Below are 72089 nucleotides of genomic sequence, written 5' to 3'. Positions count from 1 at the left end.
ATAAGGAGATCACGAAGCCACTCAGCCTCAGATCCAGCAGTGTCTAATACTGTGAGTTCTGCTTCCATTGTAGACTTCATTAAGATAGTCTGCTTGCAAGACTTCCAGGAAACAACACCATCTTCAAGCGAAAACACATATCCACTTGTGGCATAAAGCTCATCAGCATCAGAAATCCAGTTGACATCACAATAGCCTTCTAGCACTTTCGGATATCCGGTATAACAAATACCATAGCTCATGGTCCCTTTTAGGTAGCACATCACTCTCTTAAGAGCGCGCCAGTGATCATCTCCCGGATTTGACACAAACCGGCTCAGCTTGCACACAACAAACGAGATGTCAGGCCTTGTTGCACTAGCAAGATACATGAGCGAACCAATGATCTAGGAATATCTCAACTGATCCCTTGCTATTCTTTGATTTTTTCCTCAATAGCACACTAGGGTCATAAGCTGTAGGAGCAGGTGCACAATCACTGAACCCAAAGCGACTCAACACATTTCCCACATAATGGGTTTGTAACAAAGTTACCCCACCATTACCTTCTCTTAGAAGCTTGATATTAAGAATAACATCAGCCTCTCCCAAATCTTTCATCTCAAAATTTTTAGATAGAAATTCTTTCACCTCCTCGATCACTTTGAGGCTAGATCCAAAGATCAGTATGTCATCAACATATAAGCACAAAATGACTCCATCAGCCCCACCATACCGATAGTACACACATTTGTCACCTTCATTCACAACAAAGCCAGCAGATGTTAAAGTTCTATCGAACTTCTCATGCCATTGCTTAGGAGCTTGTTTTAGGCCGTATAATGACTTTAATAATTTACACACCTTGTCTTCTTGACCATTTGCTACAAACCCATCAGGCTGATCCATATAGATCTCCTCCTCCAACTCTTCGTTTAGGAAAGCTATCTTAACGTCCATTTGATGAACGATAAGACCATAAGAGGCTGTCAGGAAAAGCAAAACTCGAATTGTAGTCAATCGGGCAACCGGTGAATAAGTATCAAAGAAATCCTCACCTTCCTTTTGAGTATAACCCTTGGCCACAAGCCTTGCCTTGTACCTCTTAATAGTACCATCAGGCCTAAGCTTTTTCTTGAACACCCATTTGCATCATATAGGCTTGCACCCATAGGGACGATCAATAATTTCCCAAGTTCCATTGGACATAACAGAATCCATCTCACTCCATACTGCTTCCTTCCATAAGTCAGCATCAGGAGAGGAATATGCATCTTCAATGGTCGTTGGTGTGTCATCCACAAGATACACAATATAGTCATCACCAAAAGACTTTACAGTCCTCTATCTCTTGCTTTTCCTGGTGACTATAGTGTCATCCTCCTCTGGATTTTGCACATAGGGTTCCTCAATTTGTTCTATCGGAGTAAAATTTTCATGCTCATGGGGAATTATAAATTCATGACTAGTTGTGCTAGGTGCATTTTTCATGGGAAACTCATTCTCAAAAAATGTAGCGTCTCTAGATTCCATGATTATATCAACAGCCATCTCAGGGACACTAGAGTTTATAATTAAAAATCTATAACCCACGCTGTGAATAGCATAACCAAGAAAGACACCATCAACAGTCTTTGGTCCAAGCTTTCGTTTTTTGTTTATTGGCACATTCACCTTTGCCAAATAACCCCAAGTTCGCAGGTAAGAGAGATTTAATCTCTTCTTCTCTCATTCCTCAAATGGTGTGATTTCTTTGTTCTTTGTGGGCACTCTATTCAGGACATGACACGCTGTCAATATAGCCTCACCCCACCATTCCTTAGATAGTCCCGCAGTCTTCAACATGGCATTAACCAAATCTGTTAGAGTACGGTTTTTTCTCTCTGCAATCCCATTGGACTGTGGTGAGTATGGTGACGTCCTCTCATGAATAATTCCATGCACCGCGCAAAACTCAGAAAATTAATTTGAGAAATATTCTCTCCCATGATCGGACCGCAAACGCTTGATTTTCTTCTCAAGTTGATTTTCTACCTCAGCTTTATAGACCTTAAAATAATGCAACGCTTCATCTTTTGTTTTTAGCAAATACACATAGCAAAATCTAGTGCAATCATCTATAAAAGTCATGAAGTATCGTCTACCGCCTTTAGTCAATTCGCCATTCATTTCGCATAAATCAGAATGAACGAGTTCTAATGGTGCCAAGTTCCTCGCCTCAACAGCTTTGTGAGGCTTGCGCGGTTGCTTTGATTGCACACACACCTGGCACTTAGAATCTTTGACTAAGTTAAATTTCGGGATTAAATTCAGATTTGCAAGCCGCGTGAGACAGCCAAAATTAATGTGACAAAGTCGTTAATGTCATATATTTGACTCATCCAAAACAATAACATTGTTCACCACTTTATTACACACATCATCAAGCAAAGATAGACGAAACAAGCCTCTGCAATCATAACCTTTTCCAACAAATGTTCCATGTCTCGACACAACACATTTATTAGACTCAAGCACAATTTTAAAGCCATCGCGACACATCTGAGAAGCGCTAACAAGATTCTTCTTGATGGAGGGGACATGCTGCACGTTCTTTAATAGCACTGTCTTTCCCGAAGTAAACTTCAGAACGACCATACCAGCACCAAGAACACGCGCATGTGAACCGTTTCCCATCAGCAAGGCTCCACTTCTGCTGGCCTGATAGGAAATAAACAAAGAAACATCAGCACACACATGAATATTAGCACCACTGTCCATCCACCACTCAGGTGAAAGACAAATTGAAAGAACAAAGGGTAAAGAATTACCATACCTAGATGTTCCTCCTCCAGTCTCACTAATGACCACATCTGCTGATTTCTTTTCTTGCTTGTATTTGTGGTCTAGGCACGCACTTGCCCAATGCTCATCACTCCCGCAAATAAAGCATCGTCCACCTTTCTTGTTGTTTTTCTTCTTAAACTGTGCAGTCTGCTTAGGCTTTGCATTGTTGTTCTCTTGCATGTTCTTCTTCTTTTTATTATGAGATGCAAATGAGTTTTTCTTCTGTACCATATTGGCAGCGGAAGACTCAACTCCTTTTCCACGGTCGTCTTTTGCTCTCGCCCCCTCCTCAACATCAAGAGATCCAATAAGCTCAGCCACGCTAAACTCTTGTCTCTTGTGTTTTAGAGAAGTAGCAAAATCCCTCCAAGAAGGTGGCAGCTTAGCGATGATACCGCCAGCCACAAACTTGTCGGGCAACAGACACGAGAAATGATCTAGTTCCTTCGCTAGCGCCTGTATCTCATGAGCCTGTTCGACCACAGAACGGTTTTCAACCATTTTGTAGTCGTACAACTGTTCCATAAGGTACAGCTCACTGCCAGCATCAGAAACCCCAAACTTTGCCTCAAGAGCATCCTATAATTCTTTGCCTGATGTGCAAGATATGTAGTTTTTCTCATACTTGGGATAAAGTGCACTAATCACGGCGCCTCGAAATAGGTTATCGGTAGCCAAGAACTTTCGCTCCTCCTCCGGAGTAAACTGTTCAGGCTTCCCCTGTGCGGCGTGATAGCAGTTCATCGCGGTCAACCACAATACCATCTTTGCATGCCATATCATAAAATTCTTGCCATCAAAATTATTCGGCTTCAAAGCGGCAGCAAAACCACTAACAGATAATTGCCTAACATTAGGTTTTTGGATTGTTAGGAATTTAGGCTTTTTCATTATCAGTTTAATCCAAAAATATAACATCAGCAGGTTTATAACAGTATATATGTGCATGTGTATATTTCTTATGAACGCTACAGCATGCATAGATGACATACTTATTGCTACAGCAAGAATACAAAATACAGTAATCATAGAGATTAGACTGTATCCAGCGGAGGGTCCCATGCCGAGGGCATCGGAGGCTCCATTCGCACTAGTCGACATAGTACGTTGCTCAAAGTCACGGACCACAGTCGATGCAGGAAGATGTTCGCAGTGCAGTCCCACAAACGGATCCCCAGGAAGAAGAAGAAGACACCTTGAAGTTCCAGAGAGAGGACTGATCCAAGAGCGATCTTCAGGAAGAAGATGTACGAGCAGTCGCTGATCGCTCCCCAAAAACCTAATCGCCGCTTCACCCCGTACAGGATTCTCAGGCGGACGAGGGTTCCAGAGGCACCTGCTCTCCCGCTCCTCCGTGCGCTTAGAGGTACGAGACGGGGAAATCAGAAAGCTGGTGAACTGTGTTTCTCTTGGGAGTGGTTACGGAAGAATCTCTCTAGTCTGGACTGACGGGAAGAGAAGATGAAGGCATCGTAGAATCCCAGGAGACGGTAACTGATGCAATCAGTTGCCTCTACCATCAAAGAGTGAAACTCCCGTGATAATGTGGATTTAAGTGGCAAAAGACTGCCCACGCCCGCTCGCCACGCCGCCGGCGGCGGCGCGCGTGCGTGTGGCACGCCTTTATCCTTTTTCTAGCTTTTCAATTTAGATGAATAATTTCCAACCATATAAGCTGAGTCAGCGTTCAGTCAAAATCCCATATGGTATTAAACCATGCAACACTTAATGTTATGTACCATAGTGTCGGGTACCATAAAACGGGTACCCCTAGCGTATATCGAAAGAGCCACTTCAACCCCGTAAAAAAACAAAGCCAGAAGGTAAGCCATTGGTTAATCACCGGCCCCGTCCGAGCCCACCGGCTCTCCGCCTCGCCTTCGGCCTCGCACGGGAGGTCTCGACAGCCTGACAAATCTCCGCCTCGCGCGAGGCGTCGCACAGGAAGCCTCAACAGGGAACCCCTTCTCCGTCTCGCCCGAGGCCCTGCGCATACAGCCTCGAATGAGACAGCGATTCTCCATATCGCTCGAGGCCGGCTTGGCAATAACCCGTCACTCCCGCCTCGACCAGTCTTCCTGACAACACATCGCATCCCATTAATGCGTCAACTGCTCCCGCAATCTCAGCCGGACGATGGCTCGACACCATGGAGTGGCCGACGAGACGGGAGGTCACATCGGCGGCATACCGTCCAGAGCAGGACGAGGTAGGGGTTACTGGCCACTGTGCGCTAGCGCTGTGCCCACGATCAGTGCCTGAACTACACTGTGCCGCCTAATCCCTGCCCTAGGAACAACGTGGCATGGGGAGTCAAGTTTGGGTCACCATAGCCTCGGAATCAGCATACAAGCCCAACCGCTCCCTCCAAGCCTTGGCAATCTACCATGGGGTCTCGGCATCCGCAGGATTCATGTCTGCCGAGCCTCCTACGATGGCTCGGCCTCAGCACCAATTAGGCCTCGGCGCGCCATCAAGTCAAAACTTCACAAAGCACGGCATGTCACCTACAGCGGAGGCCATGCTGACTAAACGTCAACTAGGACTCCTATGACTTCAACAGCCTCGGGCATGGCCGGCATGACGCACCAGTAATTAAGTACCAATTGCCATTCCCGACACTGTGCTGCTACAGGAATAGGCCACAGTACTAGATCTTCCTTCCTCTTTAAGGCTCCACATGTAGCTCTCTCATGTACTCCTGGCTCCCTCCTTGCGGCTATAAAAGGAAGCAGCCAGGGCCGTTTCTAGGGGTGATCGGACACGAACGATTAGGCCTAGGCACACGCAACGAACTCGCGCATAACGTTCAGAGGAACATACGAGCTCTCTTACAGCTTGAGATCAACATCTCAAGCGATCCGTGCCATACCACGAAGAGACCTGGGGCTAGCTCCCTCTTTCACCCTGCTTGTAACCCCCTACTACGAGCATTTCGGTGCAAAGAATACAAGATTGATCTCTCAAACTGGACGTAGGGTACCCATTACCCGAACCGGTATAAACTTTGTGTCTCTTTGCATCACCATCCGGAATTGGAAACACGCAGTATAAATTTACTAGTTGGTTGACGGCCCGCCGGTCCAAAACACCGACAGTTGGCGCGCCAAGTAGGGGCCTCTGCGTGTCAGTTTCGTCATCCCAACAAATTCCGGATGGCAGACCCCGTATGACCGCTGCGTCTCGGCACGGTGATCTGGTTTGGGAGCCTAGAGTTCATGTCTCTAGGGCGTGAGTACGACATGGTACTCCTCACGCCCCGAGCCCCACCGACCGACGACGATGTCACGCACCGGCAGCCTAGGCACAGGCGGCGCCCGGGCGGCCGCTCTCGCCACGCTCGCTAGGCATGACACGAGTAGGATCACCCCGACATTACGCGAATCTAGGGCGACATGCCGCTTTCCGCCGGTATCCTACGACCAGCTGTTGGCGCAAGGTCCCTGGTTGGGGACCCGTCATCAAGCTCCGCTCCACCACTCCCTGAGGAGACAACTCTGGCAGAGCAGAGCCCGGCGACGGCACCATCCCCATACCCCTTCGGGTTGAGAAATGCCGCCGCCTCTTATGCTTACACCTACGCTTCTGCTCACGCGGATCCCTTAGGACGCCGCCAGCGCTTCGCTCTCAACTTCGACACCGCCGCATCGACCCACACCCACACCGACTCCTCGGAGGAGGATGAGGCATGGGCCAGAGCGGATTTCTCTGAACTCCACGACCCTGAAGCCATGCGCCGCTTCTTGGCCGCAAGCGACTACTGCTTCGACTACTCTGACTCCGACGATGAGGGCATCTATGACCCCACTCGCGAGTGTTTCCACGTCGGGCTCGGGATGCCAAGGCCGGGCGAGAAGGACGAGGGCGCAGGCAACCGGTCCCCGCCTCGCTAGGGAGTGGACGCCGTCACACCTCCACGCATTGTCCCATCGACAGCGCAGAGTAGGAACCTTGCCCCGCACAACCTCAACGCCCAGACCTAGAACAGCTCCGTGAGCTCCAGGCCAAGGTCGAACAAGACCGACTCCTCCTGCAACAGCTTCGAGACTCTCTTGAACAGGAGCAGCAAGGCTACGGCGATGGCGGAGGAGCCCGACGGAGGGCCCGCGATGTGCACCATCGCATCCACGACGACGATGGGAGTGAGCAACCCCCAATCTTCAATCGCGCTAGCCAGAACATCGCGGCTGTGGCAATGCTAGCCCTCTACCACGGAGGGGCGATGGGTCCACGGCGAGCTCCGAGATCTCCTCGAGACCGCCGCAGTGTAGCAGGCTGAGAGTTCCGCCTCCCGACGGCGCGGGGCTGCCTCGGACCTACCCGCGGCACTGCCTCGGCAGGATAGGGAAGCCTCGGTTCGTCCCAAGCCCGCTCGAGCACCGATAGCCCACAGGGTCCCCTTGATGCTTGACCGCCTTGGCAACCAACATGAGGTGTAGGGAAACCATGAGGTGGTCAGCAGGCGACGATGCCACGACAACGAGGGGCTCGCCCGGGGCTACCACCCACACCGAGGTGGCCATTATGACAGTGAGGAGGACCGTAGTCCTCCTCCTGAACCGCCAGGCCCTCGAGTCTTCAGCAGAGCCATCCGCGCTGCTCATTTCCTAGCCCGGTTTCGACAACCAGCCAACCTCACGAAGTATAGCGGCGAGACCAATCCCGAACTCTGGCTTGCCGATTACCGCCTGGCTTGTTAGCTAGGTGGCACGGACGATGCCTGCTCATCATCTGCAACCTCCCCTTGCTCTTATCAGACTCGGCGCGAGCCTGGCTCGAGCACCTTCCTCCCTCACAGATCCACGACTGGCGCGACTGGGTTAGGATCTACGTCGGGAACTTCCAGGGCACATACGTGCGCCCTGGAAATTCCTGGGACCTTAAGAGCTGTCGCCAGAAACCAGATGAGTCTCTCTAAGACTTCATCCGACGCTTCTCCAAACAGTGCACCGAGTTGCCCAGCGTCGGCGACTCGGAAATCATCCAGGCTTTCCTCTCCGGCACCACCTGCCGAGACCTGGTCTGAGAGTTAGGTCAGAACGTGCCGTGCTCGGCTGCCATGCTCCTCGACATCGCCACCAACTTCGCCTTGGGCGAAGAGGCTGTTGGGGCCATCTTCCCCGATAGCGACGCCAAGGGGAAGCGAAGGGATGAGGCCTCGGGCCCCCACCTCCCCAAGAGAAAGAAAAAGGGTCGCCAGGGGAAGCAGGATGTCCTCGAGGCCGAACAGGTCGCGGCCGCGGAACGCAAGAATCCCCGAGGCCCCAAGGGCCCCAGGCCCTTCGACGACATGCTTAGGAAACCCTGCCCTTACCACCAGGGCCCGGTAAAGCACGCCCTCGAGGATTGCTCCATGCTACGGCGTTACTATGCCAAGCTCGGGCCCCCCAACGACGACACCAAGCCGAAAGGAGCCGGCGATCGGGACGATGACAAGGACGATGGGTTCCCCGAGGTGCACAACGCCTTCATGATCTTTGGCGGACCCTCGGCATGCCTTACGGCACGCCAGCGAAAGAGGGAACACCGAGAGGTCTTCTCGGTCAAGGTTGCCACTCCCCAATACCTTGACTGGTCTCGGGAGGCAATCACCTTTGATCGAGATGACCACCCCGACCATGTCCCAAATCTCGGGCAGTACCCACTCGTCGTCGACCTGATCGTCGGCAACACTCGGCTCACCAAGGTATTGATGGACGGAGGCAGCGACCTCAACATCCTCTACGCCAGCACCCTGGAGCTCCTAGAGATCGACCGGTCATGGCTCCAGGGTGACGCCACGCCTTTCCATGGCATCGTGTCGGGGAAACGCACGCGACCCCTTAGGCGCATCGACCTTCCTGTCTGCTTCGGCACCCCGTCCAACTACCGCAAGGAGGTCCTTACCTTCGAGGTGGTCGGATTCAGGGGAACCTACCATGCCATCCTAGGGCGGCCGTGCTACGCCAAGTTCATGGTGGTCCCCAACTACACCTACCTCAAGCTTAAGATGTCAGGTCCCAACGGCGTCATCACGATCGAGTCCACGTACGAGCATGCATACGACTGTGACGTCGAGTGCATCGAACACGCCGAGGCTCTTGTGGAAGCTGAGACCCTCATCGTCGACCTCGACCGACTCGGCAGCCAGCTGCCCGAGCCCAAGCATCGAGCCGGGACGTTCAAACCCGCGGAGGCCATCAAGCTCGTCCCAGTTGACCCCGCCTGCCCCGACGACCGGGCGCTGAGGATCAGCGCCACCCTCGACATCAAATAGGAGGCCGTGCTCATTGACTTTCTCCGTGCAAATGCCGACATGTTCACGTGGAGTCCCTCGGACATGCCGAGCATACCAAGGGAGGTCGCCGAGCATGCCTTAGACATCCGGGCCGGCTCTAGACTGGTGAAGCAACGCCTACGCCGATTCGACAAGGAAAAGCGCAGGACCATCGACGAGGAGGTGCATAAACTTTTGGCAGCCGGGTTCATCAAGGAAGTATCCCATCCAGAATGGTTAGCTAACCCTGTGTTGGTCAAGAAGAAGAATGGGAAGTGAAGGATGTGTGTAGACTACACCGGTTTGAATAAAGCCTATCCGAAAGTGCCCTTCCCACTACCTCGAATCGATCAAATCGTCGACTCCACTGCGGGATGCGAGACCTTGTCTTTCCTTGATGCGTATTCTGGTTACTATCAAATCAAGATGAAAGAGTCCGACCAGCTCGCGACTTCTTTCATCACCCCATTCGGCATGTACTACTATGTGACTATGCCTTTCGGCCTCAGAAACGCAGGGGCCACATACCAGCGGTGCATGACCCAGGTCTTTGGCGACCACATCGGGCGAACCGTCGAGGCCTATGTGGACGACATCGTGGTCAAGTCCAGGAAGGCCAGGGATCTCGTCGATGACCTGAAGATAGCCTTCAAATGCCATAGAGAGAAGGGCATCAAGCTCAACCCTGAGAAGTGTGTGTTCGGGGTGCCCCGAGGCATGCTCTTGGGATTCATAGTCTCGGAACGTGGCATCGAGGCCAACATGGAGAAGGTCTTGGCCGTGACCAACATGGGGCTGATCCGAGACCTCAAGGGGGTACAGAGGGTCATGGGGTGCCTTGCGGCCCTGAGCCGCTTCATCTTGCGCCTTGGCGAAAAAGGCTTGCCTCTGTACCGTCTCTTGACAAAATCCGAACGCTTTTCTTGGACCCCCGAGGCCGAAGAAGCCCTCGCCAAGCTCAAAGCGCTGCTTACCAATCCTCCCGTCCTGGTACCATCAGCCAGAGACGAGGCCCTCTTACTCTATGTCGCCGCAACAACCCAAGTGGTCAGCGCGGCCGTAGTAGTAGAGAGGCAGGAGGAGGGGCGTGCTCTACCCATCCAATGACCTATCTACTTCATCAGCGAAGTGCTCTCCGAGACCAAAGCACGCTACCCCCACATCCAAAAGCTTATCTACGCCATAGTCTTGGCTCGACGCAAGCTGCGCCACTACTTTGAGTCCCACCCGGTGACTGTAATATCGTCTTTCCCCCTAGGAGAGATAATCCATAACCGGGAGGCCTTGGGTATGATAGCCAAATGGGCCGTCGAACTCATGGGGGAAGCCCTGACCTTTGCGCCTCGAAAAGCAATAAAATCCTAGGTCTCGGCCAATTTTGTGGCTGAGTGGACGACACCCAACTGCCACCTGCTCAAATTCAGACGGAGTGCTGGACCATGTACTTTGATGGGTCCCTAATGAAGTCCGAGGCAGGCACGGGTCTACTCTTCATCTCGCCCCTCAGAGTACACATGCGCTACATGGTTCAGCTCCACTTCACCGCCTCCAACAACGTAGCCGAGTATGAAGCCCTCATCAACGGCTTGTAGATCGCCATCGAGCTTGGAGTACGACATCTTGACATCCGGGGCGACTCGTAGCTCGTCGTTGATCAAGTCATGAAGGAGTCAAACTGCCTCGACCCCAAAATGGAGGCGTACTGCAAGATGGTACGTCACCTAGAAGACAAGTTCGACGGCCTCGAACTCAACCACATCGCCCGGAAATACAACGAAGCCGCGGACGAACTGGCAAAGATGGCCTCGACGCGGGCTCCGGTCCCCCCGAACGTCTTTGCCAGGGACCTCCACAAGCCTTCCATTGACTACGCCATGGCAGCAGAGGATGGCCCACCGGCCGAACCCACCGCGGGGCTCGACGCCCCCTCTGCTGCCGAGACTCCTTCGGCCAAGCCCGAGGTCATGGAAGTCGACACAGGGCCTCCCCAGACCAACTAGGGCACGGACTGGCTAGTGCCGTTCATTGATTGGCTCGCACAGGGAGAGCTTCCTAGTGATAGGACCAAAGCCCGACGGGTTGCGCGACAAGCCAAGACTTACGTCCTCTACAATCGTGAATTGTACAGGCGAAGTCCCTCTGGCGTCCTCCAACGATGCATCACCACCGAGGCAGGCCAAGCCCTACTTTGGGACTTACACATAGGGGCCTGTGGGCACCATGCAGCGCCTCGGACGCTCGTCGGAAACGCCTTCCGCCAAGGGTTCTACTGGCCGACAGCGGTTGCCGACGCCACCAAGTTAGTACGCTCCTGCGAGGGATGCCAGTACTATGCACAGCAGACGCACCTCCTGGCCCAAGCCCTCCAAACCATCCCCATCACATGGCCATTTGCCGTATGGGGGCTCAACATGGTCGGGCCTCTGTAGAAGGCCCCCGGGGGATACACCCATCTTTTGGTAGCAATCGATAAGTTCTCCAAATGGATCGAGGCTCATCCGATCAATCAAATCAAATCCGAACAAGCAGTGCTATTCTTCACTGACATTATCCATAGGTTCGAGGTCCCTAACACCATCATCACCGACAATGGGACACAGTTCACTGGCAAAAAATTCTTGACGTTCTGCGATGACCACCACATCCGTGTGGCCTGGTCAGCCGTAGGACACCCAAGGACCAACGGCCAAGTGGAACGTGCCAACGGCATGATCCTACAAGGCCTCAAGCCAAGAATTTACAACCGGTTGAAGAAGTTTGGCAAGAAATGGCTCACCGAACTCCCGTCGGTCATCTGGAGCCTGAGGAACACTCCAAGCCGAGCCACGGGGTTCACACCTTTCTTCCTGGTCTATGGTGCCGAGGCCATCCTCCCCACTGACTTGGAATATGGTTCCCCGAGGCTATAGGCCTACAACGAGCAAAGCAACCGCACCACCCGCGAGGATGCCCTCGACCAACTGGAGGAAGCCCGAGACGTTGCGCTGCTGCATTTGGCCAAGTACCAGCAAGCCCTACGGTGCTATCAGGCCCGGTGCATTCGAAGCCGAGACCTGAAGGTAGGCGACCTGGTGTTGAGGATGACATAGAGCAACAAGGGCCGCCACAAGCTGACCCCACCATGGGAAGGACCGTACATCGTCGCCCAGGTGCTGAAGCCCGGGACCTACAAGCTAGCCAATGAGAAGGGCGAAATCCTCACCAACGCTTGGAACATAGAACAGCTACGTCACTTTTACCCTTAAATTTCCAAGCATTGTATACATTGTTTCTCGAAATATAATTAAGAGGCGTTCTTTAGTTGTTCTAATTATTCGAGAGACCCCCCAGACCCATCATGGGTCTCGGCAATACGATAGCACTGTAAGGGAGACTCGGCTCTGCCTCTGCAGAACTGGGCCTCCCTCGGGGGCTAGACGGGGGACTCCCCCCTAAGTCCCACGCACCATTCTTTAATCGTTTTTCGAAAAAAAATCCTACGCCAAAACTCTCTAGCATGCTCTGACACGAATCGGTTGTAAAAACCCACGGACCGAAAAGTCTGTTTCCTAAGCAGAAGGCCGGTAGAGTCGCGAGACGGCCTACGCCCCCGGGCTACGGCACTCCCTCACCACCTTTCGCCCAAGGAACGGCTTAGGTTCCAAGGAGGTTTTTTGCAAAAGAAATCTGATCAGAGACAATAGAGGCCAGAGGCTCTGAAATACAAGAAAAACGATTAAGAAACACAAGTACTTTAAAAAAGGCCTCGACGGCCACAAGCGTTACAATACAAAATCAATCCCTATCCCATTTACATGGCCTCTTGGGCCCAGGTCAAGGCTCAGGGCCTCCAGCATCGGCAGACGGTGGGGGAGGGATCACCTCCTCTTCGAACAGCGTTGCCAGCGCCGTACCAGGGCCTTCCGCCGCCTCCATCAGCTTTGTGACCGCCGAGTCGGCCTCCTCGTCATCATCAGGCAGGACATAGCCATCACTGATGGCCGGGAGGTCAACGTTGATGTAGTGCGAGGCGATGATGGCCAACGCGCGCTTGACACCCATGTGCAGCGCTCCTCGGAGCCGCTCGCGCATTTGGCTGCTCAACGCAATCAATTGGCTCCCAAGGGAGCTACCTGACTGAACCCCCTCGACTTCCAAGGCCTCGTAGGTGGTACGGGTGGCACCTTTCAGCGCCTCGTGCTCCCCGATCTCGGTCTCGAGCACCGCCTGCACCGCGACAGAAGCCTCGGCCGCCCGGGTGACCTCCGCCTCCAACTCTGCGCCCAAGGAAACGGGGTGAGATTGAGCACAAAGAAAAACAAGCCAAAAAAGGGACGGAAGCCTGCGGAACTCACCCCTGGCCTTCTGCTCCCAGCGTCGGGCCTCGACCCGAGAGGCCTCGGCTTTCTCTCCCTAGCGCTGAGCCTCGACCCGGGAAGCCTCGGCCTTTTCCTTCAGACGCTAGGTCTCGACCTGAGAAGCCTCGACCGCCCTGGAAGCCTCTCTCCCTAGCTCTACATCACACCAGGGAGTTAGGAGGCAAACACAAGAAAAACAAAGAAAACGAGGGGGACAGTACTCACCCTCGGCCTTTCCCCTCCAGACCACAACCTCAGTCTAGGAAGCCTCAACCGCCACAAGGGCCTCATCCAAGGCGCCTTTCATCAGTTGGTGCGCACTCTATTCTGCCCCCAGCTGCCCAGCAAGGACCTTGCCCGAGGCTGTCGCTTCTTCAGCTCGAGACCTGAAGGCATCCCGATCACCGGCGACGCGGGTCAGCTCCTCCTCCAACTCCTTTACCCGCGCCGCCAAGGGGGCGACCTGCTCCTGGGCCGTGGCCGCCTCGACCTTCACATCGGCACAGTGAAGACGAAGGTCCTCCACCTCCACGCTCCACGCCGCCAGAAGATCGTTGGCACCCGCAAGTAGGCCCTTTTGCCACTGGAGTTGGGCCCAGACGTCCCTCTCCCGTCGGAGAAAGACCGACTTCCCAAGGGACCGGGTCTTGAGCTCCTGGGGAAGTAGAATAGGGGTCATTCACTACAACAAAACTCAGAAAAAGACAACATCGCACAAGAAAAGAAAGCGCGAACCTGGGCAACTCCGGGCAGTTCGTCGGCCACCACGGACAGCGCCGTCCGTAGTGACCGCTCCGCCAGCTAGCGGTATTGCTCGAAGGTGTCCCAGCGCCCGCCCTCGGCTATGTCCTCGAGGGCGAATAGAGGCTCCCCCTCAGGGTCGTCCTGGCTCCGCCACAGGACACGCAGGTGATCCCACCCACGAGGCTCGGGTCGCACCCGCACGAGGGCCGAGCTTCCCTCGCCCAGGGTCGAAACTGGCTGTTCCACGGCACCGGTCTCCTCAGTGTCGACCACCTCCCATGCCCAGGAAGTATCGTCGGAGGAGATCGGATGGACCTCCACCTCCCGGGCGTTCTCCCGCAACGACGACGGGCCACGACGTCCCTCAAGATGAAGGCCTACCGTCGTGGAGGTGGAGGTGGAGATCAAGGCCTCGGTGGTCTTGGGGGACGGCCTTCATCTCCACCTCCTAGGCCTCCGCCGCCTTCATCTCCACCTCCTAGGCAGACGGCCTCGCCGCCATCACGTCGGCCATGATGGTCTCAGGGGCTCCGGCCTCCGCAATCGTGGCCTGGGCGGTCTTGGGGGCTCCGGCCTCCACCATCATGGCCTTGATGGTCACGGAAACGCCGACCCCTGCCGCTGTGGCCTCGGCGGTCTTGGGCACCCCGACCTCCGTCGCCTCAGCCTCAGAGACCCCAAGGGCCTCGACCTCGGTGACCTCGGCAACTAAGGGCACCTCGGCCCCATCCGACTCACGAGCCTCGCCCCCACAGGGTGGAGGCGCTCCCTCCCCCATCTATGTCGGGGTCGCCTTGGCAGCCCCTCCTTGGGTGGCCGGCTCCTTCGGGTCGGCCCTTGCCGACGCCGTGCCGCGTTGTACGGCGGCTTGTGCCTCCGCCACCCTGTGGGTGGTGGAGCCGGGGCTCGCCTTGAGCGCCTTGAGGGGCGCCAAGGAAAGCACCTCTGCGGGTCACTTCCGACTAAGGACAAATCACCTGCAGAGTCAGCATGAGACCAAAGAACGAACGGAAAAACACTACGGCTCTACCAAAAATATGCTTACCCCGAGCGAGGCTGCAACCACTTCGGCACTGCAAACCTCATCTGCAAAGGCGGTGGCGGCGGCAGGGGCGCGACCTCTGCATCCGCCGGCACCGGCCGATCCCCGACGGGCCCCGGCGCCCCCTCGGTCCTCTACAGGGGCGGTTGCGTCGCACCCGCCGCCACCCGCTCCACTACTGTCGTCGAGCCCACCGGGCTGACGGCATGCTTTCCTAGCGCTCGCGCCTTGGGCGTGTCGGCCTCGGCCCTGGGGCGGGCGACCGTCGACCCCGGGACAGCTCCTCCTCCTCCCCCCGGTAACGCCGGGCTACTTGCCGACGCCCTAAGCACCGTCTCCCCGATGTCAGGGAGATGGTCCAGGGGACCCCGCCCCATCTTGCCCTCGTCATCTCCGTCCGAGGCATCCATCGATAGCGACGGCGAAGGGGACTCCTCCAACGGGAGACCGTCCTTCCTTTGCTGCCGGCGGCGCTCATCTAATTTCTCCCGCACAAGGATCTGCTTCGTGTGCCTCACTGCCTTGGCGTCCCTTTGTTTCATCTCGAACAGGCGCCGCCACCGAGCCATCAGTGGTAGCACCCTTCGATGGTGGAAGGCGGCCACGACCACAACCGCGGTAAGGCAGCGGTCCCTCAGCCTCTGCAGCCCTTCTAGTAGCGGCTACAGCTTGGGCTGATCCTCCCTCAGGACGCCATATTTCCACCTCTCCGGGCAGCTCCCCACAATCCGCCTAGTGTAGGGGGGAGTCCGCTGTCGTCGTTGCAGAGGTAGAACCAGCTCATATACCATCGTCGATTGGATGACGCGAGCTGGGCCGGAATGTAGAGGTGCTGGCGGTCCTGGTGCACTTGGAGAGTGCAGCCGCCGGCCCTCACCGCCTTCCTTGTGCCCGACGTGCCCGTCGGCTTGGTGGTATGCCCCACTCGGAAGAGATGGAGCCACAAATTCCAATGGGGAGCAATCCCTAAATACCCCTCGCAGACAGCGATGAAGATGGCCGCCTGCGCGATGGAATTGGGGTAGAAGTTGTGGAGCTCCATGCCATAGTAATGCGGGAGCGCCCGCATGAACCGGTCCGCTGGGACGTCGAGGCCGCGCTCGTGAAAGGACACAAAGCTCACGACGTAACCGTCGTGAGGCCTCTGCTCCGGCTCGCCCGACGGAGCAATCCACTCCGGCCTGTTGGGATCGGTCACCAAACAAAGGAGTCTGCCATCGACAAGCGACTAAAGCTCCTCCACGGTGACATCGGATGGACCCCAGGGATCCGCCTCGATGACAACAATGTCACCGGCCATGAGTGCGGTGGAGGGCTCGAATATGGCGGTGAGTCTCTCTCTCTCTCTCTCTCTCTGCCTCGCCCTTCTCCCTTCTTCTCCCCGGTGCTCGCTGCTCTAGCGACGGCTCAATGAGGGCAGAGCTAATGCAGGCAAGGTAACAAGGGGAGGGGCGAGGCTCGTTGCGTATTTATGCAGGGTGAAGGCTAAAACAGACGGGCGATGAAATCGGGGAAGTTTCCCCCAGATCCGCCACAGTTAATCCTGATCCGATTCTGCCGCCCACGTGCCCACCTTTTCCCCATTAATCGCAAGAACGGTTACGTTCCATCCACTGACGCCACGTCGCGTCCAACCGCTGTGGCGGCAGGCGTCGTTTCGCCTCCCTGAGAAAATCGCCTCAAAAGGCGCGCCAGCCATTGTCAAGCCGATGGGGGAGATATCCCCCCACCCTATTCCTTTCAGACAAAGGAACGAGGTGCCAAGCCCATTACGGTCCAGGGGTTCAAAGGCTGGGCCCCGAGGGGTTTCGACAGCCGCCCCAGGGCAACAGAGTCAGGGACGACCGCGGGCAAGCCCATACGGGGCCGAGACCCAAGCAAGCGAAACGCTTGGGACGCCCAAAGTCGTGTCCAAGACCGTTAGGGAGGTCTCCGAATGGGATCCCACCGTAGGGAGGCACCGAGCCACCGGGGCCCAGCGAATGGCCCCGGCACCCACTAGAGAAACCCTCTGGTACTCTTGGAGTGCGTCTCTGGACCGCTAGCCGACCCCTAGCGAACGGGGTACGGGCCTCCACTCGGACTACCCGATAACAGCTCACCGGAAGTGCCACCGCTCGTGCCCACCGAGGGTAGCCTAGCACATTCCACCCCTCCTTACAAGCGAAAAGGAAGCGCGAGGGTCGTACAAAAAGCTAGGGGAACCCCTGATGGCCTTCTTGCTCTGTGCAGAGGCTAAGGGGCTCTTCCTGCAACCTTGCCGAGACCCAGCGACCCCGGCTCGCACTCGAGGGTGCTCGGCAAAACAAACCCTCCTTCCGAGCGAAAAGGAAGCATGAGGGTCGTACAAAAAGATAGGGGAGCTCCTGACGGCCCTCTCGCTCTATGCAGAGGCTAGGGGGCTCTTCCTGCAGATATGCCGAGACCCCACGACCCAGGCTCGCACCCAAGGGGCCTCGGCAAACAAACCCTCACGCGCGAGGGGCGTACAAAAAGCTAGGGGAACTCTTGACGGCCTTCTCGCTCTATGCGGAGGCTAGGGGGTTCTTCCTGCAACCTTGCTGAGACCCAGCGACCTAGGCTCGCACCCGAATGGGCTCGGCAAACAACCCCTCTGTCCGAACGAAAAGGATGTGTGAGGGTCAAACAAAAAAGTCAGCAGGACCCCTGACCGCCCTCTCGCTCCGTGTGGAGGCTCGGGGGCTCCTCCTGCACCCAAGACAAAGATGAATGACCAAAGCCCACGCTGGAAGTTTCGTTAAAAACACGATAAAGGGCATCGAGCCCGTTACGGTCTAGGGGTTCAAAGGCTGGGCCCCCTAGGGTTTTGATAGCCGCCCCAGGGCAACAGAGTCAGGGACGACTGTGGGCGAGCCCACGTATGGCCAAGGCCCGAGCAAACGATCGCTCGGGATGCCCCAAGTCGTGTCCGAGACCGGCAGGGAGGTCTCTGAATGGGATCCCACCGTAGGGAGGCACCGAGCCACCGGGGCCCAGCGAACGGCCCCGGCACCCACTAGAGAAACCCTCCGGTACTCTTAGAGTGCGTCTCCGGACCGCTAGCCGACCCTTAGCGAACGGGGCTCGGGCCTCCACTCGGACTACCCGATAACAGCTCACCGGAAATGTCGCCGCTCGCGCCCACTGAGGGTAGCCTGGCATATTCCACCCCTCCTTCCGAGCGAAAAGGAAGCGCGAGGGTCGTACAAAAAGTCAGGGGAGCTCCCGATCGCCCTCTCGCTCCATGCAGAGGCTCGGGGGCTCTTCCTGCAACCTTGCCTAAACCCCGCGACCCGAACTCGCACTTGTGGGCTCGGCAAATGCAATAAAATCTCTCGCTCAAAGTGAGAAAAAAGACCCTGGGGGAATGAATCCACTCCCCCAGGGCCTCGGGGGCTACACCCGGCGGGTGCGCTCGCACGCACCCACCGAAGCCTCGAAATACAAAAACATTGTTCCGCCAGGGGCTATCGCAAGTCGAGCCTCGTCAAAACCTCAAGAAGAGCGCTCACGCTCTCCCTGAGGCTCGGGGGCTACTGTCGGGTACCATAAAACGGGGTACCCCTAGCGTATATCGAAAGAGCCACTTCAACCCCGTAAAAAAACAAAGCCAGAAGGTAAGCCATTGGTTAATCATCGGCCCCGTCCGAGCCCACCGGCTCTCCGCCTCGCCTTCGGCCTCGCACGGGAGGTCTCGATAGCCTGACGAATCTCCGCCTCGCGCGAGGCGTCGCACGGGAAGCCTCGACAGGGAACCCCTTCTCTGTCTCGCCCGAGGCCCTGCGCGTACAGCCTCGAACGAGACAGTGATTCTCCATATCGCTCGAGGCCGGCTCGGCAATAACCCGTCGCTCCTGCCTCGACCAGTCTTCCCGACAACACGTCGTGTCCCATTAATGCGTCAACCGCTCTCGCAATCTCAGCCGGACGATGGCTCGACACCGCGGAGTGGCCGACGAGACGGGAGGTCACATCGGCGGCATACCGTCCAGAGCAGGACGGGGTAGGGGTTACCGTCCACTGTGCGCTGGCGCTGTGCCCACGATCAGCGCCTGAACTATACTGTGTCGCCTAATCCCTGCCCCAGGAACAACGCGGCATGAGGATTCAAGTCCGGGTCACCATAGCCTCGGAATCAGCATACAAGCCCAACCGCTCCCTCCAAGCCTCGGCAATCTACCGTGGGGTCTCGGCATCCGCAGGATTCACGTCTGCCGAGCCTCCTACGATGGCTCGGCCTCGGCACCAATTAGGCCTCAGCGCGCCATCAAGTCAAAACTTCACAAAGCACGGCATGTCACCTACAGCGGAGGCCATGCTGACTAAACGTCAACTAGGACTCCTACGACTTCAACAGCCTCGGGCATGGCCGGCATGACGCACCAGTAATTAAGTACCAATTGCCATTCCCGACACTGTGCTGCTACAGGAATATGCCACAGTACTAGATCTTCCTTCCTCGCTAAGGCTCCACATGTAGCTCTCTCATGTACTCCTGGCTCCCTGCTTGCGGCTATAAAAGGAAGCAGCCAGGGCCGTTTCTAGGGGGGATCGGACACGAACGATTAGGTCTAGGCACACGCGACGAACTCGCGCATAACGTTCAGAGGAACATACGAGCTCTCTTACAGCTTGAGATCAACATCTCAAGCGATCCACGCCGTACCACGAAGAGACCTGGGGCTAACTCCCTCTCTCGCCCTGCTTGTAACCCCCTACTACGAGCATTTCGGTGCAAAGAATACAAGATCGATCTCTCAAACTGGACGTAGGGTACCCATTACCCGAACCAGTATAAACTTTGTGTCTCTTTGCATCACCATCCGAAATTAGGAACACGCAGTATAAATTTACTAGTTGGTTGAGGGCCCACCGGTCGAAAACACCGACACATAGAGTTTTATTTGATTCACAACACCGCAGCATTGCACTAAAAGTAGCTCCCACTGTTAGCTCCTGATACACATGATACTCGCAACATTTACTGCTGCTCGTTAGGAACAAGACACTTGAGTGGTTCCAACTTCATGGCTGCATCCCATATATACTCCACCTAAACAGCTGAATGCCTTTCTCCTCGTAGAAGTTGCAAACTCAGAGACTCTCTCGCTCGTCTCCTTAACACACGTCAGGGAGGGCACCAGAAAGCCAATAATTGTTAGCGTTTTGAGGTGGGAATGGGATGCATTCGGAACTCGTGTTGCAGTTGCATCATTTTGAAGCTTACATGCATCAAGGCACGAGGTACTCTTGATCATATCGGCCAACAAAGCAAGAAGCATCCAATTCGTGGGGTTCTGCTCCGGCGTTGTGTTGGCTTTAGCAACCTGCCGCAAGGATCCAACGCTCTGAGAAGCTCAGAGCATCACAACAAACGAAAAGCAGAGGAAGTGAAAAAAAAAGTAGGAAAGAGGTAGGAGTGAAATGGCAAAACAGAGGAATAGAAAAACGCAGGAAAAAATGAAATAGCTATTTGGAACACACAAATACAAAGTACCGGAATTAGAGTAACCCAAATAAAATACATATAGATTATTTATTAAGAAGTATATATAATTAAATGGCTTCATCTAATACATAGTGAGCTCCCAATAGATGCGATCCATTTTTTTTAGGGTAAACAGGAGGGATCGCTCCCTATTGATCGAGCTTTTACTGAAAAGAGCAAAAGTTCATACAACTCCCTTTAGGAGACAAAGAATGAAACAAAGAAAATTACACATAACCTTCTAGCCATTGATTGATCTGGGGTTTATAAACTCCCTTTGCCCGAAGATCGTGTCATTACGAACTGATCGAATAGCCCAACACATTGATATAATAATTTCCATAAAAAGAAGAACATTCAACTGATTTCTGAATGAGACGATTACTTCGACAGGATCAGCTGTCAAACGGATACTCAGTCCCAGGGTTAATTAAGAAACAGACCCACCCGCTCTAAAGAATTTACTATCCCGCAGTGTTGCACAAAAAGTAGCTCCAATTGTTAGCTCCTGACACACATGGTACTCGTGACATTTACTGCTTCTGGTCAGCCTGTTCGGTTGGCTAGTTCGTATCGTTGCTGGTTCGTGAAGAAGTACTACTGCCTAGTTTGTGTGAAAGAAAAATACTGTTCCGGCTAGAAATTTACGATCGTTTACGACAAGCCACAGCCAAACGAACTATTCCGGCTGAAAATTTACGATCGTTTACGATCGTTTCCAACTTCATGGCTGCATCTCGTATACTAGCACGATAGGCGCGATCCTATGTGGATCATTCTTTGGGCTAAGAATTTTATGCACATAACATTTAATATTGGCATTAGGATTTACTTGACTTTAATCGAATTAAAATGGACCAAGCCCAATTAAAATCCAATACCTATCCGCAAAACAGACCAAACCGATATATTAGACGTTGGACAGTTCAAAAGGCCGATTCCCATGTCCAGGAAGTTGCCGCTACTCCTCAAGATCAAGTTTTCTGTCAACAGAGAGTTCTAACTCTCAAATCAATGAACAACGGTGCATCTACTTTATTTACATCAAGCCTACTACATAAGCAGGGGAAACTAAGTAGGCACACCCTCCAATAGAGGGTTTGGTTGCAATCCCTTTGAACGCCACCCTCGCTTCTTTGATAGCAACTACTGGAAATGCGCCGACGCGCGGCCCCTTTTTTTTCAACACACAGAACAGCAGCCACATATCTCTGGCCCCTGCCAGCACCTAAAATCTGTAGCTCATCCACAACCGGAAACAGGCGGGCCTGAGGCTGCAGCTTCAAATGCCATACCTGCTTGACCTCGCCACCACCTGCACACGAAAGTCTGTGCAGTTGCTATTGGAATTGTATCGGTGGAAGGTGCAGTGCAAATAACAGCCGACACGATCAGGTTGACCTCAACTGCAATTGATCATATCGCGCAGCTTGCTTTCCCCATGCATCCCACACTCAGGCAACAAAGGGCATGCAGTGCCACTGTTCTCATTTTCAAATGCCCCATCGGCCATCGGCCTAGATTTCTAAGAAACAGGCAAAGCTAGCTTCTGCTGTATATACCATACACGGACAACTAAAAAGCTACAATCTCTTTTTGTATACAGTATATATACATGTCGAGGCTAGCTATTTATAGGCTAGCAAGGACCAAGATATGTGATACTTCAGGCCAGCAGCTAAAACCTATAAAAGGTGATGAAAAAGATGGTAGTGCTTTCGAGAGGCTCAACCACTCTGATCATGAAGGCAGGGGCGAAAACAGAAATACAAATTTATTCATTGTTAATAAGGGGCAAAGCAGTACGTGTAAATTTTATCACATTTTGGTGCCCTGACATCTTATTGCTGACTTCAGGCCTAGTATTTCCAACAATCATAGTAATTTACGCCAATTTGACGTTTATCTTCTCTGCAAATCAAGGCACTAGGACAATATATTTGATTATACCCTAAATAAAGGCACTTTTCTACCATGGGGGCATGCCTGCCTCAGTACTTTGTTCATGTGATTGTGTTTCAGATCACGACAACATTTCAAAGGCCCCGTTCGCTTATCTTATAATCCGTCTTTTTCAGTTTGTTTTTTCAGCCGGAACAGTGTTTTTCCGTCGTGATTGTGTTTCAGATCACGACAACATTTCAAAGGACAATGATTTGGATATGATGATGTTCTTTTTTACAAAGTTGTATTGTAAGTTTATAACTGAAACACATGGAATTCCTGGGTACCATATTACCAGCATGAATCTTGTTTATTTTTTGTAATAGAGATTATCCCCAGGCCCCAGCATTTCTACACAACAATTTTATCTAAATAGGATCTTAACTTTGGTGGCACAACCCTACCACTCCACCCAATAAAACCTGTTTATCCATAGATAGTCTCGTCACTACATTTACTACTATTGAAATTATGAGAATACTAAGTGAATGATTGAACAACACTTGAGTCTTAGAGTAATTAACTCAAAGGCTCTTTTTTACTTGGTGAAGAGAAATTTCCAACATGCCCAGGGCGTGTTCGTTTGAACTTATCAGCTAGAATTTACAGTATTTTTCTCTCACAACAAATCAGCTTCAGCTGGCTTTAATACCAGCCGAACAGGCCCCCAATGCCCCAGACGATATCATTGGTCACGTCTTAATTTCCACGTTCTTGCCACACTCTCTTCTACTTCCCGGGCGATCTCATGTTCTTGGAAGCAATAATGGTGGCATATGAGCAAGCTATCAAGTTCTACGAAATGGATGCGGTACCTGCTCGTCCCTCCATGCCACTGTTCAAAACTGGAGCCGAAGATTATATTCAATATCCTCACTGTGTTCTTGGGTACCAAGAACTGGGTGTTAGGTTGACCGATATGATCAAACCATGCACCGATAAGAAGATTCGATGATGCCTGTGAACTCAGATGACCAATATGAACAACTCGTCATTCTGAACGTGCAACACAGGTTCCAAATGCATCCCATTCCCAGCTAAAAATGGAAACTATTTACTAGTTTATTTGTTAGTTCCCTTTGACGTCTTTGTTGCCCTCCTCCCTTCCTCACTTTTCATCTTGTGGCTCAAGCATCAAGCAAGGAGACAAGAGGCAATCTCCAACTTTTCACAAGCTTCTACATGGAGAAGCCAGTGCAACTATTTAAGTGAAGTATAGGATGCAGCCATTAAGTTGGAGAGACTCCTGACTAGCAATCAATGTTGCGTGTAACATAAGTATCAGCCTATCAGGAGATAGGAGTATATAACAGTTGGGGATAATGGGATGCAGTTGTGAAGGTGATGGAGGTGAAATAACTCCCCTTTTTCTTTCAAAAGGGAGCAAAGGATTCGAATTTTTTACTTTTTAGCTCTTTTTTCGAAAGTTTCTCATAAATAGACCCATGGCGGAAAGAATTCAGAAAATGGACCCTAACTCGGCGCCATCAATGCTGGCGCCGAGCTCGGCGCCAGCGTCCCTGGCGCCGAGCCCCTGGGCTGGGGCGAACTTACATGGAAGGGAGCTCGGCGCCAGTCACTTTGACGCCGAGCTCGGCGCCGTAGATGCTGGCGCCGAGCATCCCCGTACGTGTCACTGTTGGGCCATCGTTTTCCTCTGCTCCTCCGCATTCCTGCTCTGCAACATGGACCGCGTACGTGTCACTGCTGGGGCGCTGCTACCCCTGCTCTCTCTGCACTTATTACTTTGTATCGCCTGCTTGCATGATTGATAGTGCGTGCCCCACAACCGATCAAGCCAGTAGGATGCATGCTCTAGAATCCGGCACTAAATTGAATCTGACTGTTTCGAGTGCTTACCTTGAGAATATATATAGTGTGTGAGATGGGGTGTTCAATGTCACATTAATTCTGAAAAGTATCGCTCTTGAATGGTGTCCTTTGTTTGGTTACCTCACTTATTCAAGGGCGCGTTTAGTTGCCCCTAGAGTTGGCGCCGCCTGAATTCTGCAGACTGTAGCGCACTGTAGCATTTCGTTCGTATTTGGTAATAATTGTCCAATCGTTGACTAATTAGGCTCAAAACATTCGTCTCGCAAAGTACAACCAAACTGTGCAATTAGTTTTTGATTTCGTCAACATTTAGTACTCCGTACATGTACCGCAAGTTTGATGTGACAGGAAATCTTCTTTTTGCATAGTGTCAAAGTTTGGATTCTGAGTGAACTAAACATGGCCCAAAGCTGAGAGGTGATTCTATGCTCTTCAGGTAACCAAGTGCTTTGGCAAATCAACCACCCATTGTAACTAGTGTGCACAGCTTGTTCTTCATCTTTCTTGGCATGTACTAGTCCCCAACCCATTCCAGCCTTTGCTGCCATATATACAATACTTCTAGTCTTATTCCTGTACCTGTTATCACTTACAGCAACGGGAAACCAATGGTAAAATGCATTGGAATTGCTTCCATGGAGTGCATGAACTGGAGTGTCACTTTGTTTGTGAGACATTTATATTACCATCACTTGCAGGTAAATATGAGCATTGCTATTCTGCCTATGTCCGCAGCGTATGGTTGGAACCCACAGACTGTTGGTCTCATCCAGTCATCTTTCTTCTGGGGCTATCTCCTAACTCAGGTCGGTAACAGAAATTCTTGCTTCGTGCAACAACTCTGTATTAGGAATAAAAATACATAGCCCCGTTTTCATTGCAGATAGCTGGAGGGATATGGGCAGATACTGTTGGAGGAAAGACTGTCCTTGGTTTTGGTGTGGTTTGGTGGTCCATAGCTACAGCTCTTACTCCTGTTGCAGCGAAGCTTGGCTTGCCATTTCTTCTTGTTGTGCGGGCTTTCATGGGAATTGGTGAGGTAAGCCTTGATTACTCACTGATTTACAGCAACTAGCCAATTCCTCTATCATGAGGGTATGAGTGATAGTAGAGTTCAATGTACAGTGACTTCTCCCCTAGGCTTCTTCCTTTTGCCTGAAGGAATTACCTTTGCTTCCTTAAAATGATTGTTGTGCTTAAGTTAGTGGTTGTAGACCTTTGAAAGTTAGATTCACAGGGAGCTATGCACTCCTGCAGTCCTGTTCTCTCACTGTTGAGAACTCATCCTGCCCACGAACTTCTTCCAGTTGCTTAAACCTGCATGTTTTGTTATTTACATCATTGATACACTTGTCTGATAAAACATATACATTCTTACCTGCATGTTTTTAGATTTGCTATGACAAACAATTTCATAAACTATATAACTTGTATATGTTGTAAACTATATGAGTGTTTTTAAAAAAAAATTGATAATTAAAGATGTAAATGGTTGGTTTAAGACAGCTGTAACAGGAGGTGTAAAAAAGAATAAAGGGAGTACAAACTCAGAGAGCACACGCACCATGAGTTGACTCCACCACAGCGTCGTGCATGTATGATCCCATGTGTACCCATCAACCAGTCCCATGCATATGTAAGCATAGAGATACCTCGATCTGCACACGGTAGAGTATTGGCATCTAAAAATGGTACCTTTTAGCAAAGCTGGTACCGGCGCGCGGATTAGTTTATTTAGCCACAAAGTTCTTCTTCACCAGGCCCGGCTCGTCTGTCGTCGTTTGACCAAGATTCTCCCCGGGCCGCCTTGAATTCGAATCGACCTGACGACGCACGTCGTTAACGGTGCCTGAAACTGCATGCTCGGCACCAGCGTCAACAGCGCCGAGCTCGGCGCCAGAGTGACTGGCGCCGAGCTTCCTTCCATGTAAGTTCACCCCAGCCTAGGAGCTCGGCGCCAGGGACGCTGGCGCCGAGCTAGGATCCATTTTCTGAATTCTTTCCGTCAGGGGTCTATTTGTGAGAAACTTTCGAAAAAGGGCTAAAAAGTAAAAAATTCGGGCAAAGGATTACCTACGCATGGATTGGGAGGACTGTTTAAATCTTGATGCCTATCAGCCTGTTCGGCTGGGGCTGAAACGATCGTATACGATCGTGGATTACTACTGGCTGGTTTGGTGTGAGAAAAAATACTGTTCTGGCTGAAAATTTACGATCGTTTACGACCAAGCGAACAGGCCGTATATACCCAAGGGTAGGGTTGGGTCGTCTCTACAGTGTTTATGACCCTCAGGCAAACATGACACTATGGGCCCTTAAGGCTAGATATTTTAATTTGTAATATAAATAAAACATATAGTAGCATTAGTAAGAGTTAACTTGCTGCAAATATTTATTTCATATAAAATACAAAATTGACACTACAACTGAAGAAACTGAAAGAACAGTAAAATAACTATTATTATTATTATCTTAAATAAGACAATAATGCTTCAGTGTTTTGTTTTTTCCCCTTTTCTCTGACAAATGTTTGTTAGGCAACATTGTAACATCTAAAATATGAAAGTAATAAGTACCTAGAATTACAAGCTTGAAACCCCAACGGTAACATGCTAACAATCTGAGATGTTAAACAAATAACTAATAAGCAATGGATATTGATCGACGAACATACTAGTCATAATAACATGTAAGGTCACGAGGGTGGCACAATAGTCCACTTTACCAAATCCAAATGACCAAACCCTAGTGAAACAAGCAATAGGAACGGACGAGATGACTAAAGTCAGATAGAATTGAATCAGATTATTGGAATTCAATTCAAAGATCATGTAAAGGCATAGCCGGTGGACTAGACAATCCAATCCAATCCATCGGCACATGCACCTTGATCCATTGAAGTTGAAGGGGCGCTGACCGTTGTGGCACCGTCACTAGTTCATCTAGGCACAACACTAAAGTCGTAACCACTAAAAGGACCAACGGGTGTGAGAAGATGCAGAATTATAGTGAGAGGCCGACTCCTCCATGTGAGTCCATGACTTCTCGCTTTCATGTTGAGTGTCGTGGTTTTGTTTTTAGGTCTCCAATTGCTAGCTTATGCGTATATCAGCACATATACATGTGGTGGGTATTAGCACATATCGACACATGGGCCCTGAATCGCAAAAAAAACATGGGCCCTCGGTGGCAAATGCCCTAGGTGATCGCCCCTTACACACCTAGCGACCTAGGGCTACATATAGTTGTGCATGGGACAGGGCAACTTAAGGTGTACATAACTAATAAGGAAATGGTCATCTTTCCGTGGGTGACGTGGTAGCATCCATAACTTGCTATCGATAGACCCCTTCCACCTCTACCTCTACCTCTACCTCTACCTCCACACATCACTACGCCAAGACGTATGCATGGCAAGCTTAGGAAAATGGTGATGGACCTCTACCCTAACATGGTGGCGTCCATTTTTGAGCATGCACTACTGCAGACGGGCTCTTTGCCGAGTGCTTAGGGCACTCGGCAAAGCCCCTATTGCACTCGGCAAAGAGCAGTCGGCAAAGAACCCGTCGACAAAGGTTTCTTTGCCGAGTGCCACATATCGGGCACTCGGTAAAGCCTTTGCCGAGTGTCACGTCAGAACTCGGCAAAAAAATCCGACGTCAACTCTGACGGCCTCTTTGCCGAGTGCCACCTCAGCGGCACTCGGCAAAGAATTTTTTTCTTTTTTTTATTGAAAATTCTTTGCCGAGTGCCATACTCTTGCACTCGGCAAAGATTTTTTTTTCTTTTTTTAAAAAAAAATCTTTGCCGAGTGCCATGGCTCTGGCACTCGGCAAAGCTGGGAAATTGGGTCTCTGCTTCCTAGCTTTGCCGAGTGCCATGGTCACGGCACTCGGCAAAGAGGGAAAAAATGCTATTTTTTTGTTTTTTCTTTCCATCAGCACAAACAAAGAAATCACATATATATCAACACACAGCACAGGATATATCACATACACATCCATATTCCATCACATACACATCCATAACCCATCACATACACATCCACCATCCATAATACATCACATATAAATCCATTGTCCATAATCCATCACATACATTAGCATCATCCATGACAATATCCATCACAATATATATATGTCTCTAGTAGTAGTCCAACATAAGGCTAAGTCTAACACAAGTCCATGCAACATGAAAAGAAACAAATAAACGGTAGCTACTGACAGCCTCCCCACTCGGAGTGTGAACTGCCACCTTGAGGAGGGCTAGTTGGCCACCCGGCCTGTGCATATGCTTTGCTTTCTACCATATGTATGCATATATTTAGGGGAAGCTTAATCTATATAATGTGAGAGTCAAATTTTGTGACATATTCCTTTCTACATTCAAAGGATCACAAAGTTTGACCCTCCATTGTGCTACTAATGTCTTTCTTTTTGGTGTTTGATTCCAAAGGGGGAGAATTTAGAGAACCAAAAGCAAGCATTATTTATTGGACCTATTGGTCTACAAGTGGTAATGGTTCGAGAAAGGAAGGATAGTGGATTATGGATTAGTCTAAGTAATAGGGAGAACTTGTAGGAAACAAGGCTTAAATCTATAATGCCACATGGGGACATTTGCAAGGGCAAGATAAGGTTGCATATAGTATCTTATATATAGTATCTTTTAGCATCACATAATCTTGTCCCTTGCATTGCATCCTGGCAAGTAGATAGTTTTTCAATTTCAAAAATTGTATTATTTGCTTGCTTTGATCATGTTGTCATCAATCATCAAAAAGGGGGAGATTGTAAGGAAAATGGACCCTAGGCCCATTTACTTTGGATTTTAGTGTTTGATGACTAACACAACCAAATTGGACTAATGAATTTGCAAGTGTTTGTTTTGTAGTTCAATAGGGTGTAAGACGTGACTTGGACAAAGGCGACGTGATGATCCGATGATCAACACCATAAGCAAGACCTTAGGAGCACAAGAAAAGACATAAGATATCAAGCAAAGTCCAAGCACGAAGATAGGAACCAAGCCGGACGCAAGATCGCAAAGAAACGAGCTCACAGAGAGCACATGACGCTGCACAGGACGCTCCGATGCACAGGACGCTCCGATGCACAGGACGCTGCACCGGACGCTGCACAGGACGCTGCACCGGACGCTCCGATCAAGCAACAGCAGAGTCAACAGCAGCAATCGGACGCTGCACCGGACGCTCCGATGCACAGGACGCTGCACCGGACGCTGCACAGGACACTGAGTGCTAGAGTCCGGTCAACATCAGTAAGATTCTAGAGAGTCGTTTTCGTGACCGGACGCGTCCGGTCAGTGTTGACAGGACGCTGGTCAGAGTCCAGTCAGTAGCAGAAAAGTGGGATTTCGTCCCCAACGGCTACTTTCTCAGTGGGGCTTATAAATAGACCCCCCAACCAGCCATTTGAGGAGTGTGGAGCTGAGAAAACATACCAAGGGTGTTGATACACCATTTTAGTGATCTCCACTTGCATAGTGCTTAGTGATTCATCAGGTGATTAGCGTAGGTGCTTTGCGAAGTGCTTAGGTTGATTAGACCACCGCTTATGTGCTTGCTCTAGGTTTAGGCCTAGTGTTTAGTGAGGTTTGCATACCTCTTACCACTCGGTGTTTGCGAGCACCATTGTTGTACATCGGAGGGGCTTGAAGTCTTGCGAGATCACACCAACCGTGTTTGTGGTGTGGCCGCCACCGTGTACCGGAGGGAACAAGGCCCGCGGCGTTTCGGTCGGAAGCTTGATAGTGAAGACGGGGGAGCATCCGGGAGAGGCTTGCCGGAAGGCACGATGGAGACCCACTTACGCGTGGGGAAGGCCCGAGGCTATCCACGGAGTTACCCGACCGGTAGCTTGGCCCTTGCGAGGGATTCCTTGCGAGGGGCTCCAACGAGGACTAGGGGGAAGCTTGCATGCTTCTTGATACCTCAGTAAAAATACCGGAGTCGTCGACGGGAGTTTGCATATCTCTACCTTGCTCTTTAGCTTTCGCATTTACATTGTTTACATTACTTGTTTTGCGGTAGAGATAGCAACTCACTAGCAAAACCATAGTTGCACATTTAGATAGTTCATCTATTGCATAGGTTTTGCTAGAGTTAGAAAAAGAGGCCATATTCTTAGAGTTAGATTTTTAAGTTGCCTAATTCACCCCCCCCCCCCTTTTAGGCATCACGGTCCCTTCAGCTTGTACAACCTCCATCTCCAGCCGATGGGCCTCCGCCTGGGCCGCCTGCTGGGCCTCCAACCTCCACAAGTCAGCCTGCAACATTCCACCCGTAATGTTTAAACAATGCAAAGGCAAGGTAGATGTGTAAAAGCAATGAATGACGAATAAAACAGTACTAACCTAGAGTTCCGCCATCTGCTGTTGTGAGCTCTGCTACCGAGAGCATATGGGGAGGGAGGAGCTCGTGCTCCTTGCTCGAATCTCGACGAGGATGGGAACAGAGGCGGAGTCGACTGTGTTGTCCACCATCCAATACCGGCCGTGCTGCTTCCCTCCTCCTAGCCTCATCAGGAGGTCTGTGTCCAGGGGCTAGGTACCACACATGCATTGTGAAGTTCTTTTTTGTAGCTCGGTCGTATGTCAGTACCCCCTTTTCCCAAGCAAGGATCAATTCATCAATGAGAGGCTCCATGAACAAATCCATCTTGTTCCCCGGGTGTCTAGGAATTATCAGTGATAAGAATATGTTCTTGGGTTGAAACATGATGCGGGGGGGGGGGGGGGGGGAGATTGAGGGGGATCACGAACACGGGGCAACAAGTGTACGGGGCCGCCAGCAATCCATAGGGGTTGAACCCATCTGTTGCCAGCGCTACACGTACATTTCGAGCCTCCTTAGCTTTACCATGATGTATGCCATCGAAATGGGTCCATGCATCGCCATCCGATGGGTGTACCATCTTGACAGCATTGTATCTTTTGCCATGTTTGTGCCATGTCATCTGTTTTGCGGACTCCTCTATCATGTACAGCCGTTGGATCCTCGGTATGACAGGAAGGTACCGTAGGACCTTCATGGGGATACCAAGCTGTTCCTTCTTGCCATCACTAGTGTTGACCTCCAGATACCTAGAGGATTTGCACTTTGGATAGTGCGTTGCTTTCTCATGATCTTTCCTAAATAGGACGCAACCATTTGGACAAGCATGGATGTGCTCATACGGCATCTTAAGGGCACAAAGAAGTTTCTGTGACTCATACAAGTTCTTCGGCAGAATATGACCCTCTAGAAGCAGGGATCCAACAACTGCCAACATACCATCGAAGTTGTCTCGACTCATGCTACACTACAACTTGAACGCCATTAGGCGTCCAATGGCATCCAGTTGTGAAACCATTGTCTTTTCGTGAAGGGGCTTCTGTGCCGAAGACAACATATCATAGTACGCCTTTGCGGATTCCTCTGGCTCGTCCTCTAATCCTTCACCGAACCGTGCCTCCTGAAAGTCATCCATCTAGTCTGCTACCCCGGCATCTCCATCAAAAGCCTCGAGGCGTGGTCTCACCACCTCCTCTCTAATACGATCGGCTTCACCATGGTGGATCCAGTAGGTATAGTTTGGCGTGAATCCATACTTGCAAAGATCTTCCCCCATGTTCTTCCTATTCTTTCTTACACAGTTGTCACATTTGCTGTAGGGACACGGCATCCGACTCGACCCTCTAGCAGCCTCGCCAAATGAATGCTCCAAGAAAGCATTAGTCTTAGTCATCCATTCTAGGGTCATACTTGCGTGGCCCGTGTACATCCAACCACGGTTCTCCATCCTCTAGCATATACATATGTAAGCGAGTAATATAACCAGCAATTGCATCTGCACGGTGTTCCTACCATCTAATAGGTGAGGATAGGTCCTAATCCCACCTGCGGATGCGTCGATGAGGTCAGTTTCAATGCTCCGCTCCTATCCGAGACAGAATTTTGGCAGTACCTCCCCGCTGTTCTCCCGATACACGTCCTGCAAGGGAGAGTGTGTATTCGGAGAACAACAGGGAGGTGATGCCGAAAGTCTATCTCGGACCGGAGCGAACCATGGAAACTAACCTCATCTACGCATCCACGGGCTGTCCAAAATACGTGGACAATCCGAAAGAGATACGGTCACAGATATGCAAAGATCTACATACCTCCGACCGTATCTCTTTCGAACGGGAGACGCCTAACTGGGCTACGTGACCATATAAAACATGCATGCAAAGGAGGAGGGGGTTATACCTAGGGTGACGGTGGAGTCAGGCTAGCGGGGCAGTGGCGTGTCTGTGCAGTGGCGAGGCGATACAGTGCAGGTAGACCAGCAGTGCCGATGAAGACGATCGGGGTCGCCAAGTCCCTCCCACAGGTCCTTCTCCTACATAAAAAGGCAATATGTTAGAATCCATTGAAAATTTCGGCAGCACCTCCCCTGCACGGGGAGGTTTCCAAAACCTGCAAGAAACGTAGGCGCGATGGCCAACAACCACATATATACCAAACATAGGCATGAAGGCCAACAAACATATATATACCAAGATGAGCCATGTACTTTAGTTCTCTTTCCATGCAGATGAAAGTATCGAAGTAGTACAACAACAAGTACTACTACCACTACAACTACTACTAACACTAACACTACTACTACTAACACTACTAAGTACTACTACTAACTACTACAGGTGTAGGGCATACCTTCACGACGAGAATGGCAACAACAAGGGTCGACGACGATGGCGGGGACGACCACAGCGGCGTGAGGGTCGACGGGCCTAGGCCGGCACCTTCCTTCTCCTCTCCTTCTCCTTCTCCTCTCTTCTCCCCTCCTCCTCTCTTCTCCCCTTCTCCTCTCTTCTCCCCCGCCTCCCCCTCCTCTCTTCTGCAGTGGCCGCCGATGGGGGAGGTGGCCACCGAGAGGGGCGCACAGGCGGGGGAGGTGGCCACCAAGGGGGCCGGCGTGGGCGGTGGAGGCCGGGCGGGGGCGGCGGCCGTGCGAGGACCCGGCGTAGGGAGGCGGATGGGGACGGGCCGCCGCGTGAGGCGCCAGCGTGGGGAGGCGGACGGGGACAGGCGCCGCGGGGGCCCACGTGGGGAGGCGCAGTGGCTAGGGCAGAGGTGCGGGCCGGCGATGTGCGGCAGCGGCGGCTGAGGGAGAGAGAGGTGAGAGGGAGAGAGAAATGAGAGAAAGAGAGAGAGAGAGAGAGAGCGTCGGCCGGGCGCGGGTGAAGGGATAAGGGCGGCTTTGCCGAGTGCCAGATCGGCGGCACTCGGCAAAGTCAATTTTCTTCACCGAGTGTCGTGATCTGGCACTCAGCGAAGTTTTTTAAAAAAAATCAGCAGCTCTTTGCCGAGTGCCAGCTGGGCGGCACTCAGCAAAATATTTTTTTTTAGTTTTTTGCCACCAATTTTTTTTGAAGCTTTAGTACACTACCACAAACAACATGTTTAAATTTGGGACATTTTCATTGCCTTTTGGCATATTTCTATAGTTTATTTTGTTTTGTTGAATTTTTTCGGAAAATGTAAGTTTGAATCGCAGGTGCATCGAATAATGGATTACATTCGTTCAAAAAATGTTATCCTTGTTTCTTAGTGTAAATTTAGGCTAAATCCAGGAACTGTCTCAAAATTTCGATCAACGTGCTCACGGGGCAACGCCGTCAACTTGCGTGGGAGTGGTTTTTTAATTGTATAAAATGCGAACGAATTCCAAAAATCATGAAACTTGTCGAGTTGTCACCATATCGTATGCGTATGCCGTGGAAAATTTTTAAAAAAGTTTCGACCATGTTGTCACGTACGATGCTCACAAACCAGGACATCTCCACATCCCACACATGTGGAGATGTCCTGGTTTGTGAGCATCGTACGTGACAACGTACTCGAAACTTTTTCAAATTTTTTTCACGGCATACGCATACAATACGGCGACAACTCAACAAATTTCATGATTTTTGGAATTTTTTCGCATTTTATACAATTAAAAAACCACTCCCACGCAAGTTGGCGACGTTGCCCTGTGAGCACGTTGATCGAAATTTCAAGACAGTTCCTGGATTTAGTCTAAATTTACACTAAGAAACAAGGATAACATTTTTTGAACGAATGTAATCCATTATTCGATGCACCTGTAGTTCAAACTTACATTTTCTGGAAAAATTCAACAACAACAAAACAAACTATAGAAATATGCCAAAAGGCAATGAAAATGTCCCAAATTTAAACATGTTGTTTGTGGTAGTGTACTAAAGCTTCAAAAAAAATTGGTGGCAAAAAACCAAAAAAAATATTTTGTCGAGTGCCAAACGGGGGGCACTCGGCAAAGAGGACGCCGTTGGATGCCGTTAGGCCCCTACCAATCTTTGCCGAGTGCCAGACACTTGGCAAAGACAGCCTTTGCCGAGTGCAGGTCTTTGCCGAGTACCAGGCACTCAGCAAAGGCCTCTTTGCCGAGTGCCATATTTTGCCGAGTGCGGCGCTCGACAAAGCAGGTCTTTGCCGAGTGCCCGAAATTTAGCACTCGGCAAAGATTTTTTCACTCGACAAATCACGTGTTTCCCATAGTGATGCTAGTCCTTCCTGAGTTTTCACCTGCTTTGATAGTTAGATCCAACAGTCTCTCTTTGTCGGATTTATGCAGAACAATGTAGTGTTGGAACTGCATGGTAGTATGGTACTACGAAGGATGACAGATGGTTAATGGGGGTGGGCATCCAAGCTTGGCATGTGACTTCTAGCTAGAACGCTGTGATAGGAGGGCTTGTCAACTCAAAGCCTCTCAACATGGGCATCCACCATACAACCGCCGGTGGTCAATTCAGCCCCGGCATCCACCATACCTCACCGCCTCGGTAGAAGCGGCCGTCGGTCCCTCCGGCGACACTCCCCCATGCGCGGCTCGGGCCCCTTGTCAATGGAGGATGGCTCTCCTTCCAGTCGCCCCTGGGCAGACGAAGCCGACGAGGAGCTCCCCTCGCCGTAGTCCCTCGGTGCTGGGTCACCGGGTCTCGGCCTCAACGCGGCCACCTTCTTCGGGAGTCCCTTGTCGAGTCGCGATGACAGCGTAGCGTTTTGTAACTCTAAGGGTTACTCTGGTTCGAAGCCCCCAACCCCGTCGCTGGAAGGGAAGGGGAAGGTAGTTGCAGTCCATGACAGGCGCTGCCGCTGCAAGCGTCGCCAACGTCGTCGTCAGGGGGGGCCTGGGGGATTCATGGCAGCAGCGACACGCTTCCATCCACAGCTCGTACCCTCTTCAGACGCTGACTCTCCAAGACATCGCGCTTCCCCAGTGACGCTGATGGGTTCTACTAGGTATAGAGCCACCATCGTTGGCGCCGCCGTTCTCCGCCGAAGCCAGCGCGGCTTGTTCCACCGGGCCTGGTTGGCAGGTGCTTCAATTGTCTGGCGGGCAACAACATCAAGGTGGACTGCGTCTTCCCTTCACGTTGTTTCAACTACGAGTGCGAGGGCCACCGTGCTTCGGCCTACCCTCTGCCTCTAAGGCCCATGGGGGCCAAACGGGGACGCCCGCCGTCGTGTCCTTTTGGGGGTCATTGGGTCCCCCTCGGCAGACATCTGTAACACCCCTGGTGTTACGAGTTTGCTTAGCACCGAGATTTAGGTCCGAGAAGGATTAGCCTAACAAGTTTCTGGGTTTTAAAAATTTATAACACACGTGAGGCGAAAAACAATTTCTAGGAACAAGGATCAAACATAACTTGTATTTAGTACTTAAATAAAAATTAAAGTACAAGTTTAGCAAATGGAAATGCGACTTTAACTTTTGGAAAATAAATGTTGTTCACTAGTGTTTTGGGAGCTCAAAAATCAAATTTGACGTTAAGATAAGCTCTTTTCATTAAGTCGGCAAACACTTGAACTATTGTTAAAATACCATTTTTGGCGAATTATATTGAACAAAATAGTTAAATAGTGCTTAAATATCTTGCTCCTACGGGTTAGTATAAGGTATGGACTATTGCATGAAGTATTTGTTGGTTGAAGTTAACCATGTTTAGATCTATTAAAAACTGCGACAAAAGAGTTAATGGTACTTAGCCCCAATTGAAATCCTTAACTTTCCTAATTATAGAAAAGTAGTAAGACAATGCTATCTTGACATTTAAATTCTAGCTAAAATGTTTAAACACTTGTTGCATGTTTTGGTATTATTGATTGCATCAAAGTGAGTGCTTGAGCATGGCATAGGTCGAAATTGTGTTGGATGTCACATTGTCCGCTCAAAAATTGCCCTAACTTCACTAGAACGCGCCGTGAACCCTGATTCGGTGCTCGATTCTCGAACTGGTGTTCAGCGTGATGAGCTCCTATTGGCACCTCTCTATCTCCCTCGATGCTCACTCTCCGGCCATGCTCGTTGATCGGACGAGAAGCACTTAGTGGTTCGGCTGTTCGGGCCCGGGGACGCGGTCACCGCGTCCGATGTCGCGCCGGCAGCTGCTACCACACGCTGTGCCGCGTGTTGGTTGGCATACTCTGTGGCCGTGGCCGCTGTCCCGCTAACCAGCCGAGTGGCGTCGTCTGCCCGCTAGGCCAGAGGTGGCCGTGGCCGCAGCCGTGCTCCGCCATGCGTAGGGCGCTACCGATGTGGCGCTGTCCAAGCACACCTACAGGGTTGTGTCTTGTCCTCTTATTGTTTTGGTTACTATAGCGCTCACCCTTAGCCGCACAACCCACCTACCGAACCCGAGCTTGATGTCGTACATAGTTATTGCATCGCAACGCCGTGCTGCTGCATGCACGTGGCTGCACGCGGGCACACCTCTTGGCTCTGTCTAGCGCTAACCAATGTGCCGCTTATCCTTCGCTCGAGCAGTCATATCCCCACGCTGCCGTGTCTTGTTGGGTTGTGGCCGAGCCATCTCTGTCGGGGCCGCTTCCCGCGATGTGACGGTGGCAGTGCACCGCTCTCCCTCTCCCTTTCTTAATCACTAGTCCGAGGCTTCCCAGTCCAATTTCTCGCACCGGTGAGTAGCTTAGCAAGTTAGCTAGGTGTCGCATTCTCATCGAGCCTAGCCGTGGTCTGTCAATGATCAATTTGGTTTCTCCTCATCGCCGGTCATGTGTGTCGTAGTGACCCGAGGGTTAGGGGTAAGGCAGGTAGGAGTGGTAGTAGTTCAATTGCTCGTAACCCTGAGCTCGCCTTGACTCCCTCTATCCAGTGCTCACACTATTTTGGACAGGGTGCTCATCGTCGGTGGGGTGACACGACGGTGTCCATCGCAGAGCGTCGCCGCCTCGCTCGGTCACACATGGCCAGACCGTCGCAGCGCTCCCCTACTTCAACCGTTAGTAGGGCGTAGACCACAGTGAGCCACTGATGCTTATCCACCACTTCTACTCTACCAAGCATACGTAGGTTCGTCAGAACAGTCGCGCCGCCACCGCGGATAGCCGCTCACCGCTATAGCCCGTGACAGTGCGCCTCCAAGTCCATAACCGGTACCCATTTTTATGTGTTTAGCTGTAGATGGTGGTCTGCCCCTTAATGCCGTCGTAGCGAGCATAGTTTGCCCAGCATAACTGCCGTTGCCGCCGGTGTGCCGCGTCGTCGTGCGCGGGTACGTCGAGGACCGCCCCGTTGCAAAGGCAACACAATCCAGGGTCTTTAATGCAAAGCGTGAGTCTGTAGTAATAGTATTCCGTTGCTCCGCGTGATTATTCAAAAACCCTAGCCCTCTTTTGCAAAATGCGAGCGCGCGCGACCCTGGCCTTGGGCCGTGCTGGCCCGCTGCGACACGCGCACAGCCGCGCCGCACTAGGCTGCCGGGCCGAATGGTCGCCATCGGCCCTTTTCCTTTTCTATGCATTTTCTAATTTAGTTTCTAAGGTAAGCTTGTAAATTCTGTATAAAATTGTGTAGTTAACCAAAAATTGTTAAACTAATTTTGTTAGGTTCCTAAAATCATGATCTATCTGCTATTATATTTTGTTCAGATAGTTTTATAATATTCTTAGGAGTTATATAATTAAATTGAGATACTTAATATTTTCAAAATATAAACTTGTAGGAATTGTTGTGATAAATTGGTGATAGTGTTGGCTCTAAAACTTTCACAGTAAACAGCTTGGGATTTTAACACTAGAACATTTTGCGGGAAACAACGCCTTATTCGACAACGTGGATACATAGGCTAGTACGTTAGTTATTAAAGCCAGCTTGTTAGCTTGCGGAGCGTAATCGTATTTAGAGTTGTAGTTGCCGTTGATTATTTATATCTTTGTGTTGCATCCACGTATATCAGAATAGGAACAACGATGGATCATGGAGTCGACCGAGGTAGCAGAAAAGATGGTGCATTGATGATCGTGTCACCATAATGAAATGCTAACTTTTGGTTATATCTTACCCAGACAAGCCCCGGTGCATAACCTCTATGTAGGATCTACAGGAAGTTAAAGAAGGCCTAGAGGGGGGTGAATAGGCCTGTAAAAATTCAACTCAAAACTATGTTAGAATAGAGGGCGGCACTGTCAGCCTTTCAGGGCGGCACTGCTGATCTACGAATATAAATCTAATACAGTTGAGATTTTACAGAGATAGACCTGACCCCACTAGCTGTTTACTCCTGCAATAGTAAGACAAGATCCAGTTCGAAGACTGAATACCACAGAAACTCCACACAAGAGTGGATCAAGCAACTAAACCCTAACAACAGCTAGCAATGAGCTAAAAATAGCAAGTAAACAAGATGAAACACGCAAGACACAAGATTTATCCTGTGGTTTAGCTCACCACAAAGGTTTGCCTAGGTCCACGTTGTTGAGGAAGCCACAAAAGGCTTGGGCTTGCCACAAAGACTTGCCTTACCCTCGTTCTCAAATCAAGAGAGTGAACTCTTGAGGTGAGAGGTGATTTCTTAGCTTTTGAATGATGTTACAAACCTTCCAAGGCTGCCACACGAGTTAGCAAGCGCAAGGGCGACGCCTAGCCGGCTAGGAGCAAGCTCTAAGAGTAACAAACCCTAGAACCACCAGCCAAACGTGAACTAAATGCTCTTAGACTTTGGGAATCAGTGGATCTGCTCTCCAATCGAGTTTTGCTGCTTTTTCTCTCAAGTTTTGATGGTTGAAATCAAGGATTTGCATGAGGGATGGTGGAGCAACAATGGAGGAGAGAAGTGAGCTTTGGTTCTATCTTGTTTCGAGCAGAATGACTGAGTGAGGAAGATGACCGTTGTGGGTCGGGCCTGAAGGGTATAAATACCCCTCGAGCCAAACGGTCAGTTAAGGGCGGCACTGCCATTCTTAACAGGGCGGCACTGTCGCCTTAGCCAAAACAGGTAAGATGATATGAAATTTGGCTGGCTGTTTTGACTAGGTGGGAGGATGTAAATCTGTGAATTTGAGCATCTGATTCAACAGTTGATCAACTGTCCTAAAATCCCTTTTAATAGTACGGCTTTTCCTAAACTCAATTTCAAAACATAAAAGAATTTAAACCTCCTTTGAGCTAGGTCTAGCCACCTTTTGTAATTAGGACACCTACAACCTGTACATCATTCTCATTTTCTAATTCCCTTCGTCATCTCGATAAATCCCATTAGTCCTCTAATTTGGTGGTCATCAACGCCAAAACCCACAATAGGGCTTGATTGCACTTACAATCTCCCTATTTTTTGTGATTGATGACAACCCAATTAGAGCTTACAAAAGATATAAAATCTAAACTGAGATTTTCGAACCATAGGTGTAGGAGCCTCCTCCTAAATATGTGAATAGAGATTTGAATTCTCAATTTGGCATGAAAGGCCACAATTCACACTTTAGGTGTGATGGGAACGTCCCCCTTCATCCATGCCTATTGTAGGGTGTCGAACAAAGTGTCATAGGAATAAAAGTGATGCATATGATAGGTCATATCTGTTCAAGCACATAAGACTCTGGCTGATACAGCACAGGGCGGCACTGCTGGCCACAGAGGGTGGCACTGCCGTCCTGCCTATATCGATCAGGTAGCAATCATATTCCTATAGTAGATCATATGAATATAAAACAATCTAAACTCAGAATATGACAAGCTAAAACAGTAACCATGAATACATGTCCATATCTGAAGCAAATTAAGTCACAAAGTAGCATATTTCATAAAACAGAGTTTTGAGCGACTCTCAAACTCACAACCTAACAACTACTCTCATCGGATCTGAACAAAAAGCGCAGCAACCCAGGGCGTCAAAAATCTTTTGACCCCTCTAATTTTCTCCCGCTTTGGCATCAAGTACCAAAAAGAGAGAAAAGAAGTCACTCATCACTGTCGGAGTCGACGTGGGCACGTTCGGCGATGTGGGTGTGTGCAGTGAAGCGTGCTGATCGTCGTGGAGGTGCTGCCTCAACTGAAGTAGAAGGCCTTGGCTGGTCCATCAAAGGACGTGGTCTCTTAAAATATGTGCGAAACAAAGCTGCCTAAACCTGTGGATCGGCCTCTGTAGGGTGAATCTCTGCACCAAGGTCCTGCTGCCTTGAGGGCTCCTCAAAATGTTGCCCCTGTGGATACCCGTAGTACTGACTGAATGGCTCATATGAGTGTCCATACTGCTGATCACCTGGCTATTCATCATGATGCTCATGTGGCTGATCCTGCTCCTCATCAGAAGAAGAAAGGCGAGGCAAGTTTGGAAACTGAGGTGGTGACTACACTAGTGGAAGTGGTGGCAGCCCTGCCATCTCCCTAGCATGCCTCACAGCTTCCCTATTTTCCATTCTATCCTCATAAATAGTCTGTGAAGCATATGCACAATGAGCAAAGATTGCCTTCATCCATGCACTCATTTCCCCCCACTTTGACTTCTTCTTTTGTTCCCTAGCCCTGGACGGCTCAGGAATATCTCTATGTGCAGCTCTAGAAGAGTGAAGGCCCGCTGCCCCACTATCTCCAAGTCCTCCAGATCTAGTGTGCTGAGTAGCTGAGCCAAGTCCCCCTAAGCCACCATGGGTCTTTTTGATCTTGTAAACAGTATGCTCACAATCCTTAGGGAACCACATGCCAGTCACTCTCTCAATTATAAACATGAGGTAAGGAGCATAGGGCAAAGATCTCCTCCCATCATCCAAGGCATATGCTAGCTCAACCCAAATAAATCTTGGAACATTAAACTTTTCACAACTGGGAAACCTAGACAATACATTAGTGATATAGCCATTCAAATATGTTGCATTGTCTTTGGGGTTAAGAGTGATCCTAAAAAGATTGTTCATGATGTAATAGAAGCTCTTGAGCTTGGTCCTTGACCAATCAAGAACTGCAAGATTTTGATCCTCCCACATGAAGCTTACTTCCATTGGCTCAAGACGACGCTCATTATGAATCCTCTCATATCCCCTGTGATGTGTCCAAAACTAAGAATACGACAGAAGGTGACAAAATCAATGTGATAATGTCGCCCATCAGTCATCCAATGAAGCTCATCCACTTCCCTGTTCCAATAGTAAGTGGCATGAAACTGTGCAAGAATCTCCCTGTTCCAATCATACCTAAAACTCATGATGTCCGTCATCTCAAAGCGGTCATAGGTCTTGATGGCTGTAGCAAACTGATGATCATCTCTGCTCTCCAAGTCACCAAAATCAATATACTGCATCTTGCTAATCTTGCCCTTTGACTTGGATAGGATGGCTGTGGCATAAAAATCAGATTGGAAAGCATTCCAAAATCTATAATCAATGCCATTGGATCTGTTAGAGGAGTAAGGATCAATTTCTCTAGCTTCACCAGTCTTCTTCCAACTCATAGAATAATCAATGACCTTATGATTGTCACTATTTTGGGGAGGATTGAGGTTGAACACATCAGTGTTATCTCTCATGTAGCTGCTATCAAACTCTGAAATGTGCTGAGGAGAATTAGGCCATACATGAATGGTCATTCCAATCCTCTGAATTCTTTCTTCTTCAGCAAGGTCTTAATCAAGATTTCTGTCACTAGGAATATAGGTTGCCTGTCCCCTGCCTCTCTTGATCTTTTGCTTAGTTGTCATCACTTTTCTTTTTTCTCGGTCCATCTATACAATTAAATGAGACTTGATAAGAAACTGTAAAAGATGATGAGTTAGAGACAGCTGCAAGCAGGTTTTAACAAGAAAAAACATTTTGAAAATGACACAGGAAGCTTTGCTGGATTTAGGATCAGCATGGTACGGCGGCACTGCCGCCCCCTGAGGCCGGCACTACCGCCCACAGTTGCTTCACCAGTTCATTTTCACCTTTCTTGTTCTGGCTAAATCCTTCTTCCAACAATGTCTATCCATCATCACAATTTCATAATCACAGTCTAAACGAAAAATATATGAAACCCTAGCCATGGATTTGAAGATTTAGTATGAAAAACTTTAGAAACAATTTTTGATAAATGAATCCAATCCATTCTGAACTTCATCGATTTTATGAGATTGAGTATAGCAGTTAGAATTTGCTAGGGGTGCCATTAATGGTCCCATGGGCAGCATTGTCGCTCTCCCCAAAGTCATCCAACCGGTGAAATTCAAAATCAATTCGATTAAACCATCAAAAACCTTTCTAAACCCTTCATACTCCCCCTAGAAACAAAAATCCATGACTAAAAGCTTCACATTGCATAGATCGAAAGGGGTTAGGGTTTCACCTTGCTTCCAAAATAATGGAGTGGAGGGAGAAGAGGAGAAAGGGGCTCGGCCAGGAGCTTCCTGCAGGGACCAGCGATGAAGAGACTCGACCGACTACAGGGGCGGCACTGCCGGGGTGGCAGGCCGCAAGGAATGGTGGCGGCACGTGCTTGAGAGAGAAGAAGAGAGGAGCACGGGCGTCGGCGTCGGCTGGGAGAGAAGGGAAGAGTTGAGTCGGGGGCTAGAGAAAGAAATAGATAGAAGAAAATGGGCCCCGCAACCCAGCCAAAATTGGCAGAAAATAGCCCAGTTTTCAGAGAGCGGCACTGCTGGCCATTAAGAGCGGCACTGTCGCCCTGCCAATTTTGCAGGGATTATGCTAAAACTATATGACCTTCTTCACCTTAGATATGGATATATATTCTCTAAATATCATGACCAGTAAGCAATCAACAATACAGACAATGGTCATGACACTTAGTTGGCCTTTTGAAATGGTTTTGAAACATAATATAGTATCATTTTAAATCATTTTCCTATGTCGCTAGGTTGTCAAACAGAGGTGTGCCATATTTCAAACCACGTTACGAGAATCAAGTATATTTAGCTCACTATGCAAAGCACAAAACCTTGACTCATCGAGAGGCTTAGTGAAGATATCGGCTAGTTGTTTTTCGGTGCTCACATGACGAATTTCGATATCTCCTTCGATTTCGTGGTCTCTCAAGAAATGATGTCGGATGTCTATATGTTTGGTTCTTGAGTGGCTTACAGGATTGTTTGCAAGCTTTATGGCACTTTCATTATCACACAAGAGTGGGATTTTGGTGAATTGATATCCGAAATCACGAAGGGTTTGCCTCATCCAAAGTAGTTGAGCACAATATGCACCGGCTGCAACATACTCGGCCTCGTCGGTGGAAAGGGCTACACAATTTTGCTTCTTTGAACTCCAAGACACTAGGGATCGTCCAAGGAATTAACACATCCCCGAGGTGCTTTTTCTATCTACCTTGCAACCGGCATAATCGGAATCTGAATAGCCAAGTAGATTGAACTTGGAGCCCTTGGGATACCACAAGCCAAGGTTAGGAGTGTGTACTAAATATCTCAAGATTCTTTTAATAGCCACTAAGTGGCACTCTTTCAGGTTGACTTAAAATCTAGCACACATACACACACTAAGCATTATGTCCGGCCTAGATGCACATAAGTAAAGTAGAGAGCCGATCATGGAGCGATATACCTTGATGTCCATGGCTTTCCCTTCTTCATTTAGATCAAGATGTCCATTGGTTGGCATGGGAGTTTTGATAGGCTTGGCATTCACCATGTTAAACTTTTTAAGCATATCATGGGTGTACTTGGTTTGGCTAATGAATGTCCCTTCCTTCATTTGCTTGATTTGAAATCCAAGGAAGAACTTCATCTCACCCATCATGGACATCTCAAATCTCTTAGTCATGATTCTACTAAACTCATCACAATACACATGGTTAGTACTACCAAATATTATGTCATCGACATATATTTGGCACATAAATGTCATTTCCAACTTTGTGAGTAAAGAGTGTAGGATCAGCTTTGACTATTTCAAAGCCTTGTTTGAGCAAGAATTCCTTAAGGCATTCATACCATGCTCTTGGTGCTTGCTTAAGCCCATAGAGCGCCTTTTGAAGTTTGTAGACATGGTTGGGGAACTTGGGATCTTCAAACCCCGGTGGCTGCTCCACATATACCAACTCTTGTATTGGGTCATTGAGGAATGCACTCTTAACATCTATTTGGTACAACTTGAAGTCATGATGGGCAGCAAAGGCTAGAAGCATTCGAATTGCTTCAAGTCTTGCCACCGGTGCATATGTTTCTTCAAAGTCCAAGCCCTCTACTTGAGTGAAGCCTTGGGCCACCAATCTTGCCTTCTTCCTTGTCACCACGCCATTTTCATCTTGCTTGTTGCGGAAGACCCATTTGGTACCAATGACATTGGTATTGGGCCTTTCCACCAAGTTCCACACTTAATTTCTCTCGAAGTTGTTGAGCTCTTGTTGCATGGCCATGACCTAATCTGGATCTCTAAGTTCTTGTTCTACCTTGAGAGGTTCTAAAGAGGAAACAAACGAGTAATATTGACAAAAATTTGCTAAATGTGAATGAGTCGTTACCCCTTTTCGAATGCTCCCAAGGATGTTGTCAACGGGGTAATCCCGTTGTATAGTTTGACATAGTCTTGGATGCTAAACACCTCCTTGTTCTTCTTTTGGACTTTTAGCTTCTTCTTGTTCAAAGATAGGCTCCAGGTTGAGCCCTTGAAATGGTGGAGTAGAAGTTGAAGGAACTGCTGCTGAGGTGGATGGGGCGGCACTGCCGCCCTGCTGATTTTCAGCAGGTGAGTGCTGCCCATGTCGATGGAGTACGTCAGCGGAAATTTGTGTAGCAACATCCTAGGGATCCTCATCATCAGTGGCTCGATCTTCTTGTGGCCTAATATCGCCTATAGTCATTTGCTTGATTGCTTCACATGGTGGATCCTCCTTTCCTACAACACTTGAATCAACTTGCTCCACTTGAGAGCCATTAGATTCATCAAATGTCACATCTACCGTGACTTCAACTCTACCCATGGTTTTGTTGAAGACACGATAGGCATGCTCATTTGATACATAACCAAGAAGAATGCCTTCATCAACTTTAGGTGCGAATTTAGAGGTTTTGGGTCTTTTGTTATGTATAAAGCACTTGCACCCAAATACTCTAAAGTATGACACCTTTGGTTTCTTACCGGTTAGAAGCTCATATGAAGTCTTCATGAGTTTTTTGTGTAAGTAGAGGCGGTTGATGGCATGGCAAGCGGTGTTGACGGCGTCACTCCAAAAGAGGTCCGACGTCTTGTACTCATCTAGCACTGTCCTTGCCATATCAAGAAGTGTACGGTTCTTCCTCTCTACTACACCATTTTGTTGAGGGGTGTAAGGAGTTGAAAACTCATGCTTGATACCCTCATCATCAAGAAACTCTTCAACTAGAGTGTTCTTGAATTCTGTCCCATTGTCACTTCTTATCTTTTTGATAGGAAGACCGAACTCCCTTTGTGCCCTTCTCACAAATATCTTGACTTTCTCTTGCACCTAGGACTTATCATAAACAAAGAACACCCAAGTGAAGCGGGAATAATCATCAACAATAACTAGACCATATTTGTTACCCGATGCTTAGGTAGGCGACCGGTCCAAAGAGATCCATGTGAATTAACTCCAACGGTTGTGTGGTGGTCATGATGCTCTTTGGTGGGTGAGGTACACCTACTTGCTTTCCGGCTTGGCAAGCACTACAAATCCTGTCTTTCTCAAATTGAATATTGGTTAATCCAAGGATGTGATTGTCTTTTAGAAGTTTGGCCAAGTTTCTCATCCCAACATGAGCTAGTCGGCGGTGCCATAGCCAACCCATGCTAGATTTTGCCACTAAACAGGTCTCAAGCTTAGCTTTACTTTTGCTGAAATCAACTAGGTAAAGCTTATTCTTGAGTCGACCCGTAAAGACAATAGAGGAATCCTCCCTCTTAGAGACTTCCCACCCTTATCCGTGAAGAGACAATTGTAGCCCATCTCACATAATTGGGAGACAGACAACAGATTGTACTTCAAGGAATCAACATGTAAGACATTTGTAATTGAATGATCAAGTGTAATAGCTACTTTACCAAGTCCAATCACACCCCCTTTTGAATTGTCACCAAATATAATATTCTCATCTGAATTTGTAGTTGGGGAGTATGATGAGAACATACTCCTTTCTCCGATCATATGATTTGTACAACCGCTGTTAAGCACCCAACTTGACCCACCGGAGGAGTATGCCTGCAATACAAGTTTAGTTCCTAGTTTTAGGTCCCCAAACATTCTTGGGGCCTTGCATGTTAGTCACAGGAACTTTAGGAACCCAAATGAAAACATTATGATAAACATTTCGACCATTGTCAACAAACTTAGCAAACACTTCCCCCTTGCTGTTGTGCTGCAAAATAAAGTTAGAATTCAAACATTGTTGAGGTTACCCCTAGCAGTTTGCATTTGCTAGAGGATATTCCTGGAATGTGCCTTAGCTGTCTAAGGGCAAAAATGTAAAGTAGGAGAGTAGCCAACAGTGTACTATAAAAGGGGGACTTTGCCCTGTGCAGAGGGAAGGCATTGATGAAACCCTAATTCTGCTTGGACCCATCTATCATCTTCCTAACCTTCGCCTAGGGCACCCGGCTGGGCGAAGGTCCCTCCACGTCCTACCTACTGAAAATCCGGTTTTCCAACTGAAATAGCCGGGGATTTTTCTTCTTTTTTATTTCTGCCCGTTGCCAGATCAATTGGCGGTTTCTGCGGACTGCTGGAGGCGTCGATCCGAAGCAGACTGCACTACGCGGCCCTTTGCAGCAGCATCCAGTTCAGCAAATTCTACAGCCCGAATTCCTAGTGCATCCCATTTCTAAAAGGTTTTTGCATTGGGGTGGAACTTTGCATGGATTAACACTGCACCTCATTTCTAGTTTGCTCCCAGCTATATGGGTGCATGTTTTCCCCCAGTCAGCTGTGTGGTATAGTCTTTTTATTTTTAGCGTTGGCTGGATAAGTAGGTTGATTGTGGCGATCGATCGAGCTTTATAGGCACACATGGACTGATATAAATATGGCTCGACCGTGTATATCATCCCCCACAACTCATCAAGGTGGACCGCACAAAATAATATTCGAATCTCTCACACAGAGGACAACTCAATTTATGACTTTTTCTGCCCTTGTCTGGCATGCCAAAGCTCGAATGTATATTTCTATAACAATGGCCAAATAATATGTAGTCACACGACTTTCCGGTGTCTTGTTCTATCTGCGCAGGACTTTCGGGTGCCTGGTCAGGTAGCTGATCGATCTCTGCCAGCCTGACTTCTCTGTTCTGCAATGCGAACATTGGCTGGCAGCTCTTAAGCGGCAAGTGCAGCAACTGCAGTTCAGTACTACGTGGCTTGAATCTTCAGTCTCCAAGTGTCACTTGTAGCTACAGTACTCAATCCTGAAGTAATCATTATGTGCATGCATCGGTTTTTTTTTATTAGTTTAACTCTTCTAACACTACCGGAACGGAGCTTTGCCGTGTGCCGTGTGCCTAGGGTACACGGCAAAGCCACTAAAACACTGGCAAATTCTTTGTCGAGTGTACGGTAAAAATTCTACCGGCAAACTAACTTTGCCGAGTGTTTTTTGTCGGACACTCGACAAAGATTTTGACGAGTGCCCAAAAAACACTCGGCAAACAATTTTTTAGAAAAAAAACAAGTCGCCGTCTTCTCCTCCCTCTCGCCGCGCCGCCACAACGTCGCGCCACCACCATGCTGCACCACCACCACGCCGTGCCGCCACCACACAGCGCCACCACGCCCAGGCCGTCGCAACAGCCAAGCCCGCCACCACCACCACGCCCGTCGCCGCCGGATCCGGGAGAGGGAGGGCCGGGAGGGGGGCGGCGCCACCGGATCCGGGTGAGGGAGGAGGGCCGGGAGAGGGAGGTGCGCGGGGGGTGCGGGAGAGGGGAATGGGGGGCAGGGGAAGGAGGGGGTGTGCGTGCAGGGGTGCGGGAGAGGGGAGCGGGGGGCAGGGGAAGTTTATTTGCGTCGGGTGGGGGCTTTGCCGAGTGCGCTGGATCTGGCACTCGACAAATAACTGGTATGCCGAGTGTTTTAATAAAAACACTCGGCAAATAACATGTATGTCGAGTGTTTTAATTTTACCGAGTGTTTTTCGAAAAGCACTCGGCAAAGAGCTGTTTGTCGAGTGCCCGAGAGAATGCACTCGGCAAACATAAAAACGTTCGGCAAACTTAAGGATTCCGGTAGTGTAAGCTTCAGTTGATTTGTTGTTCGGCCATTGATGAGCAGCAGTGATTTTTTTTTTTTTTTGCTTCTGAAAATTTTTTAGTAAGTCAATCGCTTCTATGTACAACATGTCACAGGTTGACACCTAATCCCTTCCATGACTCATAGGTTTATCAGAGTCATTGCTTCACCTCTATTTCCGATGCCTCTCACTCACATCAAGCCTCTCATATACAATGATACGCAAACATCTGCGTAAACGAAGGAAAAAATCATCAAGCCTCTCATCACGTCTAAGAGCAAGTATAATAGCAGGCTGTAAGCCGACTAAATGCTGAGGTGGAGGAGAGAGGGGAGGAGAGAGAGGAGAAGCGGGCTGTAAGCTTACAGCCGGCTTGGGCACAAGAACCAAGAAAGTCTGTGAGAGAGATAAGTGGGCCATGTATTAACTGTAAAAAGCTAACTACTATATGAGTGGGCTGAGAGAACACTGTAAGGAACCTTACCGCCAGCAAGCCGGCTGTATTATTAGGCTTGCTCTAATCATGCCACCGAAACTCACTGTAACCGTCCCACGTTTCTCCGCTCCTTTTCTTCGAGCACCTAGAAACTAAGGTGGCGAGACACTATATGAACATGACCAACAAGAGATGCTACTATTGAACTATAGCCTTGTGTACCTATATATGTTGGTCGATTGGTAAAAAAGTATCAGCCATTAACAATGCATGAACAGTGTTGAAGCTGGAGCCTCCTAAACCCCACCAAACAAGCCTTAAATGTTGGTTTCACTTCCTCTAGTTTCCGATGCCTCACACTCATAACAAAACTCATCTCGTGCCAGCTAGAGCAAAAAATAAAAGTGGCAACCTACAATGGACATGACAAATAAGAAGCCTATTCAACGAAAATCATGTCTACATATATACGCACGAGTATGTGAATGTCATGAATGTACGAGAATTTAAGTACTAGTATATTTCAGTATTTCACTAATGGCATGGAGTACCAGCTATATTCAATGGGAATCAATCGATTATTGATGTTTACACATGGTGTCTTCGGTGCTTGCAGGATCAAACGATAAGGTATGTGGTGAACCGTGGGATGAAACAAATTGAAGTCACGAGATACTATAGACGACTGAATTGATTAGGGTAATTTTCTGCTAGTTTCAATAAAAGAAAGTAAACCTGCACTCTAGGTGCGTAAACCACCAAATATGCATAGTCATAGACCATGTAACAATGTGAGGGGTTCGGTCGCAATTGAACAAGCACTACTACACAAACTTTATTGGAGGCGGGCATTTTCGGTTTCCCGCGGCGGGCAAAGCCGTCCGCCGCGGCCTAGAGGCCACGGTAAATCGTGGCTTAACCGCGGCGGGCGGCTTTGCCCGCCGCGGTAAATATACTTTTACCACGGCGGGCACGTTAGGATGCCCGCTGCGGTTAATCATTTAAAAAAAACAAAAAAAAAACAGGAGCCCACCGGCGAGCCCGTTCTCGAGCCCACCGGCGACGGATCCGGACTTCCCACGGCCGCCACCACCTCGCCAGTCGCTCGCAGGGGACCACGCCGACGCCTCCTCGCGGATCCCCGTGCCTCCTCGCGGATCCCGCCGCGTCGACGCGTCCTCGCCCGCCGTGGTGGAGGTCCCAGCGTCGTGGCCGTGGTGGAGATCCACCGCCGGATCTGGTCGCTCCACCGCCAGATCCACGGAGGAGGAGGGTGCAGCCGCCAGATCCGTGGGGGAGGAGGTCGCCGCCGCCGGATCCGTGGAGGAAGAGGTCGCCGTCGCTGGATCTGGAGAGAGGAAGAGGGAGGAGTGAGGGAGATGGAGAGGAAGAGGGAGAGAGGGAGATGAACTCACTGGATTTGAAACCCTAGCCCCGCGCCGTCGTCGTTCATGGAGGATCCGTGGGGGAGGAGGAGGAACCCTAGCGCACGGGGAAGAGCCACTCGGGGAAGAGGAGGCAGCAAGCGCACGTGCTGGGGGCACCGGAGGGGAGGGAGGAGCACACGGCAGCGTCACGGACGAGGCACCGCCGAGCTGACGGAGCACCGGGGGAGGTCGTGCGCGGAGTAGGGACGGACGGCGCAGGGGAGGGCGGCCAAGGCCGCGCACCGAGCGGACGAGCGGAGCCAGACGCCGGGTGGGGCTAGGGGCGCAGCAGGTCGCGGTCGGAAGCCGGGGCTCGCACGGAGGCCGGGCGAGGCAGCCCCGGACGCTGCGGGCTTGAGCAGGTGGGGCGCGAACGCTGCTTGCGAGAGGGGCGCCGATGCGGCTTGGGAAAGCGACGGGAGCCGAGCTGGGAGAGAAGTCATTTTCCCTTTTTTTTTTAAGGAAACCGTCGGGCGTCAGATCTGGGCTGAATCCGGTCGTCGTCCACATTTTAGGTGGCGGGCATTTTAGGACGCCCGCCACGGTAAATCGATTTACCGTGGCGGACGTCTTAAGATGTCTGCCGCGGAAAATAGGGTATTTTCCGTGGCGGACATCTTAAGACGTCCGCCATGGTAAATCGATTTACCGTGGCGGACGCGTTAAGATGTCCGCAGCGGTAAATGTGGATTTACCGCAGCGGGCAAATAAGGTTGCCCGCTGCAGTAAATCGATTTACCGTGGCGGACGCGTTAAGATGTCCGCTGCGGTAAATGGGGATTTACCGCAGCGGGCAAATAAGGTTGCCCGCTGCTGTAAATCATTTACCGCAGCGGGCGTCTCAGTGGCCGGCCGGACACCGAATTATCGTGGCGGGCAAAAACAGTGCCCGCCACGGAGGCCAATTATGCAACGCTGCGCAAGTTCATTTCTGTAGTAGTGAAGGCAGTTGTGGCTCTATTCGAGGCTTCTCTTTCAGTGAGGATTGGTATTAGATGCTGGACATTGTTTTGGAGAGATAAGTGGATTGATGGTCATTCCATCTCGGAGATTACACCTAGCCTTCATCAGCCTGTTCGTTTCGGCTGAAACGATTGTGGATTATAAGCCAGAAGTACTGCTGGCTGGTTTGGTGTGAGAGAAAAATATTGTTGCAGCTTATAATCCACAATCTTATAAGCCGAAACGAACAGGCTACATGTTGTGGTCAGCAAGCACATTCGCAACTCCCATACGGTTAAAGAGTGGCTCTCCAACTGCATTGGGTTCGAGACATCTCTGGTGGGCTTTCCATTATTATTCATGCAAATTTGGATTATTTCACATCTGGAACTTTTGGTGGAACGCACAGCCCTCTTGGACACTCCAGACGCTTTATTGTGGAAGTGGACTAGTGATGCTCAATACTTGACCTTGAGTCCCTACGTATCCTTTTTGTGGGGCAAACGACAATCCTCGGCGCAAAGCAACTTTGAAAGCTTTTGTGTACAATATGGTTTCTGATATATATGTGCCACAATTCGAAGTATCTGAAGGAACAGATTGTAATCACGCTCTGAATTCAATGCTTCACCATCCTCCAACCTATGGACTATGGTTCATCTAGGGTTTGTAGAGGAGCACGGGTGTGGATATCCAGGCAAGCAGCGATGGCTCGCCGTCTGCGTTGCTGCTGGCCTGTCGGCAGGGTGGTTGCAATTGCGATGGCAAAAACTTGGCCAAGCCATGTGATGAGTGATGACCTCACATGGCAGGGCACATATGACGTCTCCACGGCTAGCGTCCATCGCTGGAGTCGACGATGATCAACCCAAATATACACAGGAACACACACACGAACACAAGTGGATTTTGGAGCTACAACAACAGCAGTGTTTTCTTGACTCTATTGCGTTAAATAGAAAGTATACAAGATCGTGGCTTTGAACACCACAACGCCCACGCACGCCATGCCCCCCGCAATAGCCGCGTCATCCCACGACTCCGGAACATGCCAATGCATGCCCTATGGCCACTACGACTCGTGAGAAAAATGAGGAAATAAGGAGAACCACTGCATGAAATTCGTACGTGTCTGGCTTTACAAAAACGCTCCCGGTTTAGCTAAAACCGGGCACAAGTTATATATTAGCTAGCTTAACCCAGAATAGATATATGATTGATCTGGAGCCAAACCGGGCCAGGATTATCTAATAAAAAACAGCATATGCATTTTTCATGTTGGGCACAAGAATTAGATTGCAATAGAGTCAAAGAAACATAATTTAAGTCAAAAAATTATCTACTTTGGAGTCACACGAAGAGAAGTCTAAAATAATAAATTTTAGTTTAGTAGTGCCACAGCACCGTCAACTACTACTATGGTACTTTTTTTGCTTTGGGGTGTGTATGTTCAGCTCAAATTGTTTGGTTAGATAATGGATAAAAATCCGGCTTCATCTACACAAGATAGAATCAGGTCACTTATTACAAACTACTTGAATCCAAGGTCCAAGCCCAAACACATCCAAATTAAACTTAGAAGATTACCAAAGTTTAACTAATGAAGACCAATCCGACAAGTAGATAACCATCCAAACGACGCAAAGAACAGAATTGTGAAGAGGCAGAACCATCCTTACGTCGATCGGAAGCAGTGCGGCAGTTTAGCAGATTATACAGCTCGAATTCCTAGTGCATCCCATTTCTAAAAGGTTTTTGCATTGGGGCTGGAACTTTGCATGGATTAAGACATTTCTAGTTCGCTCCCAGCTATAGGCCGAGATGCATGTTTTCCCCCTATCAACTGGTATAGTCTTCTATTTTTAGCCTTGGGTGGATAAGTTGGTTGATTGTGGCGATTGAGCTTTATAGGCACATGGACTGATAAATGGATCAACCGTGTATATCATCCCCCACAACTCATCAAGGTGGGGCACACAAAATAATATTAGAATCTCTCACACCGAGGACAACTCAGTTTATGACTTCTTGTCATTGTGGCTTGCCAAACCTCGAATATATATTCCTATACAATGGTCAAATAATATGTAATCACACAACTATGACAAAGGCATATACATGCACCTTTGGCCAGAGGCGGGGCATGAATTAAGTTGAGGTGTGGTGAAGTGTCAAAATAGGTAATGTAGGTAGCATAGGATTTAAAATTGAAGTTGTTTTTATATACATTCATTCAAGATGTAATTATTCCAAGTATGAAACATATAAGCAAGAACATATAAATATTATATATAAGTAATATATTTACAGAAGAAATCTAACACTATGTCACACCCCGCCTAGTTTGGAATTTAGCATATAGTGGCTCATGTGCAAGTTAATGAGATATTGTGGGAGGGGGGAGGTTGGTCCCACCTTGGTTGTTTAGGGTGGGTTAGACCAACATATAAGGCTTATAGAGTCTATCCCATTATCCCCGGGTTAATCCTTTTACGCGAAGCGAGGACGAAAGCGTAAGTAAGATGGTGGCAGGTGTGGTTACACCACTACTGGAGGCCGCGGCTTTGCCGAGTGTTTTTACACTCGGCAAAGAGCCCTTTGCACTCGGCAAAGGCTTTGTCGAGTGTAGCACTCGGCAAAGTCCGCTCGGCAAAATTTTTCTCGGCAAAGGGTCTTTGCCGAGTGCTTTTTATCGGTGCACTCGGCAAAATAAAAAATAATTTTGCCGAGTGCTTGGGGCGGCACTCGGCAAAATATTTTCGGCCGTTGCGCGCCGGCCGTTAACGGTTATTTTGCCGAGTGCCCAACCCAGCACTCGGCAAAAAAAAATATTTTTTTTAAATTACTTTGCCGAGTGCCCAGCCCAGGCACTCGACAAAGTTTTTTTATTTTTTTTTAAAAAGTACTTTGCCGAGTGCCTCTGCCCAGGCACTCGGCAAAGTTTTTTTATTTTTTTTTTAAAAAGTACTTTGCCGAGTGCCCCTGACCAGGCACTCGGCAAAGTTTTTTTATTTTTTTTTAAATTACTTTGCCGAGTGCCCCTGTCTATGCACTCGGCAAAGTTTTTTTTATTTTTTTTAAATAATTTCTTTGCCGAGTGTCCCTGTTTAGGCACTCGGCAAAGAATTTCTGGATTTTTTTAAAAAAAATACTTTGCCGAGTGCCGCGGCACTCGGCAAAGAAATTTTTTTTAAAAAAAAACTTTGCCGAGTGCCTTGCCTATGGCACTCGGCAAAGACCCCGAGAATTGCAAATTTTTTTTACATTCCATTGTAACAGACAATATATATATATATATATATATATATATATATATATATATATATATATATATATATATATATATATACATCAATCATCACATCTATATCACCAACATGCATTATATATCACAAGCACACGCATATTTAATAAATCCATCGAAAATCCATCACAAATGCACCAAAGTTCAACATCACAAGTTTATTATTACAAGTTCAACATCACAAAGTTCAACATCCCTACTGCGGCGACAAAAACTGCAGGTGTGGCCCCCTGGACAGCGGTGAAGGACCGGACTGCGGCGAAGGGTTGACGTGATCAGCCGCCGGTGACACGCTAGCGGGATTGTTTGAACCTGCCGACGGAGGCTGCACAAAAGAGAAGAGATTGCATGTGTTAGACTCAAAATTGAAAATTTCGGCAGCACCTCCCCTGCACGGGGAGGTTTCCAACCTGCAAGAAACAACGGCACGAAGGCCGACAATCCCAACAGCACGAACGCATTAAACTTTCATACTCACAGGAGTGAAGTGTCGAACCGGAGCTGGAGCTGGCAACTGCACTTGGACACCCGATGCTTGCCCGATGGTTTGCATGATCTGATACATGTTCGCCATCCGCTTCTTCGTGGCCTCCAGCTCTGTAGTCAGGTGCGCTTGCGTCTCCCTTGTCTCTGCCAGCTCGGCCTGCAGTGTTTCAATCACATGTTTCAGTATTGCAAATCTGATCAATGTGTGTAACGTTCAATGTACGACGAGTGAAACCAAAATTACCTGAAGTTTGTCGACCCGCGACAGTGTTGGAGTAGGCCATGCACGTATGGGAAGGCTTCTGGCCATGCTTTGTGCCCTCACGTCGGAGAGAGAGGGTGCAGAGCTTGAGGAGTTGGCGCCGTCTGCAATCCACAACCGCCCATGCTTCCTGCCTTGCCCTAGCCTCACGATCACCTCTGTCTCAAGGGGCTCAGTGCTCAGATTGTGATCTGAGCCACAGAGCGCCCTAACCGCCTCCGTGTAGTCTCTGACATTAGCGTGGACGCTCGGGAAAGAGTAAGCCTGGGCAGGGGCATCCGAGTTGAAGACGACACCGGATATCACTGAGCCCATGTGGGACACAGCCCATGCCCCAAACTCTGACACCGGCACGTCCGGGTGTGCCACCTCCTGCGAGAAAGACGGCAAGATGATTAGAAATCAGGCAAAATTGAGTGTTAGAATAGATAAATGACATCTCGTACAAGTGCCCGCTTGAATGCGGGAGGTTGCGGCTGCCTTGGTGGTGAGTTGGAGTGGTCCTCAGTGCCCGCTTCCGCTTGCCTTGCTCGTGCTTTGCGATGTATGCCGGGTCAAGGTACCTGTCCATGATCCTCGACCATGCCGATCTATGTGACATGCACCACGAGGCCGGCACCTACACATCATCAAGTGTTTGACATATAAGAAGATCAATTCTGGACCTACTAAATCTCAAAATGAATCAATATTATTCACCTACCTGAAGGTACTGCTCCTTGGTCAGCGCCACATTTCTTGCGCCGATTTTGTTGAGGGGCTCTTTCTTGATGGACCTGTAGTAGTCGACGTGGGCCTGGAGTCGCGCCTCGTGAATCATGTCACCGACGTACTTCTTATAGGCTCGGTGTGCCGTCTGATCCGCTAGGGTCTCTCTACCTTCTTCGGCCTTGAAGTACCTCTGCATACAAACACGATGTATCCGTTCATTATTTCAATAAAAGACTTAAGCAATGGAGGAGATGTATTGAGCTATGTTGTGAGACACTTACCCAAAAGTCCACCAAAACCCGCTCCTGCTTGTTGTCCTACTCGTCATCCGAGCTGAGCTTGTACCTGTCCCACGACCAGGCCGGCTCCCACCTACCCTCTTTCAAGTCCACAAGGCCGGGGAAGTGTTTCCTGCAAAGACATCCTAGGACGGTAGCGGGGGTGCGTGGGGGGTCAAAAGCACCTGACAGAACTAGCTAGCCCCTGCATAAGTTATTACAAAAAATTATCAGTTTCTCTTTTGATTTTCAACGTATCATATGAAGTACTAGTGATAACATCTATAGTTACTTACCTTCTTCCCACAGGACGAACCAGTGGGCGTCGGTCAGGAAGCGGAACCAAAGGAAGGCTTGTGGGACCTCGTAGGTAGGGAGCCGACTGAGCAGAACTGTCCTCCGTCTGCTGAGTCCCCTCGTCCCCTGACGGAGTGTCTGTGGTCGTGCCCGTGGCCGCCATGTGGTCCTCTAGGGTAGGAGATGGGTCCTCTGGCTGGTCGAGAGCCAGGGGAGGAGGCGGGTCCCTCCTGGGGCGACCAACGGGCCTGCACAGGCCCCCCCAACCATGCCTCGGTCGGGAGGTGCACAATCAGATGCTGCATCGGCAAGAAGAAGCCAGGTGGAAAGATCTTCTCAAGCTCACAGACCAACTCAGGTGCCATAGTTTCCAATTCTGTAATGACGGTCGAAGATAGCTCCTTGGCACAAAGCTGGCGAAAGAAGTAGCTCAACTTTGCCAACACTAGCCAGACATGCTCAGGGACATAGCCTCGAACCATCGACGGAAGTATGTGCTCAATCCATATGTGGTAGTCATGACTCTTCATCCCGTTGACTCACAGAGTCTCTAAGTTCACTCCCCTGCTCAGATTCGCTACATACCCATCAGGGTACATTAAATTCTTGATCCATCGAAGTACTTCCCTCCTTTGATCGATTTTCAAGACATAGGGGGCCCTAGGCCTTCTCCACTGCTTTCCTGTTGCAGGAGGCCGCATCTCCAGGTTTGGCCTATCGTACAACGTCGCCAGGTCTACTCTAGCCTTAGGGTTGTCCTTAGACTTGTTAGTGTCCATGAGCGTTGCCCAAAGTGCCTCAGCGATATTCTTTTCAGTGTGCATGACATCAATGTTATGGGGCAGTAGGAGGTCATCGAAATAGGGGAGCCTCGTCAAGCTGGACTTATGAGTCCACATATGTTGCTCACCATATCCCACAAAACCACCATCTTCGTTGGGCACGAGAGCATCTATCTGAGCACGAACCTCCGCTCTAGTCCTCAAGTGCAGTCTAGGGTCCGTCACTTTGACACCTTTCGTAAAGCTCTTGACGTCTTCTCTGAATGGATGGTCAAGAGGGAGGAATTGACGATGTTTATCGAACAACGAATACTTGCCACCCTTCTTCAACCATATGAACCTCACAGCTTCCTTGCATATTGGGCATGGGAACTTCCCCTGAACACACCAGGCGCACATTAACCCGTACGCCAGGAAGTCGTGCAGGGAGTAGTGGTACCAGACGTGCATTTTGAAGCTAGTTTTCATAGCTCGGTCGTATGTCCACACCCCTTTGACCCAAGCATCGATCAACTCATCTATCACAGGCTCCATGAAGACACCCATATTACTCCCCGGGTGTCCAGGGATTATCAACGATAGGAACACGGTATGCCGTTGAAAGGAGACGCGGGGGGGAGATTCAGGGGGATGACGAACATGGGCCAACATGTGTATGGTGCAGCCATCATGCCATATGGATTGAACCCATCTGTTGCCAGCGTGACACGTACATTACGAGCCTCCTCTGCTTTGAGAGGATGCCGTGAATTGAAGTACTTCCATGCATCAGCATCGGATGGATGTACCATCTTCTCAGGATTGTATCGTGTGCCGTTTTTGTGCCATGTCATCTGTTTCACGGATTCCTCGGTCATGAATAGCCGTTGGAGCCTCGACAGGAACGGAAGGTGTCGTAGGACTCTCATGGGGATCTTAAACTGCCTCTTCTAGCCATCGCCTGAGTCTACCTCCACGTACCTGGAGGATTTACACTTCGGGCAGTACTTTGCATCCGCGTGTTCTTTTCTAAATAGGACGCACCCCTTCGGACACACATGTATTTTGTCATATGGCATCTTAAGTGCAAGAAGGAGCTTCTCTGACTCGTACAAGTTCTTTGGCATAATGTGTGTCTTCGGTAGCCTTCTCGACTTAGGTTTAACTCGGCCTTCAACCCCATTACGCGACCAATGTCATCCAGCTGAGAAACATTAGTATGATCGTGAAGGGGTCTCTGTGCCGAGTCCAACATCAGGTAGAAGGCATCTACGGCAGCCTCCATCTCCTCCTTGTCACGTCCTTCAGCGAACTGAGCTTGGTGCGTGTCATCCAGCATGTCTACTACCCCGGCATCATCATCGAAAGCCTCGAGCCGTGGTCTCACTACCTCCTCCCTGATACGATCGGCTTCACCATGGTGGATCCACCGGTGGTAGCCTAGAGTAAATCCAAACTTCACAATATGTTTACCCATGGTTAACCTATCTTTCCTTCTTCTATTGTCACAACCGCTGCACGGACAAACCACTAGAGAATGGCCTCCAGCACTCTCGCCAAATGCATGCTGTAAGAATTCTTCGACCTTGACTATAAACAGCAAGTCGTAATCGTGCTCGTCTCTCCGGAGTGTGTACATCCACTCATGGTCCTCCATCCTTTAACAGACGTATCAGCACATATGAGTCACCATCAATTGCATCTACGTGGTGTCCCTACTCTCTAATAGGTGAGGATATGTCCTAATCCCACCCGCGGATCCGTAGATGAGGTTAGTTTCCATGCTCCGCTCCTATCCGAGATGGAATTTCGGCAGCACCTCCCTGTTGTTCTCCCGATACACGTCCTGCAAGGGAGAGTGTGTATCCAGAGAACAACAGGGGGTGATGCCAAAATACCATCTCGGACCGGAGCGGACCATGGAAACTAATCCATCTACGCATCCGCGGGCTGTCCAAAAAATGTGGACAATCCGAAATAGAAACGCTCGCAGATATGCAAAGATCTGCATACCTCCAAAGATATCTCTTTCGGACGGGAGACGCCTAACTAGGCTACACCGATCTACGACGACAGACAAGCGGAAAAAGAGATGATTTATACCTAGGGTGTCGGTGAAGTTAGGCTAGCGAGGCAGTGGTGAGTCGACGCAGTGGTGAGGCGACGCAGTGCAGGCAGACCCGTGACACCGACGAAGATGATCGGGGACCTCCGGGTCACCTCCGACAGGTCCTGCTCTGCAAAAGAAGAAACACGACACTATAAGTTCAAAATTTCGGCAGCACCTCCCCTGCACGGGGAGGTTTCCAAAACCTGCAAAAAACAACGGCACGAAGGTCGACAATCACAAACGGCACGTAGGCCGATAAGCACAGCGGCACGAAGGCCGACATCACAACGGCACGAAGGCCGACAAGCGGAGAAAGGGTGGATATACCTTGCCCACGCTCGTAGGCGGTTCGGTGACGGTAGGGGTGTCAGCGGGACGGGCACGCGGAGAAGACGGCCGAGGCACCTCCTCCTTCTTCCTTTTTCTTCTCTTTTTTCCTTCTCCCTCTTCTTCCTTTTCCTTCTCTTTCTTTCTCCTCTTTTTTCTTCCTTCTTCCTTCTTCTCCTCCCTTCTTCTTCTTACTGCTGCTTCCTCCTCCTTCTTCCAAGCCGGCGGCAAGAGCAGGGGAGCACGGGAGGCGCGCGGGGCCGGCGCGTGCAGGGGAGGATGGCCGCGCACGCCGGCGGTGGTAGCACGTGTGGACGGCGGCGGCGTGCCGCGCTGACGGCAGCGGGCAGCGCTGACGGCGGCGGCGCGCGCGCAGCCGGGCGGTGCGGCCGGGCTGGGGGGTCCTCGAGGGCGGGCGTTGCAGGGGCGGGGGCACGCGGTGGCGGGGACTCGCCGGCGTGGGCACGCCGGGGAGCTGCGCGGCCAGGCTGGGGGGTGCTCGGGGGCGGGCGATGCAGAGGCGGGGGCGCGCGGTGGCGGGGGCTCGCCGGTGTGGGCGCGCCGGGGAGCCGCGCGGCCGGGCTAAGGGGTGCTCGAGGGCAGGCGATGCAGGGGCGGGGGCGCGCGGTGGCGGGGGCTCGCCGGCGTGGGCGCGCCGGGGAGTCGCGCGGCCGGGCTGGGGGGTGCTCAGGGGCGGGCGATCCAGGGGCGGGGGCGCGCGGTGGCGGGGGCTCGCCGGCGCGGCGGAGCGGGGGTGGCGGAGCTGGCGGGCCGGGGATGCGCGGCGGGCGTCGGGACCGAGCAGAGCGAGCGGGCGGATAGGGTTCTGGGGTGGGGGGGATTTTGGGCCGGCGGCCCATCTTCTATTGGGCCTTTGCCGAGTGCTCCAGAAAGGGGCACTCGGCAAATTTTTTTTAAAAAAAACATATTTTGCCGAGTGCCAGCCTTGGGCACTCGGCAAAAAAAAATATTTTTTTAAAACTTATTTTGCCGAGTGCCAGCGCTAGGCACTCGGGAATTTTTTTTAAAAAAAAATCAACTTTGCCGAGTGCCCCTTGGGCCGGCATTCAGCAAAGCCAGGGCACTCGGCAAAAAAAAATTTGATTTTGGGCCCAAATTTTTTTCTGTGGCCTTGTGACAGTATTTCAAACTCTATTTTAAAATTTGGTGCAATTTTGACATTTTTTGATATATTTCATTAGTTTATTTCGTTTCGTCGAATTTTTTTGGGATATTTCAAATTTGAACTGCAGGTACATGGAATAATGGACTTTGGTCATCCAAAAATTAATACTCATGATATTTAGGGTATGTTTAGGCCGTATCCAGGAATTCACATGAAATCTCGAGCATCTCGTTGACGTAACATGTCGAGGTAATTGCCGGAAATGTGATTTTAAATTATATAAAATGCAAACGAAGTCCGAAAATCACGAAACTTGTTGAGGCGTCGTGTTATCGCATGTGGAGGCTGTGGTAAAAAATTGTGAAGATGTCTGGGTTTTTGGCATCCGACGTCACAACTTGCTCGAAACCTTCACAATTTTTTACCACAGCCTCCACATGCGATAACACGACGCCTCGACAAGTTTCGTGATTTTCGGACTTTGTTTGCATTTTATATAATTTAAAATCACATTTCCGGCAAGTACCTCGACATGTTACGTCAACGAGATGCTCGAGATTTCATGTGAGTTCCTAGATACGGCCTAAACATACCCTAAATATCATGAGTATCAATTTTTTGATGACCAAAGTCCATTATTCCATGTACCTGCAGTTCAAATTTAAAATATCCCAAAAAATTCGACGAAACGAAATAAACTAATGAAATATATCAAAAAATGTCAAAATTGCCCCAAATTGTAAAATAGAGTTTGAAATACTGTCACAAGGCCACACAAAAAAATTTGGGCCCAAAATCAAAAAAAAAATTGCCGAGTGCCATGGGGGGCACTCGGCAAAGTTGATTTTCAAAAATAAAATAAAAAATTGCCGAGTGCCTGGCGCTGGCACTCGGCAAAATAAGTTTTAAAAAATTAAAAAAAAAATTGCCGAGTGCCCAAGGCTGGCACTCGGCAAAATATGTTTTTTTAAAAAAATTGCCGAGTGCCTGGGGCTGGCACTCGGCAAAATAAGTTTTTAAAAATAAAAAAAATTGCCGAGTGACATCCGTTAGGCACTCGGCAAAATCTGACGGCAGGTGGCCGCCGTCGGCACTCGGCAAAGCCCAGCTTTGCCGAGAGCCAGGCTTTGCCGAGTGCCTGGCACTCGGCAAAGCCACCTTTGCCGAGTGCTTTATTTTGCCGAGTGCGGCACTCGGTAAAATATTGCTTTGCCGAGTGCCCCGATAAAAAGCACTCGGCAAAGTCTCAGGCACTCGGCAAAGTACAGTTTTCCAGTAGTGCACAAGGTATCGGCCCTTGTGGGGGGTTTAGTCCCACCTTGATTGTTTAAGGTGTGTTAGATTAGATGGATGTGAGCCGTTAGGGTGGGTTAGATTAGATGGATCTGAGCCGTTTGGACTCTGGGGTGTTACACACTAAGGATACAATATACTGAAAAACATGCAAGTGAAAGCGATGTTGTTGCCATCGGTTTTAGCAACGCCAACTTAACTAGACGATAAACAAGTGAAACAAGAGACACAAGAGACAAAGCAATGTTGCTGCCATCGGTTTTAGCAACGCCAACTAACTAGACGATAAACCTCTTATATGTCTGTCAAGTTCGACCATTTTGCTGCTAGGCTTGCAAGATCATGACAAACTCTAAATTCCTCAAGTCTTCTCGCATGAATAGTAAATTGTTCAAAGTTGATCTGTTATACCCTCCTGATCGGAACAGAAGAAATCATCAAAATATGTCAAGTTATTAACCAGAGGCTGGGAGTGCCTTCCAAGACATTGTATCAAATTGATATGTTATCCTTAGAATTTTTAGTAAACTCTTGGTTATCAAAAAAAATCTATTGAGTGACTCGTCCTGATGCTAATACTTCATTGTGACAGCAGACAGTACTATTGGCATTTCAAGGTACTTTCCCTTCTGATTTTACCCACTGTAATCACGCTCTGAATTCAGTGCTTCACCATCCTCCAACCAGCACACACCTATGATTCTAGAGTTTGTAGAGGAGCACGGGCGTGGATGTGTAGGCAAGCAGAGATGGCTCGCTGTCTGCGTCGCTGCTGGTCGGCAGGGTTACGATATTGCGATGGCAAGTAACGTGACCAAGCCATGGTGATATGATGACCTCGCATGTGGCACGGCACATATGATGTCTCCACCACTGACGCTCGTTGCCAGAGTCGAGGATGATCACCCCCAATATACACAGGAATACACACACGAACGCAAGTGGATTTTGGTGCTGCAGCAACAGCAGAGTTTTCTCGACTCTATAAATAGAAACTATACAAGATCGTGGCTTTGAACAATTGAACACCACAACACGCCCACGCACGCCATGGCCACTACGACTCGACAAAAGAACAAGGAAGCAAAGGAGAGCCACTATATGAACATTTGTATGCGTCTGGCTTTACAAAGATGCTCCCGATTTAACTATGACCAGGCACAAGTTATTGTCTTAACCCAAAATAGATGATCAGGAAGGAGGCAAACCGAGCCAGGATTATCTAACAACACATATGCATTTTTCATATTGGGTACGAGAATTAGATTGCAATAGAGTCAAAGAAACATAATTCAAGTCAAATTATCTGCTATGGAGTCACACAAAGAGAAGTCTAAAATGACAAATTTTAGTTTGTGTCACTAGTACCTATCTGAGAATTTCAGCACGGGCAACTACTACTATTGTACTTTTTTTGCTTTGGGTGTGCGTGTTCAACTAAAATTGTGAAGAGGCAGAACCATATCCTTACGTCGATCCGAAGCGGACCGCACTCGGTGGGGCTTTCCAGCAGCCTTCAATCCATCTAATTGTACAGCTCGGATTCCTCGTGCCTCCCATTTCTAAAAGGTTTTTGGGTGGAACTTTGCATGGATTACACTGCACCTCAATTCTAGCTTGCTCCAGCTAGGGATCCATGTTTTTCCCCTATCAACTGGTATAGTCTTCTATTTTAACGTTGGCTGGATAAGTAGCTAGTGGCAATCGAGCTTTACAGGCACATGGACTGATAACTCAATGGCTCAACCACTCGATTGATAAATGGCTCAGCAACTCATCAAGGTGGTGCGCACAAAATAATAATCGAATCTCACACCGAGGACAACTCAATTTATGTCTTTTTCTGTCCTTAGCTTGTCGCATGCCAAAGCACGAATATATATATATATATATATATATATATATATATATATATATATATATATATATATATATATATATATATATATATATATATATATTCTGTACAATGGTCAAATAATATGTAATCACAGAACTATGACAAAGGCATATCCATACACGTTGGGGCAGGAGCAGGGAATGAATTAAGTTGAGGGGTGGTGAAGTGTCAAAATAGGTAATGTAGGTAGCATAGAATTTAAATTGAAGTTGTTTTTATATACATGCAAGATGTAACGATTTCCATTCGACGAGTACAAAACATATAAGCAAGAACATAAAAATATTATATACATAATATATTTATATAAGAAATAAAAAATTAAGGATAGAATACTGAAAATATGCGAGTGAAATAAAGAGACAAAGCAATCGACAATGAAGCTTCAATTAGGTCTAGGAGACCTAGGTAATTGCACTTTCCTATCTTTCTTTTTTTGAAATACTTCCTTAATTTTCTCAAGATTAATTCCTCTGAAAATCTCTCTCTGAATGTAGCAAACCATTAATTCATTAAGCCAAACATCGAACAACTTGTTGCATAATTCAGTTTTGATAACCATCATTGGCAAAAGGCTTTTTCAACCTATGTTGTTCCCACCCATAATAGCAATGCCAACTCAACTACACAATAAACCAATGGGAATAAAATGTGTATGTCAAGTTCGACCATTTTTTGCTGCCAGGCTTGCAAGATCACGACAAACTCTAAATTCTCAAGTCTTCTCACATGAATAATAAATAGTTCAAGTTGATATGTTACATCCTTCTGGCTCGAGCAGAAGAAATCAAAATCATCACAATATTTCAAGTTGTTAGACAGAGGCCGGAAGTGTCTTTCAAGACTTTGTATCAACTCGATGTATTATCCTTAGATTTTTCAATAAACTCTTCCTTCACCAAAAAAAATGCTATTGAGTGACTCAGCCTTAATCTATTGAGCAACTTGCCTTGATGCTAGTACTTCATTGTGATGGCAAGCAACACCAAAAAGAAAAGAATGAGCTCTGTTTTGGTGGTTGAAAAGTTTGATCCTCTAGCTTGCCAGCCATGCCCGGAGTCTCGAGTCAGAGGAGGTGGGGTGCACTACTGAGGCTAGAGATGGAGGCCAGAGTTTGGAGTCAGAAGGACGAGAGGAGGTGGTGGTGGCTCCGGGGCTAGAGACAGAGGAGGTGGGGTTAGGGCAGCTCCAGTGGTGAGCCGACTTCTTCAGGAGAGATAGTGCCACCTACGCCATGATTCCCTGCATCGAAAAATTGATTCAAAGTTCTCTAGTCGTGAGTCGATGGTGCAGAGACTTGGGGGCCCTCTGACGCGACAGCAGCAGGAAGGAGATGGCCTCACCAGGACCTCAGGCGGACAGAAAAAATCATTTTCTATTGCTAATGCTCGCCGATGAACCGATGCAAACTTTTGCATCGACTCTCCTCTCTCTCATCCATGGTTCGGTATGCTCCAGTGGTTGAATCGACTCATGCTGATGACATGTAGGACATTGAGTCGGTTTGTTTTCCCCACTGGAGAAGCCCTTAGAGGTTGAGTCCATGGCGAAGGAGATAAGGTTGGGAGAATGATATCTGGATGATTTTACATCCAACAGTTAAAAATCTAACAAGTTTATTCCCAAGAAATATGTTGACATATAAATAGCAACTATCAAATAATCTAACAGATAAATAATATGGGGGGCTTACTTGAAATCCAACATGATACTGGATCTAGCCTTGCATCACATAAGACTAGCCACAATGTTGCTTTTTACCAATGCTAAAACAGGAGAAAGAGTATTGAAGCATCAAGTAGACACGTTGTAGGGACTGATGCTAAACCAAAATTTCCATGTAGAGCCACATGTCTGTAGACCCCAATTTCCATGTAGCAAATGAACTGAAATTTGTGTTGTGTACAATATGGTTTTTGTTTCTGATAAATATGTATGTCATAACATGAAGTATCTGAAGGCACAGATTGTAATCATGCTCTGAATTCAATGCTTCACCATCCTCCAACCAGCAGACGTATGGTTCATCTAGAGTTTGTAGAGAAGCACGGGCATGGATATCGAAGCAAATAACATGGTCAGCAGGGTTGCGATTGCGATGGCAAATAACATGGTCAAGCCATGGTGATGACCTCGCATGGCAGGGCACATATATGACATCTCCACTGCCGGCGCCTGTCGCCGGAGTCAATGGTGATCACCCTAATGTACACAAGAACACATATGCAAACACAAGCGATTTTAGTGCTGCAACAACCGTAACGTTTTCTCTTACTCTGTATTGTTTTAAGTGAAATTTTACAGTGCTTTGAAACAACTAGAGCCATCCATTTGAGTAGATCTAATGGTTATAAATTAAGAAGAACTAATATAGAGGAACTTAAGTTGTGAGCCGGAACCAAAATCATGTGGGCCAGGAATTAGTTTTAGAATAAATTTAAAGGTTAAATTAATGAGGTTTGTTACAGTATGTCATACGTCTAATGGAGGGCCCAGGAGAGGGCCCAGGCCGGCTAGGTCTGGGCTGACCGCGCCACCAGGAGGGGGCGCAACCAGCGGAGGCGTGGCCTCCCGCCGCGCCACCGACATCCAGATCCAGGAGGATTAGGATTAGCTTGCTTGGAGGATAAGTTAGATTGCTTAGGGGCAAAGTCTCACAGGATTATAAAGACAGGCTATGTAACCTTTCAATCTTAAGCAAGAGTAGAATAGGCCAACGGCCTTCTATCCCCTCCTCTCCCTTCTAAGCCTCGATCCTCTTCCCCTACGCCTCTCTCCCCTCCCCATAGCTGATGCCTACACCTCCCCTAACCCTAGCCGCCGCCACCCAGCGCCCCTCCCAGCAGGGCTCTGACACTGGTATTCGGAGACCAGATGATCCGATGGCCACCACCACCAAGATCATCGACATTGATGCAGTCTGCAACAGCTCCCACAACATCGTCGATCAATTGGCAAAATTGGGCGACAAGTTCTTCGACGTCAACACCAGCAGCAGTCCACTGCTGCCCGATGCCGCCGCACCCTTGTTGCTCGTTGCACCCCGCAGCGACCATGTAACAAGCAGCATCGCCGCCAACCTTCCCTGCAGTGGCCTCGCCACCAAGCTGATGGACAACGACGCTCGCCTGAGCAATAGCGAGCATGCACGTTCCAAGGAGGACCTCGACATCCGTAACATGACCAATCGTTGGAAGACGATGTTTGACAAGTTCTTCGCTCGCCCCGACAATTCTCCACCAATAGCAGATCCACCTCAACCAGAGATCCCCACTTCGGAGATCACGTACAAAGGAGTTAGAGCAGAGGTCTTCCTCAAGCCCTATCAACGATCAAGCAAAGCCACAGCACGAGGACGCGCTGTCTGGACAAGGGGGAAGAGATGTCATACGTCTAATGGAGGGCCCAGGAGGGGGCCCAGGCCGGCTAGGTCTGGGCTGACCGCGCCACCAGGAGGGGGGCGACTAGCGGAGGGGCGGCCTCCCGCCACGCCGCCGACATCCAGATCCGGGAGGATTAGGATTAGCTTGTTTGGAGGATAAGTTAGATTGCTTAGGGGCTAAGTCTCCTAGGACTATAAAGACAGGGGCTATGTAACCTTTTAATCTTAAACATGAGTAGAACAGGCCAAGGGCCTTCTATCCCCTCCTCTCCCTTCTAAGCCTCGGTCCTCTTCCTCTGCGCCTCTCTCCCCTCTCCATAGCTGACGCCTACACCTCCCCTAACCCTAGCGGAGGCGTCAGGAACGTACGTGAAGATTGATGCCAACTGAGGGCCCGTTCGCTGGTCTGGTACCCGGCTGATCCTCCTCAGCGAACACTGTTCATCAACCAGCCGCTACAGTGTTTCTCTCTCACAAAACCAGCCAAGTTTCAGACCATCGAATGGGGTCTGAAGCCGCAGTGCCGCACTCGTATTCAGAATTTCAGACGCTTGCCACGAATTCTGATAGAAACTTGCATTATATTATATTGGTGCTGTTTTTTTCCTGTTAATTCCAGGCGTCTCACCTTCTCAAGTACGACTCGATGCTCGGCACCTTCAAGGTCGACGTCAAGATCGTCGACGACACGACCATCAGGGCCGATGGCGAGCCCATCACGGTTGTCTCCAGCAGGGACCCTCTCAAGCTCCCATGGGCTGAGCTCGGCATTGACATCGTCACCGAGGTACAGCCCTCCCCAATGCAAAATGTACATCCATGTTCTAGTCACCGCGGACATAGTAAGACTGACAGTTCCGAACTGTGTCCTGAAGAGAACCGGAGTCTTCATCGACGGCCGGAGGCAGCGACGCAGGGAGCAGCGAGATCCTGCAACGTAGGCAGCAGCGAGTCCCCATAGTGGAATTGGGTTAGGGAGTTAGAGATTGTGTACCGGAAAGGAAAAGTACTAAATTGCCCTTAGACATAATTAATTAATTTTCTTAATTAATAGCTGCGTAAATAATTTTCAAGGAAGGAACCCCCGGTTCCTCCCAAACACTGTAACAAAGCTCTAAAAATATATAAATAATATATAGCCATATTTGCCCGTCAAATTGATATTTATCACTTAAATCACTGTGGCGCCTGATGTTCTAGTAAAAATTAAAATAACATGGGGGCCTCCACATCCGACGTGATGCTGGATCAGCCCCCTGCTTACGCACCCATAGGTATGCCTCATTGCCTCAATCATTGTTTGGCCTCTATTTCCAATGCCTCACACTTGCAACATATCTCATCTCATGCCAACTTGAGGTAGACTAAGCTCCTATTGTCAGTTGTCACCCTCCCCATATGTAGCAAATAGAAGTGACAAGAAACAATGGACATGACTACTAAGAAGCACTAGTATGTGAATGCTATGAATGTACGAGAACTTATAAGTACTAGTATTTTAGTATTTCACTAGTGGGTATGTCAATCTATTTTATCATGCTATCTGTTGTAACACGGCTTCGGCGGGTGACGAAGGCCTCTGACAGCAAGGTGTCGCCAAGGCGTCTTCGACCATCTTAGGGCGGAGACCTGGCGCTGACTAAAGGAACTTTCCTGGCTATGCTCGTAGGGCACTACACGAGGCTCGGCGGGCTTGTCGCGAATTCCGCCCAGGCCGGGCGCAGACACCTCCGACCTATGCTCAGGCGGACGCCGCCCAGCCTCGGCTCATGGGCGTCTCCGGCGATGAGGGCGGAGGCCGCTTTACCTCTGAACTAATTAAACAAACAATCTTGCCTAAGTGTGTGCAGGTACTCAAGCGTAGGCGCCCGTGGTCCGCGCGAGCGCGCCAGCATGGCCCCCACGAGGTCAGGCGGAGACCCACGGTTGACGTCTCCGACCGGACCGGTGGCGCCCGTGGTCCGCGCGAGCGCGCCAGCATGCCCCTGCGCGGCCGGGTGGAGACCCACGGTTGACGTCTCCGACCAGACCGGTGGAGACCCGCCAAGACGACGGCGCGCCCCCGATGACGTAGGCCAGCATCGGGAACCACGGCCCCCGTGTGGCCGGGCGGAGGCATACGGACGATGTCTCCGACCGAACCGGCGGAGACCCGCCAAGGCGACGCGCGCGTCCCTGAAGATGGAGGCCAGCATCGGGAACCCAGGCCTTTGGGCCAAAGATCGAGGCACGGTGGGCCGGCCGCTTATGGAGGCCCGTTACTTGGAGACGGTGTGGCAGGATTGCCCCGCAAACAAGAGACCAGTGGCGGAATATTCCAGTAATGTATTGTAGCAGTTGAGGGGCATTGTAATAAATTCTGTCAGGGAGTAGTTGAGTCCTATAAATAGGGAACACTTGTAACCGTGCGGATGATGGTGAATGAATTAATGAAACCCTAGCTTTTCGTGCCAGCCTCCCACAAGTTCACCTGTCGTGCCTATCCCGAGCCTCTGCCCGAGGGCGACACCTGGCGGGCGGAGGCCCCTGTCTCCCTCACTCTGTCCGGAACCACTAGTTCCAACATTGGCGCCCACCGTGGTTTGGCCAAGACAAACCAACGATGGCAGGGAAAAGAAAAACCACCACCAGAGCAGCAGCAACCACGGGTCAGAGAGGAAGGCCTAGGCGCACCACCCGTAGCACCTACGCTACCTCGCCAGCGGAGGATGGCACCAGAGCAGATGCCCAGGGTCAACAACTGGAACCCCAACATCCAGAGATCCAAGATTCGGAGGCCCAACCAAACTCAGGTACAACACTCGAGCAAGAACTGCAACAGCTGCAAGCACAGTTGCAAAGAGCGCAACAAGAGAGGGACAGAATGGCAGCAGCATTCGCAGCTAATCAGCAAGCCACTCAAGCGTCAGCACAAGCAGCAGAAATAAGGCAGCAGTTGGCAGTCCTACATGCTGAGATGCTAAGTATGCAGCATGCAGTACCAGCGTCAACCTCCGCGATCCCAGCCTCCGCAGCAACACCAACCGCAAACATGCCTCCGCCAGTGACCAGCCCAACCACGACGCCATCTCAGGCGATGCGGAGGCCTATCGACCCCAAGTCCCCACTCTCTGAAGGCATACAACAATCGCCATGGCCAACGGCGTACAAGCCAATCACACTACCAAAGTTCAACGGAAAGACAGACCCCCATCAGTTCATTATGAGTTACGAGGCAGCAGTAGCCTCCGCCGGCGGAGACGACGCCGTCCTGGCAAAGTCATTTGTTATTGCTGCCGAAGGTGACGCGTTGGCTTGGTATTCCATGCTCAAACCAAGCACAGTCTACTCCTGGAAAAATCTCCGGGATAAGATATTGGCAAACTTCAAGGGGCTAGCAGCACAGTCGCTGACATCCACAGATCTGTTACAATGCAAACAAATGCAGGGAGAGACACTACATGACTACTTTGGAAAATTCATGCAACTAAAGGCGAAGTCACCAGACGTCCCAGAAGAGATCGCCATTGAAGCAGCGATCAAAGGGCTCCGAATCGGGCCGTTCGCAGCACACCTAGCAAGAAAGAAACCAACTTCCATATAGCAGTTGTACGACGAGTTCGAGAACTACTGCAGATCAGACAATGACCTCCGGAAAAGGCTGGAGGAGCAGGGTCAAAACAGACAGTAAAACAACAGCAAAAACTCACAGAAGAGCTATGCGAACCAGAACGCATCAAATCAGAAACCAGGCCAGGGGCAGGTGCTCAGCATCGAGGGTCAACCTCACCCCGTACAAGGGCAACTGCCAGGGCCAGTAGGGCCAGAGACCCAGACCAGGAACCAAGGTAGGCAAGGCTACCAAGGCAAAAACTAGAACAAAAACCAAAACCACAAACAACGCAGGCCATATTGCGTTTTTCACGGCGAAAGCGCAGGGCACAGCACCAAAGATTGTCCGAAGACAAAGGAGACACAGGAAAGAATGAAGAACAAGCAGACCGCCCAACCTTCGGCATAGCAGAACGCAAGAGAGGTCAACACCACCTACACAACTGGCCACCAGCAGTACTGCCCGATGTACCCAGCGCTAAACGCAAACCAAATACATCCTTCCACACTGGCCTCCGC

General features: G+C 49.6%; 1 protein-coding gene, 1 long non-coding RNA gene and 1 pseudogene across 2 annotated transcripts; 2 read left to right on the top strand and 1 right to left on the bottom strand.

Annotated features, from left to right (window-relative positions):
- Nucleotides 1-24254: 24254 nt before the first annotated feature.
- LOC136517077 (uncharacterized) lies at nucleotides 24255-25483 on the top strand. Its single transcript, XR_010774204.1, has 3 exons — nucleotides 24255-24310; nucleotides 25148-25255; nucleotides 25333-25483. It is a non-coding gene; the product is annotated as an uncharacterized lncRNA (long non-coding RNA).
- A 34986-nt stretch (nucleotides 25484-60469) lies between these two features.
- Nucleotides 60470-61138, bottom strand: LOC136515957 (vegetative cell wall protein gp1-like). Its single transcript, XM_066509396.1, has one exon. The coding sequence runs from the start codon at nucleotides 61136-61138 to the stop codon at nucleotides 60470-60472; it is 669 nt and encodes a 222-aa protein (XP_066365493.1).
- A 9443-nt stretch (nucleotides 61139-70581) lies between these two features.
- LOC136515956 (uncharacterized) lies at nucleotides 70582-71835 on the top strand (annotated as a pseudogene).
- The last annotated feature ends 254 nt before the right edge of the window (nucleotides 71836-72089 follow it).

The sequence above is a fragment of the Miscanthus floridulus genome, chromosome 17 (genome assembly GCF_019320115.1).
Source record: "Miscanthus floridulus cultivar M001 chromosome 17, ASM1932011v1, whole genome shotgun sequence".
Lineage (NCBI taxonomy): Eukaryota > Viridiplantae > Streptophyta > Magnoliopsida > Poales > Poaceae > Miscanthus > Miscanthus floridulus.
Note: the sequence above shows the minus strand (reverse complement) of the source record. Positions and strands in the feature narration are given on the sequence as shown.

Bases quoted from the DNA above. Each gene is read 5' to 3' on its own strand.
- LOC136515957 (XM_066509396.1), bottom strand. From the start codon at position 61,138: ATGGGCCGCCGGCCCAAAATCCCCCCCACCCCAGAACCCTATCCGCCC.